This window comes from Perca flavescens, chromosome 23 (assembly GCF_004354835.1).
Source record: "Perca flavescens isolate YP-PL-M2 chromosome 23, PFLA_1.0, whole genome shotgun sequence".
Lineage (NCBI taxonomy): Eukaryota > Metazoa > Chordata > Actinopteri > Perciformes > Percidae > Perca > Perca flavescens.
In genome coordinates, this window is record NC_041353.1 from 18,848,634 (window position 1) to 18,920,722 (window position 72,089).

The window sequence follows — 72,089 nt, forward strand, 5'->3', positions numbered from 1 at the left end:
ATCACACACACACACTCATTACTGTAGGTGACAAGATCTGTGTGACAACTGTGTCTCTTCATTTTAGTAGACAGTATCTTGTCTATTCAAAGTGCCTTAACATATACAATTATTTATGCTAAATCCTCACTGGTGGTTAATGAGCACATTCTTCCCTTTAAGGTTCCAATGTTAAATTGAATCCAAAATATTAGTTCATTATTTAAAGGTGTGTAACGTGTTTAGTTGTTCATTATCAAAATCTGTGTTGCCTGTTCACAAACTTGTCCTTTTTCATGAATATTTACCCCTACCATCAATTCCAAGTATTCCTTTTGGCTTGAAATGTTACATTTGCATTCTCATGAACTGGGGTAGACGCTCCATATTCATGCGCCATCTTGAAATACGTTAGCCGGTAAGGGACATACAGGACATACTGCTCCGCCTTTTGAGTTTTCGCTGTCACATGATAAACTCACAGGTGCTGCTAATGCTGCTAATGGGTATCGTAGCTTCCCGGCCTCGGCAAGTTTGAAGAAGAAAACATGGAGGACCACACGTATTCAAAATCGAAATTTCAGGAACAGAAGTCTTCTTCTTCGCCCAGAAAAAGAAAACGGATATTGAAAAGACCAGCTTTTTGAAGCGTGAAGGCTACCGTAGCTGTAATACGTACTTTGAACTTTGTGGTGCGAGAGAGTTTTATTGCGATATATGATCTCAACGCTAAACGGGAGAAAGTCCTACACATTGGACCTTTAAATAAACAACACCTTATTAGAATGTGTTCCATTGAAGGAAAAAAAACATATAAATACATAAATGTAAATCTTTGAAATCAAGAAGCAAAATAATGCTTTACACATACATGTGGCAAACGCCAAACCACCAAACACCGGACCAATTAAAATGGGGCAACAATAAACAGACTATGCTTTTCTCATATCATCTTTTTACTCATCTTAAAGCTGCGAAAGAAAGGATCCATTCAAAATATCTCTTTAAGATTGGCTCTGTATGATTTCAATCCAAACGTGATGATATTCTATTTCAATTCAATTCAATTTTATTTATAGTATCAAATCATAACAAGAGTTATCTCGAGACACTTTACAGATAGAGTAGGTCTAGACCACACTCTATAATTTACAAAGCCCCAACAATTCCAACAATCACAGTAATTCCCTCAAGAGCAAGCAGTGCGACAGTGGCGAGGAAAAACTCCCTCTTGGGAAGAAACCTCGGACAGACCCAGGCTCTTGGTAGGCGGTGTCTGACGGGCCGGTTGGGGATGTGATGAACAGTGGCGATAATAGTCACATTAATAATGGAACAGTGACTTCAAATGGTAGTCGTAGTAGTTCATGTCATATCAGGGCGCTGCAGGGCGTTACAGGATGTAGCGTGGCCGAGCAGAGCATGTATGGACGTAGCAGGAAGCAGCAGTGTTCAGCAGGAAGCAGCAGGGTTCAGCAGGAAGCAGCAGGGTTCAGCAGGATGTAGCAGGGTTCAGCAGGATGTAGCAAGACACTGCAGGGCACCGCTGAGCTCAGCAGGGAGTGCAGCAGGACCACGGCGACAGCTGCAACCAGGATCTTGGTGCCAACGTTCTCCAAGGAAATACGCTGGGGGAAAAAACATAAGGACTCCGGGGAGTAAACTCCCCAGAAGCTAGGATTAGTAACAAGCACTTCTGGGACGGGATACACACAAATGGTAATAGAAAGGGAGAGGAGAGAGCAGCTCAGTGTGTCAAAGGAAGGAAGGAAGTCCCCCGGCAGTCTAAAACTATAACAGCGTAACTAAGAGAGACAGGACATAAGGAAAGGTAGCCTGTTCGGGCTTTGAACTCTCCCCTGCCGGATCGGGCTTTGCTGGCCTGCCTCCCTCTACTTTTGTTGTATGTTATTAATCTAACAATTATGAAGAGAAGCAGGTGGGCCAGATAGGTGGACACTGCAACTCCTCACTCCCTAACTATAAGCTTTATCAAATAGGAGAGTTTTAAGTTCATTCTTGAATGAGGTGACAGTTTCTGCCCCCCGAACCCAGATCGGGAGCTGGTTCCATAGGAGAGGAGCCTGATAACTGAAGGCTCTTGCTCCCATTCTACTTTTAGAGACTCTAGGTACCACAAGTAACTCTCTAATCAATCGATAAGAGAAATGATGCAAAGAAATAGGACTTAAACCAGCTTAGAGCAATTCCTTTAATGCCAACTAAGTGTTCCAATCTCTGCAACAGGATTGTATGGTCAATAGTGTCAAAAGCAGCACTAAGATCTAGTAAAACAAGAATGGAGACAAGTCCTTTGTCTGCAGCAGTTAGAAGGTCGTTAGTAATTTTCACCAGTGCCGTCTCTGTGCTATGATGCTTTCTAAATCCTGATTGAAAGTCATCAAATAAACTATTGCTATGTAAAAAAATCACATAACTGATTAGCAACCACCTTCTCAAGGATCTAGTTTCCTTTGCTTTATCATCTTCTTTTTTAGGGGAGCAACAGAGTCTAAGGTCGTCCGTAGGCAAGTCGTAGTACCGTCTACAAATGTATCAATTTGAGAGGGACTGAGGTTAACATAAAGGTCCTCTGTTATGTTAAGGCATGACATAGAGTCGAATGCTATTGGAATATCTTCCTTAAATTTAGCTATAGCACTGTCAGATAGGCATCTAGTGTAGAAGCTTTTATCTAATTTAGTATAGTCAGGTAGTAAGAATTCAAAAGTAATGAAAGAATGATCTGATAATACCGAATTCTGCGGAAATATTATTAAATCCTCAATTTCAATACCATATACCAGCACAAGGTCGAGGGTGTGGTTAAAACAGTGCGTCGCCTTGTGCACACTCTGACTGAAACCGATTGGATCCAGTAATGAGTTGAAAGCAGTACTAAGGCTATCATTGTCAACGTCCACATGGATATTAAAATCATCTACAATAAGTACTTTGTCTGATTTAAGGACTAAACATGATAAAAACTCTGAGAATTCAGATAAAAATTCAGAATACGGACCTGGAGCCCTGTAAATAACAACGAATATAATTGGCTGTAATGTTTTCCATTTTGAATGTTGAAGAATAAGAACAAGACTTTCAAACGAGTTATAATTTTGTTTAGGTTTAGGCTTAATTAACAGGCTTGAATCAAAGATGGCTGCAGCTCCCCCTCCTCGGCCTGAGCCTCTAGGAATTTGAGTATTAATATGACTGGGAGGAGTGGCTTCATTTAGACTTACATATTCTTCATGGCCCAGCCAGGTTTCAGTCAAGTGGCAAGTCAAGACAAAATAAATCAATTTTATTATCTGATATCAAAAAATTTCACTATAATATTTACAATATTTCACTCCCACATCACATGTAAATAATGTTATAACAATAACTTCTTCTTTTTTAAACTGTCACTGTAGTTTATAGTCCACCAGGCAAATATTACATATTTTAAATGAACCCTACCTTTTCCGTTCATATCCCATTCAAACACGCTGTTTTTGTAAGACTGTGTGGTTTAAGCTCAAATTGGTTTGAAGTGACCTAAAAATATAATGTACTCTAAGTTTAGATGTATTACTATTAAAGTAGAATTATTCTTCATTTAGGCCAAATCTATTTGAAAACCGAATGTCCGACTCTGGCGTAGCACGCTGGTTAACATGAGCGTGTCATGTAACGAGTGCTAACTTTTTTTATTTGTATAGGGACAAGTATGTAGCATAGACCAATGCCACACACCACATTTACCTTAGCTGATTTGCAATGTACGTCCCTAGATGGACCTTTTTTTAAATACAATAACTCAACACTTACATAAAAGACAGTAGAGAACACAAACTTATCAATATACACATACCTTAAAATGCAAAAACTCACAAGGAAATACAGACAAAACAATACAAAACACAGACTAATACAAAAAAAATCCCCATACAGCAGGAGCACCAGATTATTAATGACTACAGATGAAGCTTAATATAATCTCAGTCAGGATCATTTTTAAATTCAGCATGTAACAAATTCACACATATAGATCCCCCGAACAGAAAAGGCTGTTTGTCCTAATGAGGATTTACGTAAGGGCATCTTACAATTCCCACTGGATGCCCCACGCGATACAGAAGCCAAAGCTCTAAGAGGAACCACTAGGTCACTGAGCACTTCTACATCCACAGTATACATTTAAACATGTGTCCATGAATGTGAGCTATTGTTAAAGTCAGAGCTCGTCATGTGAGTATTATGAAATGCTCTTAAAGAATCCAAGCAGCGACTAGGATTCAGCTGAGAGGGCTAATCCTCCCTTAACAAACACATGAAAATTACATCCTGGTTGTATCACCAGTACCACTTGGGGGGGAGGTGGAGGGAGCTGAGTAAACAGTGATGGTGTCAGGTTAATGTTTGCACTATACACCTTCATGAATATGATTGGACGTTACTAGCGTTCACATTGTGAATTCAGTGCTATGCTATTTGATTTTTAAATGGAGAGCTGGGCGTATTGCTCCTCTATAGCAGCGCCAATGGTGTGAAACAGCACACAGTTCCTGTCTCCTAAAGGGGCGTGGCCTCATTTGGAAGTGTAGTGAACGTTGTGTGGATGGATGAAAAGTTATATTTGTATAATTTATTTGTATTTTATTTTTGCTAACGTGAGATATTCACACAGCTAAAAGACATATTTAGCACCTAAGAGATTAGTTTTGTTAGGGCGTTCATGAACGCCAGCTTATCTGTGTTGCCAGATCTGGCGAGAGTTTGGTCCTGAGACAGAAACAGGTCTCAAACCAAGTTCATTTTCTCCTGATGTGTCCGTCTGAAAATACCCTTTTAGTGTCAGAATGTTCTGGAGATATGTGACCTGTGAAGAATGGGTCCGATATTTACTTTGGTGACTATGGTGCGAAAGAATTGCTCATAATCTGTGTTCACGTTCACTTCTACCATTGGAATCAATACACTCAGGACCTGCCGCTGGTCTCCTAAATAGGCGTGGCCGTGGCGGAGTCCATGTGACAAACATACAGGAAACTACTCTGAGTTGGGGCGTCTCGGTTCTAAACCATCTCTGACTTAAATGCCCATATGGGATACTGAAACTAATCACTCTTTTTGTCCCTTTTGCCCTGCTTCAAATTCTCCCCTGAACAGTAAAAGCAGTCTGCCGCCCTTTGAGCCACAGCAGAGGGCGGACAATAGGCCTCGCTCCATGCAGTGCGCCTCAACACTTGACACAGAGAGAAAGGGAGAGCTCTTGTTCTAAACTGGATTGTGGATCTGTGCTAAAGTGCAACCAAGCTGCTGCTATATTGTTTGGATAGTCGACGTTAGAGAAATAGAGACGAAAGAGCTTTAAATAGCAACACAATAGATGGTCCATCAAAAGAGACATTGTCAAATTGTTTAGTAGTTTTATTATTAACACACATGTTCATGAAACAAAAGCAATGTTTGGATTCTTTTCTTTTTCATCTCATGGATCATGTTCGCCCTAAATCCCATCGGTGTAAACTATACGCTGTCATGAGACAAAAAACACATTTCCCCTTGGCCTCCCCAGAGAGCCGCACCTCTACCTCAACAGTGCAAGCTTGTCTGAAGTTTCTGTTTAGGTTTTGGGAGTGCCATACTTCCATAGTCTGTGCACCGATGTTTGTGTTTTCATCTATGATCTGAAAACGTATTGTTCACAGTTTCCAACTGTGAGGATCATGTGAATTCTCACAGACTGCAGCGCAAGGTTTTGTTGAGATTAAGTGTCAACTGAGTGCTATGTAGCCCTCGTGGCTTTCTTTTGTACAGAAGAGCTTGTACATATTGAAATTAGTCATTGCGTTGACTTTCGGTTTCCCAAGGGAGACAAACGGTGGTCTCCAGTCCAGTCCCTCCGCGGACTTTCACAGACTTTGATTAGAAACGTCAAAACGTTATCCGGGACAAAATACCCTACCTCGAAATGTAATTGAAAAAGCAGTGTTGTTGTATGGGAATGTAATTTTTAGGAGACAGGGCTGGCTTAATGGGTCGAATGACAATAAACAGCCTTTCGAAAAGATATAAAAGAAAATGTTAGGCCAAATCATTTGTGTCCAACCTGCAGGTGCTTTGGTGTGAAGAACTGCTAAATCTTTTATGTTTTGATGAAAGTGTGTTTTATAGATGATTGATTCTTCTCAGGAAAAGAGGAAAGTGAAAAAAATCTCTGAAACAACATTTAGACCACACACTCTTGACTAAAACCAGCCGAAAGGAATTTTGTGTAAAGAGCAAAGAAAGTTTTAGAGCACCATGTGGTACAATTCAATGCATTTCATGGAAGGAAAAAAAAAATCAAAAAACAACACTGAGCAATAGAAAATTGAGAAATGAAAATGTTTGAAGCTCTATAATCAGAGATGAACTCCTGTTATTGGGATATATAATTAAGACCCCATCAGTGGATTACTGGAAGGAACACAGCCTTCAGGACAGAGAGATTCAACGTGACATCATGACTTCGCGTAAACATACACGGCACTTTCTAAAGCCAAGTGGCGTGTTATTGGTACGCATTTTGAGCTATCCGCGTGTATGTCTACGCCGTATACAGCGGATGGGTTGGGTTTAGGAAAAGAAAAACAGGACGGTTGGGTTTAGGAAAACAATAACGGGACGCAGGACAACAACGGCACGGTTGGGTTTAGGGAAAGAAGAACGGACGATTGGGTTTAGTAAAAAAAGAAAGCGACGGTTGGGTTTAGGAAACGTGACACGCGGGACACGATCCCTGGTCTCCTGGGTGAAAGTCCTGTGTTGTTTGATCACGAAACATACTTCCCATTGAAATACATTAGTTTAAAAAACGTGCGAAATTTCGCTGGAAAAAAAACGAACAGAAGTTCTTTTCTCAGGAGAACTTGGCGTAAATCGACACGCAGTCGCAAGATAATGTAAGTCAATGGAGGCCAAACGGCTTGATAAACACGCTAAAAAGCGATTATGCATCTTGATAACACACCAAAATGGCATACATACGCCACTTATTGAGATCAGTCTTGCAGATTACAGATTACATTATCAAATCAAACGATTTCTTTTCAAAACTACACCTTTGACTGGACCAGGATATATTTATTATGTCATTTAGCCACATGCCATGATTCCCTGTACATACTGTGTGTTCATACTGCAGGTAGGCTACATCAAAATGTAATAGCAAATTCTCCTGACAGGAAGTAAGAAGAGAGAGCATCTCCCCAAAGTTATATTCAGCAGCTTTGCTACTGACGCATTTTAGGACTGAAAATTTAATGATCAACTTCTAGGGCAAGCTAACAGCCAGCATCGTCTGAGCTCAGAAAACTGCACAAGGTTTTATGGGTAAAAGGGAGATACATGTAGTAAACAGAATGACATGGTGTTTACATCGATGCTCAAATTACGATTATTACTTCTGTTTCTCTGCATCTATTTCTCTCTATTTGTGTTATTCTTAAATATAAATCTACACTTATTTTGTATGAAACTTAAACACTAATACTTAAAATGTATCGGTGATTTTGTACGTCTGCATTTTACCTTTGGTACGTATGTCCTTTGGGTGTGGTTTTTCATATAAGCCATTACCACATCCTCACATGTATTTATATTTTTTCAATGTGATTTCAATGTATGTGTGTGAAACATTAAACACAAACATAATTCAGCATTTTTTTTTAACTGGCAGAAAACACCACAGAGGTTTAATACGGACAAGTACAAGCCAAAGTTACAGGAAGGAGACTCAATAATCATCATTTTTTGGGGTCTATAAACTACTGAACCTAAACAAACCAACCTGAAACATTAAGCAATGTAAAAAGCAAAAGCTTATATAGGCTTTATCCTGCTGTATGTCAGTTATTGTTCTTGGCTTATACATACAGTAGACTAACGCATAAAATGGAAAATGACTCACAGGGAAATGAAGAAATGACTCAGCAACTAAGTGATTATCATGCAATTCCTCCTGAAAAATTAACTAACATTGTGATCATTAACATGAGTGAGTCTCTCTTAAAACCATCAAATCAATGTTGGATTGCTTTTGCATCCCTCCTACTGAACTCCCATAACCACAGTTTTACTTTGAGCTCGTCCCTTTCTAATTCCTTGCAGTTTTCCATGTTGGCAGTGGTGACTTCATCTAACTCCTGTTGTATTTTTTGTTGTATTCAGTTGTTTTTAAATGTCTTCTTCACATTTGGCAAGTCACTCTCACCATATGCACAGGCTTCCCTGTGTGACCCTTTCACATTAATCCAACGGATTGAGCTCAAATGACCCAGATTGAGTTTTCCACTGGTGATGCCAGCAGCTTTATGCACGCAAAGAATATTTAGGTGAAAGACTACATCTGATGATTGCAGAGTAAAAGTCAATGTACAGAAAATCAATCCGCAACCTCTGACCGACATTGCAACTGATTTCAATGCTCAAAGTTCAACTGCATATTTGACTTTTGGACTCCTTTGAGCAATTTGATCAATTTATACTTCAACTTCCCTAGCGCTCATGCTTAAATTGACACTTCAACTTCATTCAATAACATTTAATTAGAAATGCAACTTTCAGCTCTACCAATTCAACTGTCACTTCAGCATTTTTCATTTTTGTAGTTATTATTATAATTATTATTATAGCCAAGTAGTATTCTGAATAATAAAATTACATAAAAAAAGATCATAGGCTACTTATGACTCTTAATATTCTTAGTTTCTGCTTTTTAAAATCACATTTTATGTTTTAGTTGAAACAATGAGTCGATCGATCGATAAGTTCGATCGAAATTTATATTTTGACAGACACTTCATATCATTTAAAAACTTTTTTTTTATCTTCAACTGACATTTCAACCGCTTTTATCGTTCACTCTTTAAATGACAATTGAACTACTTTCAGTAGTATTTCAACTGAATCCGCTTCTTCTTCTTACTGTTGTTCGTAGAAGTATTCAAAATAAAAATTAGATACAGATATAACAAAAGTAATTGATAGGAGATTGATTTTTTTTCAGCTTCTCAATTGTAAGTATTTGCTGCTTTTCTTTGTCTTATGTGGTTGTAAATTAAATATCTTTGGGTTCTCCAGAGTTTTCTCCATTTTCTGACATTTTATATAGGCCAAAATTGGAGAATGAAAATAATAGGTGCCTGCATCACTTTCTTCGTGCCCCATCAGCACCTATCAGCTTACTGCCAATCATGCTGCATGGGACACAGGCAGCAGAGCGCAGAAAATACTACAGTACCCGCCCGACCGGGAGGAGAGGAGGGATAACGAACAGCGCCGCCCTCTGCAGCCCGTGGCAGCTTCACGTCAGGCAGCGGCTCACTCAGGAAATTTAAACACAGAGCCGTCCATAACACAGGCAGCAGGCACACGCATCTTTCTGCTCCAAGGTCACCGAGCCAGGCAGCCTCCACGGGACACATACACCTGCATTCCCCAAAGGTAAAGCAACATTTAATGCCTGTTTATCGCTGACAGCGCTGAAAGACGAGCCGCTGCTGCGGTGATGAGGTGGATTAACCGGGCGTTCGGCGTTTTCTGGATGCCTGGTATGCAGGGATGATGAGCATGTGCTGCGATGAATGAGAAATATATACGGTATCAAGACAAAGGCGTTTAGGCTGTATGATTCTATGTTTGAATACGTTTTGTGAGGCGTTCAGGGGCCTTTGGAGAGATGTGTAAATCCCTCCCCGTGCTGCCATGCGGTCAATTGCTTGAGGTAGCATAATGATTTGAATAAAATCTTAATGTTTTTTTTTTTTAAAGCTAACGTTACTTTGACAGTGAGCGCCCGGTTTAGCAAATTAGGCCCCGGTCATTTAGACTGGCTTCAACCGGTCCCTATCCTTACATCAGCAGCATCATATGATTCTGCAGTGCTGAGGAATCACTCATCTCCTTGGCTAACCCCTGTTCCTGATGGGAGTCCAACTTTGACAGGTTTTCTCAGTGACCAATGACAGTGAGTCTATTATTATCCCAGGATGTGGTGAGGAGTTGTTCTCTGAGGATGTTTGGCACAAAATGAGGACGTTTCACTCCAGGTCAGCTGGTAAGCTGGAAAAAATAACTTGTCACACATGGTTTCCCCTGGAAAGTGTATCACTGCTCTCTAAACGCCAAGCAGGCCTGTAGTCAGATATTGATATAGCTAGCTAGAAGCAGATTGCTGTGGTAGAGCGTCACAATCATTTTAAAGCGAGTTAATGTCTTTTTTTTACTGAACAGCAGCCACTGTGGCCAAAAGTTAGAATTACAAGATGTAGTTAAGAGTCCGCTTAATGCTCAAAGTGTAGGAAAGAAGTCATAAATTGACTCAGTAATGTCAGCTAAACCGTATTATATAGCTAAACTTTGCTAACAATAGCCTCCATTACCAAATGGTCAAGGCTATATCAACATAAGCCCTGTACATTGAAATGAGTCTGGATGTTTTTATTTTTCTCTCAAAAAGTCAACAATTTCGCTTTAAAAGTAGCCTTAACACTTTTAAAAACAATTTAGATAAATTTGATACACATGTCTATACCAATACATCCATGGTCTCTACACAAATATGAAGTTGCAGTCTGCTAGCTTAGCTTAGCTAAAAGACTGGAAACTGTGAGAAAGAGCTAGCATGTCTCAGTCCAAAGCTAAAACACAATCCACCTCCCAGCACCTAACCTCATTAGTTTTAATGTGTACACAAACTGAACTGGAAAAACGACACTTTATGGTTTTATGGGGGTATATAACATTACCGGACTATTTCTTGGCCAGGTGCAGTCACTTCATCTGTATGATGATTATCAAAACTTCAAATTGCTACAGGTTTCTATCTTGCAAAAAAAGCAATTTTCCCATCTGTTTACAGACAATGTTGGCAATAATAATAATGAATCTAACTGCTGTACAGTAAAACAATCTATGTAATTATAAACTGCAATTAATTAGATTTATCAGTAAAATGTCAAGCTATAATGAGATTGTCTTAAGAATCTGTTAACTAGGTGACCAAACTTGTCCTGTTAGCCTACCTATACAGACCAATGTGATAACTAAAAAAACAGGAGATATATGAGGAGAGTATTTTGAACTGGAGTAGGCTTAGGCGGTTCCAATTTATCATCTTCTCCTTTGGTGGTAGGTAACCAGAGTTTTACATACATTACTTCCACCTAACCATGGATGTATTCATAACTGCAATGCATTGTGGGTGGTGTACACCTCTGGAGCGAGCTTTGCTGTTGACTCGCTCCCTCAGCCTTCCGAGGGTCGATCTTACTCAGTTTGCTGCAGTTTTTCAGACAAATAGAAAAACGGTTAGGATGGAGGAGGGGATTCGAGAGGGGAAGCCAACGAGGATATGTTGAATGACCAAGATAACGCAACCGTGGTTTGCATCAGCCTTCTATCAAAGTTTCCTGTGCTCTTAACAGTTTGAAACACATTGATGGATGGTGGTGTCACTTTATTTTATGTTGCTTGCTGGCTGAAAGGTGGGATGGTTTGCATTTTTTTTCCTTCTTTGTTTCAGCCTTATTTTTTCTTGTTATTTAATGTTGTCCTGCATGTGTCTCTAAGTAAACTGGGGCCCGTTTCAGGAAGGAGGTTTAACAAACTCTGAGTCTAACCCTGAACTCTGAGTTGATTTAACCTGAGACGGTAGACTCTGAGTTTTCGGTTCCAGAACAGCTGATTTGAGTTGGTTCAATCAATTCAGAGTAGGTTCACTCAGAGTAAAGCGCGTGCACCACCACTATAAAAAGGCAGCATGAATGGAGCCATGATTGTACGATTCACCATGGTAACAACCACAAACAAACGAGTCGACGGAAATACTAATACAGCACATACAGTGAGTTTGAACACATATTTCGTTAAAAAAGCAACAGTGGCTGCTGCAAAAGAGAGAGAAAATTGCTGCTAGAGTAAATGTGTAAGTTCCAATATAGTGTATTAATATATTTAATCATAAGTATAATATTACTGGGGAAATGGTATTGAACCTTTAATCTATTTCACTACGGGCAAAAAAGTCCTAGGCCTACTAATCCCATCCAATCCCATTCTTATATATATATATATATATATATATATATATATATATATATATATATATATATATATATATATATATATATATATATATATATATATATATATATATATATAAGACACTGACAGTGTTGTGCTCATACGAATACCTTTCTCAGGGTGTTTTATAGGTTTGGATCAGGTTTCAAGATCAGGGCCTCTTTCCATGTCCTCTGCGGGAAGTTTATTGTGGACACAAACATGCTGCGTGCATAAAAGACCGCCTGATACGGTGCAAGGCATTGTACTCCACATTCAGAACATAAGTTACTATTAAAACACCAATACCAACAGAGTTGTTCATGAGTCGGTTCACTAGCGCCGGGTGACCAACGCGAACTGTGTTACTTAAAACAACTGCCCCCCCCCACCCTCCTGCTGTGTAAAGATGCATTCAATGAATTTCCCTCCAAATCTGACCCCATGTCTAACAAGGATAATAGATAAAACAAAATAAGTAAATACTGAGACCGATAGTTGACAGACTTTCACTTTCATTTTTTTTTTTTTTTTAATAATTACATTGATTCCTTAAAGTAAACACTTATTAATTATTGTTATAAACCGGGTGCGATTGGCCGGGGGCGATGGGTGAGATTTCCCCCTTTCTGGTCTACATATCCCTGCCTGTGCTGAATTATTTTAACCCAGGTGGGGACAAAATGTATTATTTATTATGATAAGTGATCAATGCTAGACCATATAGTATATACCTAAAATAGAAGTATTTTAAACTAAGTAAAGCAATGTACCGTGAAGACATAGTGCCATAGAGCAATAAAATCCGAGCCGCAGTTGCTGGTTGTATTTAGCCGCTACAGAGCTCCGGGACGACGGCTACCAGCGGCAGTTGTTTAGCCACCAATAGGTGACTGCGAGCCGCGTAAAGGCACCGCCAGATGACGGTCCTTTCAGGGGCCATGATAGTGGACTTTAGCCAGATAAAGTTAGTGTCATGCGGCAATGACAGTTAAGTTTAGGCACCAAAATGAATGTTTTATTCACATTTCACACCCTGGTTATAAAGGTGCTGCACATAAAAGCATCTGTAAATTAGGGCTGTCCTTGAATAAAGAAATTCTTAGTCGACTAACTCGTTCAATTTTGTCGACTAATCGATTAGTTGATTTAATCGACAGATCTGTAAAACCGAGTTTCTCCACAAAGACTTATGCAAAAACGCCAATCTGGTTTTTACCACCGATGTGCTCATAAGTTTCTGTGAAATAAGTCATTCAGCATTAAAAAAAGCATTAAAACTGACTGACACAAGAAAACTTAGTCGACTCATTTCCTTGGAAGCCAAGGAAATGAGAACTTGAAGTTTGTCCTGTAGTTAATTCACCCATATCCCTGTGTCTAAATGCAAAAAAAATAAACAATATAATATATATAGATATAATTAGACATCTTGGTTTTTATGGCAAAACTGCGAGTCAAATCCCAATTTAAAAGCAGTGAGAAGTGACTACTAACAGTTTTTTTTGTTTTGTTTTATTGTGGCGCATACTGATTTTATAACATGGTTGCAGCTGGATGTGTGTTACTTTTTGTGGCATTTAGCACTTCAGTTCAATCTTAAGATGCTCGATGTCTATTTGATTTCCTGTATAAGCAAACATCCATGCTAAAACAAAGATGTAACAAAGATCAGTGCACTCTGATCTTAATGACGGGTTTTAGAGGTGTGGAGTGTAGCGGGAGCTTGTGATTGGATGCTTAATGTAGGTGTTGGCCAACCACATGGAAAAAATTAAATGGATGTACATACTTCCCAGCATGCCATTGTGTCCACAGAGGTGTAGTTGTGTGTACGTGATGTATGGGCCCTTTTTTTTTTTTTTTTTACAAAGATCTCAAACTGCCAAGGAGCGCTGCATAAATGTGCTTTTTCTGTCAGTAAATCACAGGTTGGGAGAATTGTTCTGTTTTGACAAAGACTCGCCATCCGGTTTTAGTGGTCAGAGGCGTGTTGACGGAAATTTATCAGACCAGTTGAACCTTTTTTTTTTTTTTTTTTTTTTTTTTTTTTTTTTAAATCAAGGTTTCATCTCCAGGAATTTGCTTCAATGAGCTTCAATGTGTAGAGGTTGACAATTCAGTAGAAAGGGTATTTTAGTCTTTGTATATTTAACTTGAAGGCCCCCTGCCTGGTGGCCTTTTCTTGATCAGAAAGCAGCTTTCAGAGGGAGCCATTGTTTTTGTGGTATTTCTCCTGCTTTGTTAGTGCTCAAGATCAAGTGTGTTTATGGGGTTACTGTTAGTGATTAGATGCTGATAAGAGGAATGAAATGTGTGCTTAAGTCAACATTCAAAGCGTTAATGGGTTAATTAAAAACTATTTCTACAACAAAGTGAGCAGTGTTACTCAGAGGTTACCTTGGAGCTAATCTTGCGTTGCCATAACTTAAAGTCACATGAAGTCACATGTGTGGGTTGGGGGGTGGGCTGTAGGTGTAGTGAGGGTCATGCTGGCAGCCGCTTACTGTAGAGGTCAGGTTTCCTTTTGTAGCGTCTGACAGGGATTACAGCACCTGTTTATCTGGAAGGCATTTAACTGGAACTTGAATACTTCTGCTACCGAGAGGCAGAGCTTGTAATTTCAAAGAGATACCTTTTGTGTGTGTGTGTGTGTATATACACACAATCTTAAAACACATATATGTTGAATAGGAATGTCTTATTGCCCCCTTACTCTGATTTAGTCATGTTCTCACCCCAGCACCTGTCAATCAGCTTACCCTCTTTTGTCCTTCATTACAGTTCAAGTCCTACAGAGCTTCACAAAAGCCCACAAGAACCCTTTTATTAAGTAATCAGTGGCCAACCTTTGACTACCAGGGAAAGTAGTCCACTTAGCAACTAAGAAGTCAAAAGAAAGCAGTAATTCTTCTTCCTCTGAATGGTACCTCTTGCAGTTCTTTTCTTCCTGTTTTAACTGCCATTAAAGGCTGGCTCCAGAAAGTCTGACTGTATTGAATTATTTGTAAAAGTATTTCTATCAAAATCCAGTGAATCTGCAGTATTCCCTCAGCTTTATGAAGTATTTTAGCATCTTCCAGCATATTGCTTTGATTTTGGAGCCCACAACTTTCCTGGTTGAGTCTCGCAGCTCTTTGTTTTTAGATGCAGACATCTGTTTTCAGCAAAAAAAAAAAGTTAAATTAAACCCAAATCTACACTTCTACTGACCAAACAATAGAAAAGGTAGCAATGACCTGGTGTAGTCCCCGTAGTGTAGCATTTAGCAGCTGTGCAGTGTTGGCATGCATGGGTGTTTTTTAGACATTTTAAAGGTTGCTAGTCCCACAGCTCCCCCCCGGCTTCCCTGTTTGGCCAAATTGGGATTTGTGGCCTCAGAAACGGCAGAGATGGTGACATACATTAAACCTCAATCCAAGTTTCAGAAACCTATCCGTAACTTAACAACCTTTCCATGCATAAGTTGTGGTTGCCTCTGGCCTCTCACGCTGATAGCAACATCCATCCATATACTTAACTAAAACTCACCTGCAAGGCTCGACAGTGAGACTGTTTCACTCGCATTTGCGGCTAAAAATAGATGTGTGCGAACTGTAAAATATATTTAGGAGCACCTGTCCTCCTAAATACATTTTACGTTAGGGTATTTTCATACTTGCTGTTTTTTTGCAGATGTGGCCGCCAGTACCTCCCCTAAACTTCGCTACATTTAGTTTTACATGGTTGTTTTTCGGTCTTTACTGGAGCAGAGCAGCCGCTCCCGGCTTGTCATTAAACTGCAATTAATCTCCGGTTCACATGCATGCCAAAGTGGTCTGTTACATCTATACTGTATATTCAGTATACTCATCAGTAGACTATTTACTCAAAAAATGGAAAACATTACACTTCATAACGTTTTGTATTTGTAACGTGTTATAATATGTATATTGTAAAAACATTCACTCTATTAGCTGACTGGAGGGAGTCTGGATGGTCTGGATTTAGTGGGACATTTGTTGTACAATGACTGTAAATGAACCATTTCAACCATGAACAGTTCCAAGTATAAATTATAACATAATTATTAAATAAATACAGTTTGAAGCAGAAATAATCAAAAACCTAGTATAGGCTACTTGATTTATTCAAATAAATAAAATTCCTTTGCTAAATGTTTCCTCGTATTCCTTTTTATAAAAGAAAAACATTATTTGATACATTTTCATTGCACCCCTAAAATTCTTTATGCGCTCCTACATTTTTCTACTTAAGAGCACATGTGCTCAGGCGCCCGGATAGCTCAGTTGGTAGCAGCGGGCCCGGGTTCGACTCCGACCTGCGGCCCTTTGCTACATGTCATTCCCCCCTCTCTCTCCCCTTTCATGTCTTCTGCTGTCCTATCAAAATAAAGGCTGAAAAAAAATAATCTTAAAAAAAACAAAAAAAAAGAGCACATGTGCTCCTTGGGAAAAAAGTTAGGGTTGAGCCCTGACCTGAAATACAACACTGGGGTCTCAGCTTGGCCCTTGTTGTGAATTAAACCTGAGATCCTGCTTTTGTCCATGCTACGAATAATAACTTGTGAGTGAGTACAAAGTGCTTTGACAGACAAAGCAAGGCAAAAGCAGGATATCCAGAGGTCAATATAACAGAGAGCTAAACAGTGGGGCCAACAATAGCCGTCGATCACCTGATCCCCTCTTTTTTTTTTTTTTTTTTTTAAAGGTCCAACTCCAGGCGGTGGAAATCATCCCTTAACTGTGCATAGGCAAGTTTGCAGTCCGCACATACAGCCATAATAGTTTATCAGTCCAAGTAAAACTAAAGAAAAACATCCCGATCGAAAAAATGGAAAACTTAAAACGACAAGATAAAAGTAATCCAATGATCGTCAAAGCGGGTTTTACTTGCCTGTGTGGAGTCCATGTCGGGGCCTGTAGGCGATATGCTCGATCATCAAAACAACGTTACAACAGTAACGTAACAACTCTGTCCCCTCTCAAACAAAGAGTCTTTGGATCGGAATAAAATGTGTTTTAGCCTAATGTTAATACTACTGTGAGTCCGTTCAGCTTTACAGATATCGCACAAAGCTAATAAACAATTCCAGATACAGATGTAATTACGACTTTATGACTTTTCATAAAAAGCTGAAGGAGCGGAAACTTTGCGGCGATTTCAGGGACTGACAAAGTTTTAATATTACCAACTAACAAGTGCTGCTGGTTGCAGATTCGGAACCTAATCTGCCTGAAATTCTCATTCAAGTGATACTGAACTCTTTCCAGTGGGTGTGGACAGAAGTGTGGCTCCCAACAAACCAAAAAGCTGATGATGGGTATTTTCAAGCCCCTCTGTGTCACGGCAGTACCATTTGACTTGGTCCTCACCTGTGTTTTTAATATGGCGTTCAGAAACACGCTGGCTGTGATCGCAGCCTGTCAGTCACTCTTCTGTCAGCTGCTCTTTTGCTCGGTGGTGTCAGATGAAGGACACCGATCTGGGCTTCTAAAGTAAAGAGGAAGTGTTGACATTGTAGTGACTGAACGGGTGACTTTGCTTTGTCTGACTTGTTATGTACTTATATGGTTGATGATAAACCAAATTTGTCAAGCTTGTCTGCCTTGTACCCTCTCCTTAGCCGCTCTTTTCTGGTCAATCTGTTTGGAGCTTCATATTCGAACCCGTCAATTTAAGCTGCTTACGAGTTCTGAGGTTTGTGCCTGCATTGTTGTCACGTTCGTTCAATCAAAACCAGTATCTACACTGAGTGCTGCTGCGCACAGCCTGTAATCTGATTAGCGTGGATTAGGCCCACTGTATGGAGAGGCATAATCTCTAACTTTGATTAAAGGGGCAATACAACGGATATACACAGAGGATTATATTTCCATTCAATAGTTCGGTTTTAGCACAGTTTAGAGATGTTTTGTTAGTCCTCAGTCATCCACCCTGTTAAAGCCAGGTATAATTACCAATGCCAACGTTTTAAATGCTGCCGTATGTATACTGTGTAGGCAACCAGCATTACCAAATTAAAGACCCATGCAAATGTTTTGTTTGCAAATGAATGCATGTTCCAGTTATTGATGGTGTGTAGGAATTCATTCCAAAAAATGTATAACTCTATTCATTAGTCAAATTTTATTCATCATTCTATTAATTCTTTTTCAATTGTGTCTCATTTTGGAACACATTTTGTCATATGTCTGTTCCCTTTTTGTTCATTCATCCATAGATCTGTGAATGACTTGATTTTAATTAATTAAGATTAATTTATTTTTATGCAAATAAACATTCCAAAAAAGTGTTTGTTTGTTTTTTTGGTCTTATAATATGGTGATTCGAGGATAGATTTCAGTTGTAGCACAACGTGCAAAAGATTAGCAGTAAAATAAAGCTGCACTAATAAATATTTGTCTATTAACAGTGGATTAAATTACTATGTGTAATGTGAAGAAGTAGCTGGTAGTGACAAATACACAGAAAATGATCACCCAAATCTACAGTTCCCTTCAGTTGTTAAGCGTCTTGCAGATCGTTTTTTGGTTTTCGGCCCACAACTTGAATGCTTTGGTTCACTTTTACAGCACGTATTGCAGCAGGAAAAAAGCAACAAAAAAAGATGATAACACTGTCCACTAACGGCACAGCACTAAGCAGCAGACAAAGTAAAAAGAGTATAATGTATGGCATATTGCTGGCCATTGTAATACTGTGATGGTATTGTAAGTTGAGCAACGGCATTGAGCTAGTTTATTTATACTCTTTGGAAACTAGTCATCTTCGTCCATTGGGTGCGGACTAATGGACCTTTTTCACAGCAGACATTTTGACTTATCATAGTAGGAAAAGCCCAGCTGAAATTGATAACCTTAACGATGGCTCAATTCCATCAAGTGTCCCAGTAAGCTGTTTCAGTGAGTCAGCATGCACAATACCAGGGCCTCTCCTAAGTGGAATGCAGCCATCAGTAATGGTTTTGAATACACCTGTGCTTTTCCTGCTATGACATGTCAACATGTCTGCCGTGGAAAAGGTCTATCGATAGAATAGAAAATAATTCAGAGTTATGGTTCTTTTAAATTATATTGTATGTAAGATTTAAAGTTTATATAATATTTCCTAATTAGCATTTTGACAACCTTTTTATGGAGGCTAGAAGTTATTGTTTTAAACCCATGAACAAGTTTATAATTATTTTGGTGGCACTCTCCAGCCTCCATACCTCCAGCGGCTAGTCCTTGTTTTCTGTATTTCTACCACCTGTATAAAACTCTTGTAACATATTTGTTTTAAAAAAAAAAAAAAAAAAAAAAGTTTGTTGGCAATGTGTGCATATGCACAACAGTGAGTCATCCCACTAATGGCTTCCTGTTGGCACTTGAGTAGATCTCAGTATGTGTGAGGATCAACAACATTGCAACCTGATCTGAGCGGCACAAAGTAAATTTATTGGTGTTGTTAGCTGATGGGTCATTTACAGACACTCTAAAAACTAAACCTCTAAAGTGTCTATTTCCCATGTAAGGCTTTGATGTTCTGAAATGAAGCTTGCTGCTGTAAAATGTAGACTTCCAACATTTCCCAGAAACGGAAGCACCAAAGCTTAGGTTTGCATTGTAATAATACTTGTATACATAATAAGGGGTTTTGTTTGAATCATTAGTGGGACAGTGTTTTACACCCTTCGTTTCATCTTGTTTTCATCATGTTCTTTTCTGTTTTCTGTCCCCATTTTCATGCAAAAACGCCAAACATTTGCTACTGGTTAGGGAGTTCAAATTATAAAAAGATGCATTTAAAATGTTAGCTGCATTAGGATGGATACGGAATTCTGATCCATATTGTTGCAAATGGAAAATAAACCACTTAAATGGGGTACTCCAGTGATTTAGTATAGCACTTCCATAAAGTTGGAGGACTTCAAAGTTAAAGCAGCAGAGGCAGATTTCCTGACTTTTAGACCCTAGTATGGGTCAAGATTCAAAAAGGAGAGGTCCTAATGACATCAGGCTGCAACCTTGATTACATGATATGTTTTTTTTTTCCTTCCTTCCTCCAGAGACTCATAACACAATATTGTAGGATAACCATGACAAGTACACTGAACTTGATGTGTAACATCAGTAGAGCGCCCCTTGTCTCTGTTCTGCTACAGGTAGCTATTACAATCCCTGGTGGCAATTATCAGCCGCGAACGTGTCCAGCTCTGTTAATCTCAAATAATTGCTCACTTGTGTTGCTGCAATGCAAACATGAGGGAACCTGTTGATTCTTCCACTGGCTGTTCATTTATGTGAAACCAAACTGGCTGCCATCGTCGCAGTATGCACCATAAGCTAATTACACAGCTGTAAGTTTTTCCTGGCTGATTAGAAAGGTGAAGCTAATGAGGTTAGAAAGAGCTAAAACATAATGTGGGGGTGTGTGTGTGTGTGACACACTGTGTGTGTCAGTGTCTCCACGTCATTTAGCTTGTAGAAAAGTAAAAAAAAAAGTCAAGTGTGTCTTTGGACAATTGCTGCTCTTGGTTTTCCAAATGTAATTAGGGCGTGTTTGCTTTGTACACATTAACAACTGGTTTTAAACGGTTCTATCATTATCAGATGAATACTGGACGGGGCCGGTCTGGTCTCTCAGGTAGAGTGAGTGCATGCCCTCTGAAAAGGATAATTGATACTGTGAGTGCGTGCGAGTGTGTGTTTTCACGTCTTCTCCAGGATACGAACTTGTGGTATGTCCTTGTCTGTCCCGTGTCATATTACTGCTGGCAGTTGTTCAAGTACAGAGGAAAAAGCTTTTCACCTCCTTTATAATCCCACAGCGGTCTGTAGACTCTCAATATGGGCTGCAGGTAGTTATCTGATTTGTATGTGTATTGTCAATAATGATCTGTGACATTTTCCTTTAAACCATGGGACCGTATTTTTTTGCATGTGTAGAGACCCACCAAAGACATAAGACAAAACCGAACGAAAATGGACACAGAATGGTGGTAAGTTTTAATTTCTTCTCTCCCTTCCTTTCTGTCGTTGCAGTGAATAGTCAGTGTTGAGGTGGGCCAGTGATGCCGCCCCCAGCCACAAGTCCCTCCGCCGTGCCCCCACCAGACGGCGGTTGGGGGTGGGCTGTGGTGTTGGCATCTTTCATCTCCATAGGCTTCTCGTACGCTTTTCCCAAAGCCATCACGGTCTTCTTCAAAGACATCCAGATCATCTTCGATGCCTCCTACAGTCAGATCGCGTGGATCTCCTCCATCATGCTGGCGGTCATGTATGCTGCAGGTGAGTCATTGGGTGGTTTTACCTTTTGTCTAATTATAAAGTCCCACTGACATTTTAATTGGCCTTATTTTTCTGTGTAATGAAATGCACTATAATCATACAGCAGGTATTTGTAGAAACAGTGTCTAATTGCTTCACATTTCTTATAACCACAATAGTTGAGGGACTTCGCCTCTCTGGACCACCATGGGACCTTATTTTTGGAAACAAAATATGTACGGTAGTGAATGGGGGTGGAGGGGGGGGAATTAATTATTTTAACCCCGTTTGAATTGAGCCATGAATTTCACATATGTTCGTCAATTAAAAAATATTATTTTGCCGGTGATGCTAGGAAACATCCATGGTACGCTACTGACCAGATAACATCATGTAGTATAGACTCTTAACAGTTTACACAAGATGTTTTTTTTCCCTTTTTAACAACAAGCTCACTTAGCGTTTAGCGTTCAAGAACTAGCAATTGAAATTGGCTGTCCCTTACGAACATTCAGCAGCACCCATTGAGCCAGCTAGGCTTGTGGAACCTATTTAGCATTTTTGGCCTTTATTTGAGAGAGAAGGGGAATGACATGCAGCAAAGGGCTGCTGCGGGAAAGACTGAGCCTTTGTACATGGGTGCACGCTCAACCAGGTGAGCTGCCAGGGCGCCCCCCCCCTCATGTTACTTTTTATTCATGTTGTTTCAAGACCTGCTGAGTTACTGGCAGCCCCTGCTTACTCAGTGTTTGTCTCACATTGTACTGTACAAAGGAGGGGGTTAAGCTAGTTGTTAGCAACGGGTAGTCATGTAGCCTCAGCAGTTATTAGGATCGTGGTGTTGCGTACTACGTATGAAGTCACGGAGTGATGTACGGAGCTGTACAGAGCACTCAAATAACAGATGGGCAACATTGGTCCCAAACTGGTTAACTACCTGTGTCTATTGGAATTTAATTAATATTATAATCAAATGTTAGTTCCCTTCCACAAAGATAATGCAGCAATCAAATGACCTGAAGAACACTAATGTAATGTGTTATTGAAAAAAAAACAATGTATTTTAATTTCTTCTTTTTGGTAATCTCAGTTTTGTTCAAATAACAAAGTACACCAGTCAAAACACCAAGGATATGAAATGATTTATTTGCAAAGATGACAATGCCAAGAGACTTTATTTCAGTTCTATTATTTTGGTGTTGTTTATCGCAGTAGGAATCCAGGTCCTCTATTTTAACTATGATCCTTCAAAATCACAATCTGTTAACCTGCTTTTAATCTCTTTTAAGATTTCGTTTTGTCACACATTTTGTCGTTTAGGATTATTTTTGTTGCAAGGAGGTGGTGCATGGTTTCCTGACATACATAAGATGGACGCACATTGGATTCATCTCGTAGTCATTTACTCAACAGTGTTTGGTCTTGTGGAGCTCTTGGTGGACTCATACACTTTGTGTTTTGTTGTTTTTCTGCCTCAAGATAATATAGAGAGAGATATAGATGGAAGTAGGTTGTGGCATCAGATCGTGACCTGGATTTGAAACCACAGCATCACAGGATGCAGGCACAGCTTTACATGCTCAGCTTTCGGACATCTAGAAATACTACCATGTTTTGCCGAACAAAAGCAACAAATGAGAATTAACTTGAGTATCTGTTACAGTTTGTTATGACCGGCCACAACAAAATAGGGAGCTGCACAGCAAAGTTAATATTAACTAATAGCCATTTACTAAATGAAAGTGCAAAAATAAAGAGAATGAGGTGTGAAAGTTGTATGGATGCAATGAAAAATGTTTGTATAATTGTATAAAAATGTATAATCTACATATTAATTTAGGGAAATGATTCAAAAGTAGCCCGTGGAACCAGTATAAGAGAAGGTTGTAGGAAAAAAAGGGGGAAATTGGCATTGATTATAAAAGCATGCAGCATAGAAAATATCAGTACTTTGTATAAATTCAAAAGGGATTTTAAATGTTTTTTGCAAAATACAATGCTACAGCTGGTCTTGCATTGTTCCTTGAATAAGGAACCTTTTGAAGGCTCGGAATGTGTTTTCCGCAGGTCATTTTCTCCACCATATTGCTCTGATCACCTGCCGTATTTCCCACTTTGGATTCAGACCCGCAGCCTTCTGCTTGGCAGTGCCACGGCTGCCATCTGCCCTCGCTGTAATCCTCCTGTCACTCGATGGACTGCTGTTGTCACCATCTGTGCCGGTCAACAGCAGGCCTGGAAAGTTCATTTCCACCAAGAGCACTAAACAAATTTAAGTAAATGCTTTCTGAATATCAAGATTTTAATATGAAGATTCATATTTTATAAAATAATACTTTTAACTATGTTTTGTATTGTGGACATTGTCAAAAATAACAAATTACTGCAGAAAGGGCTGGTATATAAGGTTAAGCAGTTTCTGACATGCTGACAAGTCACTCTCAAATCTCATTAAATCAAACTAATAAATCTCCCCGGCCAATATTAGCTTGTTTAAGATATGTTATCAGCATACCGATAAGTAATAAGAAATGTCATTAAATAAATGCCAAAGGCAGTAGGTATGTTTGAGGTCCTTTAACGACATTGGGCCTCATGCAAGAGCCACTTGCATGAACAGATTTGTTCTTATGTGACACAAGTGATTTAAAGCTTTATTGTGTAACTTGTTTATATTAAAGCAGACATATTATGCTTTTTCGTATTTTATGTCACATCTACAATATTATAATGTCGGATTTTCATGTTAAACGTAGCCAAAACTTTAATGATGAGGTAAACATATTTTAGAGAAACTAAAACGTTCAGATTTCCAACTGTTCTGAACTCTCCTGTTTTAACAGTTATTTCTACTCTCGGCTAAATGTTACGCAACTCATCTGCTCCAGGTAGGCAGGAGTGGAGTGTTTTTATTTATTTATTTTACTACGCTACTGCAGTGGCGTTAACGTTGTTGCATGTAGCTACATGCTAATGGCAGTAACATGTCATTTTGGCTGCCAGTGTTGTTAAATTCTCCCCAATTCGGGGTCACATTACTCCTAAACATTCCCGGTTATGTAGTATTTGGTTAAAAAGCCTTTATATGTGATTTATTGACTGTAGAAATTGCTGCTATATTCGATTAGTGTCCAATGCTAACTATTGTAGCTACATGCTAACGGCAGGAAAAGTTGTAATCTTGGCTGCCAACTTGTTAAATTCTCACCAATTTCGGGTCGCATTCCTGCTGAAACATGTCTGATTGGGTAGTGTTTGGTTCAGAAGCCTTTATCTTTGATGTTTGACAGTAGAAAGTGCGGTTTTGTCGGTGGGGGGGCTTAGAGAGACAGGCACTCCCACAGAGCATCTCATACAGAGGGTGAATACAGGTGCAGCAGCCATGGGCAGTATGAGAAAAAAATATATATATCATGAACCTCCGTTACATTCAAGCCATTGCCAAATGATACAAAGCTAATTAAGACTATCCACTCCACCCAACTCTCTCTGTATTTCTCAGTATGACTATGTTCAGAAACTAGTGTCGTCTGGCGACTTTCGCATGCAGAAAATCGAATGAAGATAATTACCTCTTCTGAAAAGTCACAACAACACTTGAAGTTTGTGTCAGCCAGGTCACAGCTTTGTACCGATCGGCAACTGCTGCTTTAGTTTCACAATGACTGTATGTCGTTATCATGGTCACGCCGTCAATATGTGCCGTTACTAAGCGAGCGACTCGTGTTACTGATTCATTCATATTGATTGCACTCATCAGCTATTCATTAAACATCTGCTCTCTTGTCCTGCTGTTGGTACTGTTGAAGTGTGTGTGTGTGTGTGTGTGTGTGTGTGTGTGTGTGTGTGTGTGTGTGTGTGTGTGTGTGTGTGTGTGTGTGTGTGTGTGTGTGTGTGTGTGTGTGTGTGTGTGTGTGTGTGTGTGTGTGTGTGTGTGTGTGTGTGTGTGTGTGTGTTAATGAGCAGCAGCCCAGGAATATTAATCCAGTCACTCCAAATTGCAGAAAGGACATTTTACTTTTCACTACTGTCCAGTGCAAACCTTGGGTCTACAACCTGCCAACCTTTTACGAACTCAAAGCTTTACAGTTTCATAAGCCAAAGATGTGAAATCCACAAAGGAGTGTGTACTCCTTTTGATTTTAATATTGACATGAAAATAATCAAAAATTGAGATGCAAGGTTTTCACTCAACATACAGCAAGTTTAATACAAAATGTTTGCAAACTTTTAAAACATTTAAATAAGACACAATACTGTTTTTGCCAGTCAACAATAACTTGATTAGTTGCTTTCTGCCGGTCGATTAAGCAATCAACTTCCAGAATGAGCGATCAATTTGTCCAATATTTTAGTAATGAGCAAATACCTGCACAACTACTCACATTCCCATCAACCTCAGATGTACTTTGTGCTAGTTAACAATTGTTAGCATGCCAACAAGCTAAACTAAGATGATAAACCAGCTAAACAACAGCTTGTCGTCATTGCCATTGCAATTACATTAGCATACTGACCTTAGCATTTAGTTCAAAGCACGTCTGTGCTTAAAGTAGTCACAGAGCGGCTAGCATGGCCTGTTTTATTACATCTTTAGTTTGCCTACTTTGTGATATTTACAGTAGAGTCTTCTTTGTTGATTGTTTAGTGTAGAGTAAATTATTAGTTAATGAAAAAATATGGAGAGATTATCAGTAATGAACATAATCTTTAGTCTCAGCTCTACACACCTGTACAGTTGGTTCAGTTTCTGGTCCAGCTGCTTATGTCAATGCATTTTTGTTGAGTAATGAAATGTTACCTGCAAACCTGAGCATGTCACCGATAAGAAATGTTGGCAGGATAACAACCTCACCCTCTGAGGATTTGCCAAATCATTTGCCTGAGCGACAATGCAAATCAGTTGGCAAATATTCCAAAAAGCTGACATCATTTTTTTTTATTTTTTTTTTTATGCATAAAGAGATGATCCATTGTAAGTGTATTACTTTATTTACTACAATGTACTATTGCTATTGTGAAGAGGGGAAAGCAACTGCCCTTTGTTCTGAACTAAGTATAAGCTTGTAAATTCAATGGAAGCGGGTGTGGTTCAAAGCTGTACGTGGCCGCACTAATTTAAGGTTACTATCTGTCCTGTGTGAGGAAAAAAAACAGGGTTGGGTATGTTTCATCTCTCCAGTGCAATCTTTCATAGCATTACATCAGACAGTTGTGAAGCATTCATCCATCCTTCATTCCCTCAGTCAGCACAGCGAGCGTCGCTCTGCGATGACGTGTTTAAGCTGTGTGTCCGTGTTGGATCAGTGTCGCTAATCCAGGAAAAAAGAGAGAGAGAGACTTGACCTTGTGCGAGGCAGCGTGGAAACAGTGCACACCCATGTTACATTCACTGTAAGCCATAAACACAGGTAGATGCCAGTGTGACAAATAAAGAGCAAGCAAGTGCTTATTGCGTGGTTTGTCATGAGGTAAAATTCAATGGAAACTTTTGTTTCAGGGAAGCATTGAAGTAATTGCTTTTATATTTTCATATAAGGGAAGAATATATTTTACATGTATATATTGTTTATAGAGAATACAAGTTGTCATTAATGTTTTTATTTCTACCTTGATCAAGACCAAGTGGGTGATTAAGCCATTATGCTTGAATAAATAGTCTTTTAACATAAATTTCCTCTATGCTCTGCCTAAGGTCCCTGAAGAATGTTTTCTTAAAGGTGAAAAGTCTTTTCCACATCAAGAGGACCTTGAAGTTCCCTGTATTTACTGCATATGTAACTGATTGAGCACTTAGCCTCTGCAGTCTTTTACTGTAGATTAGATGATCATAGAGCATGCTGTGAATAGTTTTTATAGGGACTATTTCTCTTGTAGAAAGTCATTCAAATGTCAGTTAATATAATAGAATATAGTTGTTAAAATATTTAAAGCTATGCTATAATCAATATTTTAATTTTATAATTAGTCTGTCTGTTTTAATTTTATATATAATATTAACAAATGATGAAATGACTAAATGTAATGTGAAAGCTGTCCCTTGTATTGAAAAATCCACAGACAATTATCACATAACGGCAGTTCCCCTCATTTCTACAGGGTGTTTTAGCGTCTTTTAGTATAGCGTAAAAAATTGTTTTTATTTTATATATATATATGTATGTATGTATGTATGTATGTATGTATGTATATGTGTGTGTATATGTATGTATGTGTGTGTATATATATATATATATATATATATGTGTGTGTTTTCATACGGTTTTGATTCACACTCGCTGCTCTCTTTAGCATAATGTTTGGCTGTTCAGCTCCACTGGAAAGTGCCTTGCTCAAGCGGCCCTCAGTAGTGGTAACATTTCCCCATCTACAGTAGATTTATCTTACCAGTCTGGGATATCAAACTGGCAACCTCCCTGTCACTGGCCCACTTCTCTAACCTTTAGGCCACCATGTTAACATCATGCAGCATGATGCTGCTTTCTGTTATACAGCTCTAAACTTGACCTCTAAAGCCGCCTACACATGATCCGCGGTAAAACCGTTCTGCGCTGGCCGTTCTATTGTTTTCCTACGAGGAGAGCGGTACCACCCAGCTCAACGTTCAAATTATTTCAACTATGACCTCGTTGCCGCTGACCTTTTCAAGGCACAACCAATTCCAGAACGTTCCTGCACTGCGCTTTGCCTCTCTGCTCTGCGCCCTACCTCGTGCTTCTACCGCGGATCATGTGTAGGTGGCTTAAAACCTCATGTCAACCTGAAAATGTGGATAAACTTTTATTACAGAAATAAACTGGGTTTAGGCTGGTTTACTCTCCACTATGTCCCTGTAAATATCTGTGTAATGGGTCAGCAGCCAGACACGGTCACTTCAGAAGACCATGTCTGTGTCCCATTTGCAGCAGAACAGCCTTTAGAAGCTGTGTGCTTCCATTTCTGGCAACCTTATCCTATTTGAAGTGTGATGGATAGCAAGCATCGTCGCATCATCATGAGCTGTACCAGCCTCTTCGCTGCAGCTCACATTAAAGGGTGGTAGAAAAAAACGGTTGGACACGTTTCTATATGTGTCATTCCCTTTTGGGATCTAGGTGGTTATATTTAGTTTGGGGTTTTGTCCACCGTGTAATGAAGTCCACGCAGCGTCTGGCCAGGAGACGATAAGCCTTTTTCAAGGGAGGTAATGTGCAGGCTCAGGGGCTTCCTCATCTCAGCCGATTCGGGTCCCGCCAAGCCCCGGAGAATACTGATCACTGCTGTGGATGCAAATGAGGGGAACTTTCTTCAAGGTCGAAAAAAGACTCATGCAGAGCAAATTAAGTCCGATGACTCCTCGCCCGTTGTGGCTTTTTAAATTGCACTGGGCCTGGCAGGAATATGATACATCTTCTGGCTGGTAATGAGAGTATTATTTCAAAAGAAAATACATCTTTCATTACTGTTCTCTCTCCCTATTCAATTTACACCTCCTGTGCTTAAAATTCAGTAAAGGGATAGAAGACAGTGTCAATAATAAGATGCAGATTCTAAAAAGTGATCTGAGCAGCCACATTATTCATAGGATGTAATGTACCAAGAGTATACCTGAAGTGGAAAAAATGTAAACCATAGAACACAATGTAACAACAGCACAAATATGTCAAATTTAGAGTCTACCTCTTCTCTCACAAATTCAGTGAACAGCGTCCTAATTCAAAAATGTACAAACATATTGAGCATCTCAGGAATTAAAAACAACCTTTCTCACCCCAGTAAGGTGTTGGCGCTTTTTAAGTTATAGCTAAGATTTACCTCATTAGTAGACTGAACAACATTACAGTGGTAACTGAGAATACAGATGCGGAGTCATTAGAGTAGAGGAAACTTACCTCATCTGTGTCATTCGAATGGGAATGCTCTTTCTGTCCATCATGCATCCTGTGGCTGGTTTTTAATGTGGGCAGATTTGATTTGTATAATGCCTACCTGTCATGATAACATGTTAAAGCTGCACTAATGAATCATTTTATTTTAACAATGTATTAAATGACTGTGTCAAAGATATCTCTTGCAGTGATATACCCACAGAGAATTATCCCCTCCCTTCCTTTAGCTTAACGTACTACTGACTGTTACATTTAGCTAATAAAGAGCCAGATATTTACCTCAGGAGGAGGAGGTGGAGACCAAAACAGAGCTGAAAGGAGAGTGAATATTGGAATTCGTCAGGTGGACACAAACACAACTTAGAATGAGTGGCAATGATTGGTAACTGTTTGTAAACACGTTCGCCATCATCATTAACTTCACAAGCTGAAAATGTCATTGTGCTCCCAAGTGACCAAAAAACTGCAGAAATGTGATGATCAAATGGGTTGTAAACAACCCCTCACCAGATTATCAAAACCAAATTTTCTGCAATTAAAAAATAAATGAACACATTACCATTCATAGCATAGAGATCAACAATTGTGTGTGTACACAACTATGTAAGTACAGTCTGTGCAAACTGAACCAGGAAGTGGCAATACAAGACCTAATGTTTACTATAGGCAGTTTGTGTAATAATATTACGGTTGATCTTTGTTTTTACTTCTAATTAAGTCATTTAGATAAGATGGTTTAACTGGGGATTGGTCAGAATCTAATTAACCTCATTTAAGACTTTTTCTGTCAGGTCTCTGTGACAAAGTGATCTCTGGAGCAGCTTTGCAGTTGCCTGAATATAAACATTACATGCTCAACTTGTGAGTGAAATGTATTTTGATGCAGATTGCTTCTTTACACATGTGCAGCTCAAGACAAAATAAAATGACTTTATGCACCTGAATTTTTTATTTATTTTTTTTTTCCAACATTGTATGTTTAAAAATGAAGAAGAATAGATAATGGCACTCATATATGAAAGTATTTTCTCATGCTTCACACTGTTAGCTACTTCTCTTAAATTAATTTGGCACGAGACGATGGGAGTGCCGTGTTTTAAAAATGGAAACGGCTTAGTTGCTGCTATTAATAGAAGCTGGGCTCCCGCTAGCGTGGAGCACTAACCAGATTAAATCATTATGCACTCACTTTCAGTGATCCTGAGTACTGTCAACAACTGACACGTGTGGGTTGATTTCATGTTTTCCCTTTGTTCCAGGTCCCATCAGCAGTATACTGGTTAACACCTATGGTTGCAGGCCCATCGTCATGATGGGGGGCTGCCTCTGTTCCACTGGCATGATCATGGCTTCCTTCTGTAACAGCGTAGTGCAGCTTTACATCTGCATAGGAGTTATCGGTGGTAAGTCCATCTAAGTCCACTTAAGTCAATTTTCAGTTAATTTGATGAGCCTCTACTTCTAAGTAGCAGGTTAAAAACAAAACTGTTTTAGCAGGAAGAACGTTTGCTTTGTTTATTCAATCTATTTTGGTTCTGGCCTTCATTTTATTATGCTGTCTTATAATATATATGTTATTTACAACTTACACATAGTAGTGGACTACAAATAGCAGGCTAACTCCACCAAATTAATTTAGTTTCCTTGTGAAAGATGAAATGTTCCATTATTGGGCTTCATCAAATCTTTTAGGCCTATTTTAGATATACAGTATACTGTGGAGTCAGCACAACTATCAATCAATAGCCCATTTCAATCCAAATGAAATTGCATGAGTCCATCTAATCAATAATACCCACATGTAGAGAGCAAACTAATAACTGTGTCTTGTTCTGCATCAAGGCTCTTAAATATAGCAGTTCTCAGTGATTTCACCTTACAGGAAGTCAATTAATTCAATAATAACAATATAAAAATATTGCTTAAATAGCTTTTATGGCTTTTCATTTGAAAGGAGGAATCTGTGCAAAAAGCCTCTAGGTGACACCTACTACATTATTGGGAAATCTATTGAAACAATACTCTCAGATTTACTCATATTTATTGTTGTGACAACTCTTAGCATTACAAGTTCTAATTATTATCCAGCCAACTTTGTATACGTGAGATTGGCTTTCTAGTTTAACAAGACAGAGTCTACAACTTGATAGAGACTCTGTGAGACTGTACTTGGGCATAGTGGTGCTTTGAGCTAAATGTTAACACTAGCATAGCAGCATGCTCACAATGACGAGGCTAACATGCAGTCACGTTGGTCACGTTAACTGGACATTTTACGTCAAAAATTTTACTCTCTGGGACCCAAACTATTATTTGAAGACGTTAGCATTAACGTTGTAGTCTATTGGACAATCCCTAGAACTATGGCGCTGGCATGGCTATAACCAGAAAAACAACTTGACACTCTAAAGTTTAAAGCATCACCAATGTTGCTAGCTTTTTCTTAAAACAAGTAGCTCAGATGTACTCAGTTACTTCTAACAAAGTGTTATTTTTTAAATAGTTTTTTGTTTAGGCGAGTACAAATTAAATAGATAATTTTTAAATTGTTCTTTAGCATCAGTACATTAACAGTTGCCGTATGATTGTTACAAGTATAATGTACCTCTGTCATCTTTCCTCATAGGACTTGGACTAGCCTTCAACCTGCAGCCAGCACTGACTATGATAGGCAAATACTTCTTTAATAAGCGTCCCATTGCTAACGGGCTGGCGATGGCAGGCAGTCCAGTGTTCCTTAGCACCCTGGCTCCTCTCAACCAGTACCTCTTCAACCAATTCGGCTGGAGAGGCAGCTTCCTCATCCTGGGCGGCCTGCTACTGAACTGCTGTGTGGCTGGTTCCCTCATGAGGCCTCTGGGACCGCCACCCAGCAAGCTCAAGAAGGACGAAGAGTTAGCCGCCATTGCCACCACAACAAAAGAGAAGCGCACTTGCTGGAAAACATTCAACAAGTACCTGGACCTATCACTATTTAAGCACCGTGGCTTCCTCATTTACCTGTCGGGCAATGTCCTCATGTTCGTGGGCTTCTTCGCACCTATTGTCTTCCTTACAGCCTACGCTAAAGACATGGGCGTGGATGAGTACTCTGCTGCCTTCCTGCTCTCAATTCTGGCTTTTGTTGACATGTTTGCCAGGCCCTCCATGGGGCTGCTGGCCAACTCGCGCTGGGTCCGGCCCAAGATCCAGTACTTCTTCAGCTTTGCTGTGCTGTACAATGGGGTGTGCCACATCCTCTGCCCACTGGTGGAAAGCTACACCGGTCTGGTGGTATATGCAGTTTTCTTCGGCTTTGCCTTTGGCATGGTCAGCTCAGTGCTGTTTGAAACACTGATGGACCTGGTTGGGCCTCAGAGGTTTTCCAGTGCTGTGGGACTCACCACTATTGTGGAGTGCATCCCAGTCCTCATTGGTCCACCTCTAGCAGGTATGGTACAGTTTTTACTGCCTGTACTTTAAAGTGTTCTTAGCTCTTCTGGATTTTAGAGTCAGTTCAAAACATTATTAAGGCCCGGTCATACCAGAAAGGTGCAGTGGTTTTAGAAGCTTGGTAGTGACTATTCGTAACTTGGTAAACTACTTAAACTGGTGAGCTTACTGCTAACGTGGTAGCCAGCCAGGAATATGCTAGTGCTCATCCGTCACAAAAGCTCTCTGATCTTGCTTGGTTGCTAATGGGACAATATGTTCACACAGCTTATTAGAGTTTATACTCTGACAGAGGGGATTAAATATAAGTGGATATGATACAGTGTTTCCTCTAGAATTTTTTTTTTCGGCAGAGGGGGGTGAATTGGACGTCAGTGTACGGGCTTATCTGTTAATGTTAGCTGCCGACCATTACCTTGAAACCATCCAGCAAATAGACAGTACCGTAGGGTGATTTAACGTCACCGCTCATTTTACACACAGTTTAACGACAACTAAACGCTGAGTGAACATTACTAGCTACGTTTTTCATGTTGGTTTTGAGCGGTATGCAGCCCCACTAACCTGGAAAACGTTAATACAGCGTGTCGGAGGAATACAGCGTTCTCCTGCAACGGGAGTCAGAGGCAGAGGGACCGTCACAGCAGCGTTATCTAACATTAGCTTCTTGTCTCATCTGGGGTCTGATAAACCGTAAATTCATCAAAGTCAGTGTGCCCAACACTATTTTCCAATAAACTATAGCTGTCAAATTTCGGGTTTCATGTCGCGGCTTTCGTCGCTGTTTATCACTTATTGAGTGAAGTAATACTCGCCCTGTTTATTTAGTTGCCATGACTTCGCGAGTGATGACGTCCTGTCCCTGTTCCAGTTGCTCTGCTCACCCTAGGGGGAGAGAGAGCGAATGACAGTTCGCTTGAGTTCAGTAGAGCAGATGGCTCTATGACACTTTTCATAAACAGCCGAAGGAATGGTGGTGCGTGGTGTACATAGCGGAAACCCTGTTGTGCATCTGCACTATTTTTGATACCGTGGCGCTGGAAATTTTACCGTGGCCCACCGCCACTATGCTATCAACATAGAGGAAACACTGTGATAGCTTCACTGTTTTGGGCTCTACAGCTCTCTGCTCCCTCGAAGGCCAGCATTGTCAAGATCGTATTAAAGTTGACACTAAAGACTTACATGGATTTACTTTGCTGCAAGTGAATTGTGATTCTAGCAGTTCCATTGAAACAACATTTTTAAATGTGCATATGACCAGGCCTTTACTAAATTGGGTAGAATTAATAATAGTTCACATTTAGACATGTTTTCAGTAAATTACAGGAAATTCTACTTGGCAATAAGATTTTATAACTGTGCAGACACTTAAACATTTAAAAACCTTGTGCTGTCTTGCAGGGAAATTGGTCGATGTCACAAAAAACTACAAGTCCATGTATTTTTGCTGTGGAGGTGTCGTGATTTTGGCCAGTATTTGGCTCTTCATTGGAAACTTCATTAACTACAGACTCTTGGAGCGTGAGCGCAAGCGTGCAGAGCTGTACAAACGGACTGAAACGGAAGATCCGGACCAAGCTCTGGATCAGAAGGAGGCTGATGGGGAAGCCCAGGCGTCGGAGGACCTAGTCGACAAAAGCGAGAAAGGTGACGAACCTATGCAGCGGGAAACCAACATCTAGATCCTTCTGCTCTTCTAACAGCTCACCCTGACTTCCGCGACTACCTAGCAACACCTTCCACTACGATCAAACTGAGCTCCAAGCCAAGAGGTGCCTCTCGGTGTTCCACCAGGCTCTATTCGGGGTCCTCTGCACTCAAACTAACTGCCAAAGCAACTACTGTGTTGTAGGAGGCTGTGAGGAGTAATATCTGTTTGCCAAAGAGCATAACAGAAATATTAACCACAGAGAAAAGTGTAAGATAATCGTATGCATGTGAGGGGGTCTAAAATTCAGAAAATTAAATGGAAAACAATGCAGTACTAACCATGTTTTCTTTTTTTTCCACGTTCACCTCATATCGGATTTACTGTAAATATAAGACTACAAAAGTACATTCACTGCACCTAGTTACAATCATGATGTAAGATTATAGTTTCTGTAGGAACTCCAAAATTGTGTCAACTGAGAGCTAACATTAGCTGCAAATCCACACATGCTGGCAGATAATTAAAAATGTAGTTAAATTCAGAGTCAGACAATCAACTCTGCTTAAGAAGTTTGTTACTGCTGCTACAGTTTGTTAATGGTTGATTTAAGTTATTTCCATTCGTCCCAACATTGTATCAAGTATCTTCCTACTGTCTTCCGATATGACGTGAATGCAGCATTAGCGTGTCACCGCTGTTCAACAGCACCAGCAAACTGAATTCATGTTCAAAATGAAATCCGTCTTCTTCACAACACACTGAAGTCTTGGTAAACGAGGAAATGCTAAATTAACAAGGAAGCAGTAAACCGATTTCTCGGTGGTTAGAGTATCTGTGAGTGAAATGTGTCTGTTCTTGGTGAAGTTTTGAACAATGATCCCTAACTGTGCGTTAACACCGCAAGCAACATGGTTAATGCTTCTTTTTTTTACAAATTGTTGACAGAGGCTCTGAATGTAGATACAATCAAATAATTAGTTTGCATACAAAACTAACTAGGTGAAACAATTTTGGATATTATCATTGGCTATAATGATAAATGCACCCAATCCCAGTGCATCGGAAATGGTTGATCCAGCTGGTGATATGCGTCAAGCAAGAAGTCAAAATTCTAATTGCACTGTTTTAAAATGGCAATCTGGTGCCATAAAATTCTCACTTCCATTAATAAAGAACAGATGTGTTCACAGCTGGTGACGCTGTTGCCCATGTATTATGCTGCCCACCTGAGCACTGTAACATTGTGTAGTAAAACCTGCACAAATGTCCCACTTTTAATACTTTCGATCTAGTCGTAAAATGCTTCCTGTAAGTCTTCTAGTGTTCCATATTGCACTCATACACGGTGTCCTGCACTGAAAGAGAAATGGCAATACAAACATTTATTAAACGGCTGCCATTAAATGAGTTTAATTATGGTTGAATGTAATTTCCTCTGTGGGCCTTAACAAGGTATTAATGACCAAAAACCATCGGCATAATATTGGTTTTTCCACACATAGAGCCCATGAGCAATATCATTTATCATATTTTAACTTTTAATGCAGATACATGTATACAGGGAAAGGTATTTCTTGTGGTCAGCTCAACAGTCCATTCTATGATACATTGCCTTACATGTATTGTAAAGAATGCAGAGGAGTTGTACGGTGAATACTTGGTAGTATTATACTGATCTGATAAACTTTTGTGTTAAATGTGACCCACTTTTTGTGGCTGTGTTTAACTTTTAAACTCACAAGAAATCAGTGTAGTCTGGTCCATTTGTCTGTATAAATGTCATGACTTTATGTAATGTTATTCTGTGACTAATTCACTAACATCCACACCAGTATGTTAAAACATTAGAAGGAACTCTACTGACGCTACTAATTAAGGAATGCTACAGAAGTATAGTATTTTCACTTGTATTGTGTGCAAACAAAATGTACTGGATGAACATATCACATTACAATTTAAGTGTTGCTGTGAATGTCAAAGTTGTTCAGTATTCTATCCATTCCATGTGTTTTTGTAAATGTCATCCCACTGTTGCTGGTGATCAGTTTTCATCCAAATCTGCAGCTATGGTCTCAAACGCTGAGCAAATAGTGTCCTATCTCAGATGTCCTAACAAAGCCATTTTAATAACACATTTTTCAAAGCAATCATGAACAAAAAGAAAACCATGCTGGTGTATTAAGAATCATGAAAATGGATGTCCAGCTGTGTAGCAGTGGCTCTCAACAATGTACCGTCTCCACCTGCGAGTCATTACAACCAAACGTTACGTTACGTTGAAATCCTCTTCGCTTCTTGGTGAAATGGGAGGAATCGGCTGCTGTTGTGTTTGGCTGGATGAATTCTGAGGGTATCAGGGGAACATTGTTGAGAGAATATCTGCTATTCCATTTATCGTAAATAAGATGTTTTTTCAAGGATATGCACACTTTTGTCCTGGACTTGGGTCTCACTTCTATTTCCGTTTTGAGATGAGCTAGTCTTGGTTTTCACTGCAGCTCCAGCAACATGTGGACCAACCCAAGTTTGTCATTGCGTGTTGAGTTCAACTCTCCTAAGAGTTTGTATGTTAGTTTAGCTACTCTGATTCATTCTCCCATAATGCACTTAGTTCACTAGCATTTCATGTAAATATTAGTGTTGTCATATTGCCATGTGTGTACTTTCATTCACTGAACTCAGACGTCACTATGGGTACTGATGCTCATTGTACATGATGATTCTCAATGAGGGACATTAGACTGTTGTACTATCACTTTCTACCAAATAGCACTGCCCCCTGCTGGTTTTAAAACCACTTCCCATTCAACAGGACAACTCTTACTTTCATGAATTTATTTTTGTATTGTCCATAATGGGATTCCGTTTCATAGGTAATGGGAGTGCATCATTACTTTTGTGTGTAGGGGGAGGGGGGTATTGTCAGTATGAATATACTTTCTTGGTACTAACATGTTAACATATACAAATAGAACAAAACACAACCTTGTAATGGTTTGATGGAACTAAGGGGAATGCCATTGAATTTCAACATTGTGTTTGCTTATATCCATCCATGTAGAATTTATGAATTATACTTTGTTTTTTTCACTATAATTATTGAGAACAGACTCAAAAGAGGGTGTTATTCTTCTTGTAGATGGAGCAGAAATAATAGCAGTAGTCCAGGAAGCATGCAGCAAGAACTCTAACATCTGTATGGGAAAAAAAAGTCAAAAATATGATCTGCGACACAAAATTGTGTTTTCAGATGCTTCTATGAAGCCCGTTTTCTTGTGAAGTACTGGATAGTAGTATCCTTTGGTACTATATTAAGTCTGTGAGAAGGGCTCATAAGTAATGTCTCATTTTAAGATGACCTCAGCAAAAAATGTTGGGAACTGCTGGTTTCAAGGTCCCTAACGATGCTGGCCACGATCTATAGTGACTATATAGTAAATACACATGCGTGATATTTCATGGTATTCTCCTTAACGTTCTTGACATTATTTGTTCAAATTTAAGCAATACGTTTGTGTGTTTTGGTTCATATTGTTTAGTCTTAGAACAAAAGGAAATAAGTTATAATGATTTCAACCAAATGGAGATAATTGATTTGAATTTGACATGCACCGATAGCCTTATCAATTCTGTCTTTTTTTTTGTATGGTATATTTAGAAACAGGTTCATTTGGAGGTTTGCTTAAAACCTAATTTAGCAAATGGGGTCAATTTAAATGAATATGAAATACTTTTAGCCCTTTAGGATTATTTCTGTACGCGCAAATAAGCGTTTAATAAAGGAAATGTTTAAGTGTTCACTTTAGGAAATGCTCTGGCTGAAAAAACTTTTTTTTTTTTTTTTTTTTTTTTTCCCTCCTGATGTGTGATAGCAATATGCAGAATGAAAAGACTTTAGCATTTCTAAGAGACTGGAAGAGATGACACTTAGTGTCCTGTTGGATTATATGCCGTCACAGTGTTTATCTGATAGAAATGACAGCAGGTTGGAGTTTCAAACATTCATATGGCTCCAGTCATTGAGGTAGAAACGTTATCATCACATGAAGGAGTTTGTAGACGAGAAGCAAAACTCGCTGGAGTTAGTGTAGCGAAATTCATTTTAATTACGCGTTTTGACTCCGCATTATGTGTTCTGGACCTGAATTTACTCTGATGAAAATGAATGTTTTTACTTTGGAGTCAGGATTTTTACATTCAAATCTCCATTTGGAAAACCGATTTGTTTAAAGAAGCTAATCCCTGCCCCCTGAGCCAATGGGATCTTTTCCGCCTCAATTAAGTGTTTCATAATTTAACAAAATTCCAATCTGCAGAGCTCAATCTTGCATCTTCTTGAATGCTGTATATATATATATTTCTTTCTTTCTTTCCGGATTTATGTGGTTACAATTTGTTGGTGTTGATGTATACAAGGTGGTTTGCTACTGGGAGGCTGAAGGACTATTGATAACATATCTGTGCCTTATTGTGCTATTCTGGCCATTAGAAACGGCTTTTTGTGAACACGGGAAAAAATGGAATTGTGTTGCCTAAACTATGACATTCAGGGTCAATTCTGTCCTTTCTTCCTGCTGATTGCATGTTTACTGTCTTTCATTTTATCTAAATAATCACATTATGTAGCTACTCACCCAAAATTCACTCTGTGTATATGAGTCTTTACACCATATTAACACAACTTGTGACTTGTGTCACATATAGTCCTGTTTAAACGAACCAAACTCAGTCCAACGCGTTCACATTATCAGTTTATTTGAAAGAGGACTCAGCTGTCTTTCTGGTCCCACGTCAGCTCTGATGGGACCTCAGAGCTAAAACACATTGGCAAAAGGCTAGTTTATATCCACAATGTTCCACTTCCGGGATTGCACCGGTGCCTCCGAAAAATTCCGCCAGATGTCACTCTTTTTGGCTGGATGTTTGTCACCTTCCTCTTTCTTTGTGTTGCCGTTCTAAACTCCAGTTGATTTATGAGGACTATGGTTAACTGCTCCTCAGATCTCTGCAGGGTAAATCTAGACAGCTAGCTAGACTATCTGTCCAATCAGCTTTCTGTTGCACGACTACCAAAACAAGTTCCTTCCTGAGGCTATTTTGCAGAGGCACGGTGGTTCCATCCGTCGCCTAGCGACGCCAAAGAGGATTGAGATTGGTTTAAAGAAATGCCAATAAACCAGAGCACGTTTTTCTCTCATCCCGGAATGCTGTATGGACTAGCCAGACCCTCCTCAGCAGCACGCAAAACGAACCTAAAGCCTGCTGTGTTCACTATGCACAGGTGAAGAAAACCGCAACACAGACTTGAAACCGAACCATACACCGGCCTCCTCGGTAGCCTGAGTACGGTTTGTCCCAGAGTGGTCTGAGTCTCTTTAGACTGTTCACATATGCACAAACAAATGCTGACTAATAGGTCGGAGTTCTATTGGAGGGCTGAAACAGACCAAGTGTGAAAACGCCCTGAGTAATTATCCATTATTTTCTTTGCGACGTTTACTTGTGTTTATAGGATACATAATATGTCCGTGTATGAACCCATTTGAGGACAGTTGTGTTCACGTGTTTGGACCTCAGTTCTGTAATTTGTCTCAGCAGTGAACTCAGTCCGTTACATCCTTCCAGTAGCAGAAACACTGCTGTGTGCTTTCTCATCAGGGCAACCATACATGGCCATTACAGTGTTCCTGAGATTGTGTCAGTATTTCCACTACCTCTGCAGCCGTCATGTTAGAGTGAGGAAAAAGTACCAAACGGGTATAAGAATACTGATTTATGTTATGATAATATATATTATATTATATAAAAGAATGTTACCACTTATCACTGTAGCTAAATCAATAAACTATATATCCAAATAAGTCTCTGCCAAATGACTGTTTATATTGTATGGTTTCATTGACGTTTTATCAAATAAGCTGTCAGAGGGGGAAAGCTGTTATTATTCAAACAGCCAAATATTAGTGAGATTACAAAGTACGTGGAAAATGAAATACCCAAAGGAAAGCAAATTAACTATGATTTTACTACTATTTTCTTTGGTCACGGAGTAACAGCTATATTGACCACATAACTCAAATAAAATTGTTCATGTTCGAAAAAAGTCTCCCTAAGGAGAAATTAGTTTTGGACACAGAGGGAAATTGCTGCAAGAGTTACAACAGAGACACACAACAAACACAGGGTTAAACAGTTAGAAGACAAATGTACATTGAACATCTAGGCTACTCAAAGAGCTGTGCAAATTACAATTTACCTTTTTCTATAGGCTATTGTGCAAGGAAAAAAAAGCCATCCATCCTACATTCTTCTGTTCTACCATATATGCCTTATAATCGTTCCATAAGCATCCATGCATTCAGTCCTAAAAATAAAAAAACATTAATTCATCCATTTATAAATATCCTTACAATCCACTGTAAATATACATTCATTCCTTCATTCATATCCATACATACGAATGAAGGAATGAATGCATATTTACAATGGATTGTAAGGATATGGAAAAATGTAGAAGAAGATGATAACTTTTCTGGTCCTACCCTCTCTTAATTTTGATACATTATTCTTAGATAATAGAAAAGTAATTTGCATCCATCAGGGTGCATGTTTATCTTGTTCAGCTTGAAAAACAATCAACCCTTTTGGAAAATCAGTCAACAATCAGTCAAAAAAAATCCCTGTTCCAGCTCATAGCCATTTCATATTTTTTTCTTTAGTTTGGATAAATTGTTTCATTTTTTTTCCAGCTCATTATCACAGACCACCACTGGTTATTCAGACTAAAATACTTTATTACTAATTAAAGGACAACATGATCAGTAATTAATTACTTTAAAGTAGGTAAGCCTTATAAAACTAACATTCTGTCATATTTGCTGAAACAGACCCTATGTTCCAGTAGAACTACATGAAGCAGGTAATAAAAAAATAAATTAAAAAAATCTAGCACCACCTACAGCCTGTAGTGCGATTTGCAAAAATCTACCACTCCCTGTTCAGAATGCACCAATCAGGGCCAGGGGGGGGTGTCTAACTGCGTGTCAATCACTGCACACACATTCATTCTCCCTTGTGGGGGGAGGGGCTTAGGAGACTGTTTTGGGCTTTAGCAGAAAGGGGGGAGGGACTGAGAAGTTGTTGATGTTTACATTTTTTGTCTAAGTCCTGGATCTTCGCAATCCTACTTACAGTACCTTTAACACAATTACCTTCTAACCGCAGGTTTCAATATGTTTATAACATATATCTTTCTTGATTCTTCATCCCAGCTCCACTGTATGTGCTAATAGCTAATAAATACCATACCCCATTAAGACAAAGACAAAACAGGATTTTTGACTTTTTTTTCAAACATACAAGGAAAAACCTATATATTACATTGACCTAAGTATCCAGACTTTTTGCTATGAGACTTGAAATTGAGCTCAGGTGCCTCCCATTCTGTCTTGATCATCTTGCTTGATCGGGGTCCACATGTGGCAAATCCAATTGATTGGAAAGGATTTAGAAAGCTACACACCTGTCAGGGAGACTGATCAGAATTGAAGGAAGGAGCCAAAGACAGGGAGGTCCTTGAAGAAAAACTGGGTTGACGGTTATCCTTTCTACACGACAATGACCCGACGAGTGCAGCCAAGATGAAGTTGGACTGGCTTCAGGACAAGTCTCTGACTGTTCTTGATTGGCTATCCAAAGCCTAGACTTAAAATCGACATAAAACCTGTGGAGAGACATGAAGATGGCAGTTCAGACGCTTCTATCCAATCTGATGGCGTTTGAGAGGATCTGCCAGAAAGAACTGAATAAACTTCCCAAAAATCCAGGTGTGCAAAGCTTGTAGAGACTTACAAAAGGAGGCTCAAAGCTGTAATTGCTGCCAATTAAGGTTCTGAATACCAGTACTGAATAATTTTTTTGATTTTTAATAAATTTGCGAAAGTATCTAAATGTTTTCACTTTGTCATTATGTGTTATTGAGCTTGATGGGCAAAAATGACACTTATCCAATCTACAACACAAAGTGTGCAAAAAGGGATCTGAATGCTTTTTGAAGCCACTGTATAAGTCTTTGTGGCTTACAGCTACCTTTTTAGTTGAGTTTCAACCCTAATCAATGTAAAGTTTAATTTTATGTGGCTGTCTCATTGAGATAAAGAACTCTCTGACATCTAAAATTATGTTTGAGAAGTGTATTTCCATGTTCTTCTAACTGCTAAAGCCCCTTTGGGCCAGGAAAAGATTACCAATTATTTTTCATAATTAATCATTAAGGTTATCTGGAAATGAACCCTAATATTTAGCATTTAAGGTTTTTAAGATGTGAGGTCCTGCTTGCTTTTACATCATAACACATTTTGATATTGGCTTTTTGCTGGTGTAAATAAACAGAATAAGCTATTTCAAAACTTTAATTTGCTCTCTGGTAACCTGTGACGGGCAATTTTATGGATACATTAGTTGTTCCTTCCACCCACAGTTAGGCTGCCCTCCTGTAGGTTTGAATGATTCTAATAGTATATCATATGCAGGCCAGTACACAAGTCTCTCATGAACTGATGCTCCCCTGAGACTCTGGTGTAAGAACAGCCTTTTAACAGTCCCTCGCCAACCTTTTGTGTCCTCAGGTTCGTGCCTGGCGGCAGTGGAGAAAGCCGTGGCGGAGACGGACGTGGCTGCCGTCCTGCCGCTGGGCCGTCAGCACAGCCTGCTGAACATCATCAATGTGCTGATCCAGAAACTGGGCCACCTCATCCACATCTACCTGCCCAAGGTGCTGCAGATCCTGCTGTGTGTCACCGCCTCTGTGTCCACCCTCCTGGACAACAGGTAATCAGGATTAGGGGTGGGGGAGGGGGGGGCGATATCAATACAGCATAGTCTTGATTTTCGTGGTAATACTGTATCGATACAAAGAACATCGATCTTTTATTATATACTGTATGTATTGGTCACTTTGTCTGCTTGACAATCCCATTTTTGCAGCAATAAAATTAAAGGGAGATCTTTTTTAGATAAAATGGATGTTTCCTGTGGGGACATTATTCGAAGTTGGTAAAAACGTAGTGAATTGCAATATATCGTGAAATATCCCAATATGTTTTAAATTGCAATAATATCGTATCATGACACAAGTGTTGTGATAATCTTGTATCATGGGGCCTCTGTGATTCTCACCCCTAATCAGGATAGCAATTTAACAAGATTATTTGGTTGTTTCTTAAACAGATTTCTAATACAGCAATACGCTATATGGACTAATGTGAGTATGATCAGTCAGGATACAGTCGGGTTAATTTCATCACCGCAAACGTTCTGGTTGTAGTAGCTGACCTGTACACGATATTTCAACAACATTTTTCCGAGATGCTGCTGACAGAGAGACAAACCAATAAACCATTAGGTGAAAAACAGAACCTCCAAGGTGGAGGTAATAATCCTTTGGCATGTCAGCACAATGAATAATAATATCTGTGTGCGTATTTAAATTACCAGTCAGCACACAAGATCACCGGGATGGGACCAGCAGCTCTCATTACACTCCAGGTGAAACTCCTCCTGCTCTCCTCCTGCTTCAAACCCACTAATAACCAAGCACGAGCCTTAGCGTTAATTCTGCCTGGTAACCAATCCCAACCCGCACTTTTAAAGATGCAAACCCCACCCCCACCGCCCCGATTCCCCCCCTCTCCCCTCTGTCTCATTAGTATGCGATGCTTTGGCGAGGCTGCGCGTGCCGATGATGGCTGGAGACCCTCAGGCAGAGTTTGAGGCTAGATTTTAATGGGGCGGTAGGGGTCAACAGGAGAGGAGAGAACAATAAGTCTCTCCAGTTTCCTGTGATAGGCGTTTCAGCAGGGCCGGGCAACCGGGGTGGGGGGGGACCTGTCGGGGTTTCGATGCAGAAGAAGTTGACCTCCAAAACCGTGTCAAACTCTATTCGCTTTAATGCTGCAGCATTTCGCATCGGCTGCCTTTGAGTCCTGTCTGTTGGCAATTAGCTGTCGCATTGGAATATAGCCAAACGCACTTCATTACCAATGTTGTGATAATGGGTTAAACAGTGAAGGGACACAGGCGGCCCACTGGAGATGTTACCATTCCTTTTGATGTGGCGTTGAGCTGCTGATTGCCTTGCTTCCAATGACCCGTATTCCGCTGGTTTCTTTTTCTTGCTCTTTTTATTTCAAACGGGCTGCAAAAAACATGAACCAGGACTATATGTAATGGAGGTCTAGCTGCTTAAGTTTTTTTTCCCTGCTGCACAGACTGTGAAAGTGTATCTGGATAGGAGCAGCAGCCACATGTTTATGTACAAATATACATGTAGTGTGTGTCACTGTGCAGAGGCTCCCTCATTTAATACACTTTTAGGTACTGTCAATACAATTTGTGGACATGTTTTGCGAGAACAACACACAGGGCTGTGTACCAAATTCAATACTTTGTAGACTGAATTGCCTCTAAAGTATTGAGTATCGAAAAATGCCACGTCATTCAATACCCAATTTCAATGCCTAAGGACTAAATCTCATCAGAGTCAGTGAGCCAATAAGCACGCAGCATGCTTCTATTCTAAGATCTAATTATGCTGCTGATTGGCTGTCTATTCTTACACATCGTAGAGGCAGGAAGGAAAAACTCTTACGTTACGCACAGAAACAGGTCTCACATAGTAGGAGCAGCAAAATAACTAAAAAGGTGTGTGCCATAATGTGTAATGTTGTAATTTCTTTTTGTTTTATCGAATTGGTATCGAAAAAAGTATTGTTTAGGAACCCGTATCGAAGTCACAGTATTGATATCGAAAAAAATTTAACAATACACAGCCCCAACTACACATGGAAATGAGCATTTTTGCAAATTCTATTGAAGCTTTGCCTGTTAGATCAAATAAATGGAGCGGAGCATTACTTCAGGCAAAGCACTGAGTTGAAGCTTTTTCTAGCTGATTGGCATTGGCTGTTTCATTCATGCTTTACAGCTCTGAGCCTATCAGCTGACTTGTTATGTCTAATCATAATCATACAGCCGTTGACATAACTCTGTTGCCGTTAGCTGCTGAAGGTCCCTCCACCACCTCAACAGTCTTCTTCCATTGTTGGTATTGTTGATTTAGTATTCGATCTGATGTTAGAGTATTTGTTTTTTTTTAAGGGGGGATTGGATCTCCTACAGAATCTTCTTTGCTGCTTGAATTCTTTGAACGCTCCCAAAGAGCAAAGCTCCAGCAAATTTAACCATTTTCTATTAATGGTCAATCTCTGTGTCTCTGACTGAAAAGGAAATGCATTGCTAAACAGCCTGTCAGAATGTTTTTGGTCATTTGCAGGTCATAAGACACTGGGCTAGTACATGTCTCAACCCCCCCTTGTCCCACATCTTTGCAACTTTGGGATTGGGCGAGTTGTGTCCGACAGATTCTGTAAATTGTCAAAATCCAATCTGACAAACATGCTCAGTTCACACAGGAAATTATCCAAGAGTGTGGAGGTGAGAAAGTGAGCAGTAACACTTCTTTCAAGCTTTCCTCTTTTTTTTTTTTGTTCCGCACAGAGCTACTTCCTTTGCTGTTTGTGTGTACAAATGAGTGCAACACTCTGACTGCCTTCAGGGAGACATTGTGTTATCCAAATTTGTATGATTTTTCATGTCTTTTACCTCAGTATGAGACTTTTCGCCCTATTCTGATGTGGTCGGACAACACTTCATACAACGAAATAGTTCTTTTCAAACATTCCCTGGCCTTTAACTAATTTCCAGCAGGGGGTGATTCTACTGGTTGCAAAAAAAGTCCCTAGTTCTACCTCGATTTATTACCTCAATTAACATTTTAATAACAAGTTTATGATCTCAATCACTAGTATTAAAGTCCCATGGCATGAAAATGTTACTTTATGAGGTTTTTTAACATTAATATGCGTTCCCCCAGCCTGCCTATGGGCCCCCAGTGGCTAGAAATGGCGATAGGTGTAAACCGAGCCCTGGGTATCCTGCTCTGCCTTTTGAGAAAATGAAAGCTCAGATGAGCCGATCTGGAATCTTCTCCTTATGAGGTCATAAGTAGCGAGGTTACCTCCCCTTTCTCTGCTTTGCCCGCCCAGAGAATTTGTCCCACCCATGAGAGAGAGACATCCTCGCTTTTTTTCTCTCCTCCTCAATAGCTACAGACACAGAAATGGCACATACTAAAGAAAGCTCATTGTGGGACTGGCTCTAGTGGCTGTAATTCTGCACCAAGGCTGAATTTCCTGAAAGAGACTTCAAATACAGTATTAGGGGACCACTAAGGCCTATATAAAAGCATCCAAAGAGCACCATGTCATGGGACCTTTAAGTCTTCAATATAGCATGATGTTCATTTTGTAAATTATGGTTTTAAGATAGACGATAAAGTAGGGGATGCTTTAGGACTTGGCTACACGCTGACCTGTTAATCAGAACAGAGGCTTAGCAATGCTAACCATGACACTATACGTTAAAATAACCGTGAACTTGTTTTTTAACTTTGACCCTCTCACTGTGTGTTTTCACTTCATCAAAGTGAATTTGAACATTTTGGTTGCCTAAAAATGTTTTGTTTAGCGTTCGGTTGCACATTGCCAAGCAAGCTAGCCCTAGCGTTAGCTGGTAACTTAAGGGAAAGTCTGCAGATTTTCTGTGTACTGACGTACATGCAGATGAATGGCACCAGTAACCAGAGATAAAACTTTGCCACAGCGCCATTGCAGCCATAGACAACACTGGCTTGGCCTTATCATCCTCCCCAGCTCCACCCTCTCGTCCAAAAATCGCCATGTCCGATGGCGACGGCCAAATTACCAAACTCAAGGCTTCAAAATGGCAGTCCAAAAACTAATGTCACAGATGCTACGTCCATTATCTTTACAGGCTATGGTACTGAAGCTATGACAGAGGAAAATGACATGAAGAAACCTGCTTTCCAAGCATCAGTTTAAACCCCTGTTACCACGCTGCACATTTGACTGTGTGAATGAAACCAATAAACGACGGCCCCAAGGCGTTCTGAACCAAACCGGACCTCAAACCGTCATGCCCAAAAGCTACAAGCTCCTCTGGTGTCTCAACAAGACACACATTAACCTTTCCTGCGTTATTTTTCTGTGGAGATCTCCCACTTTGAAGTGCTTCCATTTAACCTTCATTTAACTTTTGTGTCATGCGCTCCCAGGCGCCCCACTTTGACAGCGAAAGCCTTTAGAAGTCAGAAAAGGCCCGAGGCTATAGATGGCATATCAGCATATCTGTCTGCTCCAGCGCCAGGTTGTGCAGTGAAGAACTGGCTGTTCGTTCTCTGGCGAGCGTTCTGCCACTTACTGACTGGATCTAGCTGTAGCTCAGTGTCAGGAAGACACTTTAAAAAGACATAATCCTGCTCTTGAAGGGGAGTTTGTTGGGAGTTTTACTGGAAGTTATTCAGATACCAACACCAGCCCAGCAAAATGCTAAAGTTCTGAAACACGAGCAAAAGCAGACATTCCCTTTTTAAAATGTGTCGATTTTAGCGAAGTATTTAAACCTGCATTAATTTTTTTTTTAATGATTTATACACTGTACAGATAAACATGAATAACAAACATCACATAACTTAACAGAAGAAAGAAATGCCAAACATGCCCACATGTCTTTAGTAATATTAGAGATTTTCCAGGTGAAACAATCCAAGTAATATATAGGTCTATATTGTGCTACCAACCGGAGAAGGGGTAAACCCCCGTTATCCCAACTTAGATATTCAATGTATTTTCCCCATTTGTGAATATATTTGTTCCACCTATCAGTACTTCTATAGAGACATATGTTCATATAAGCTACCTTACGGAGTTCAGTGAACCAGTCCTGAAAGGATGGACTCCCGGGTGTCTTCCGTCCCCTTATTAAAACTTGTCTACCCCCCCGTTAAGACAAAATCCGGTTGCACTACAGTGGGCAACTATTAGAGGATTGCCAAGTACATACAGTCTTGGTTTAAAGTCAAAATGTTCCTTTTAACCTAAATTGTGTAATTTATTTTGAGTTGATTCTTAGCAATAGCCCCTTTTTTGTTCTTTCACAAATATGTGCTCATTTATGTGTAATTACTTCAACCAACTAATCAAAGTATTCTCGTAAGCGTAGAATCTGCCATTCATGCAGTCGCTGGAATGACGGCCGGCATGTTGCGCCTCCATCTTTTAAAATGCATCAGCCAAAGAGGGACATACCTCTGCCTTTCGCCCTTTTACACTCCGTGGCATCCCGCACCATGACGAATGCCAGGGGGAGATTACTCGACAGGTTAGTGAAAAGAGAATTAAAACGACAACGAGACAGGCAAAGCAAAAAACCAAAGTTAATATTGAAGTGGCTAGAACAGCTGCGCGTAAACAATGGAGATATTTCGTGTTCGGCCACCGTAGCAGTTAAAACGCGATCGGAATGGGAGGGGCTAGAAAGTAATTTTCAGTTGGTTGTCATATACAATTTCACCGCTAGATGGGAGACATTCTTACACAATGTAGCTTTAAAGATTTCTCTATGATGTCCATGGACCCACTTCCAAAAGTCTTGGGTTGCCGGGCACTCCCACAGGGCAGTGCCCGGCAACCCAACAGCAGTAAAGCTAAATAAAGGCCATCAAATCAAAACCATGAGTTAAAGATGCTAAAACACTCCGTAAATCTGAGGGGAACTTCAGGATTAGCTGATTGTGAATAAACGGTCAGTCTGTGATTGAACAGTCCAAAAAAATATATATTTTGACTATTTGTGGGGATAAAGACCCAAAGATCTCTGACACTTTATGGAGCAAACCGTCACAGTGATTACTTGGTCAGCAGCAAAACCCCAAATCTTCATTGGTATTTAAAGACAATATTTTCCCAATCATCTTCTTTTTATTCGCAAAGACGTCATACATATATATTTTTTTTTTTATTTCACATCAGCGGTTTCTATTTTTTTGTATAGTTTTGTCTGTCTTTTTTGTCAAGTTGAGAAAAGTTTACTGATGCCACTTTAATTGACAATTTTAGAAATGCCCTTACAACTTTCTATTCACACTGGCCCTTCAAAAATCTTGACAAGATAATTCCTGTTCGATGGCTTTGAAAGCATTTGGCATTCCTTTTGCTTCACCGTGTTATTAAAAAATTCTTTCGGTGTGGTTTTTCTTTCTCACACTCTTTTGGGGTTGCTGTACTTCGTGTGTGTGTGTGTGTGTGTGTGTGTGTGTGTGTGTGTGTGTGTGTGTGTGTGTGTGTGTGTGTGTGTGTGTGTGAACATAAGCTTAAACATGCAACCATCTGAGTCTATCCTATTTACAGTCTCACATACTGTATGTACATGTAGTGTGTATTATTGAAGCTACAGCACATTATGACTATTAATTAATTCAGTGTAACAGTGTGAGTCACTGCAGCTGACAAACCCTGTCTTCGCATAATGTGACTCAAATTCGTGAAGGAGGGAGAAAAGCCATCAACCACAGCAAGAACAATAAACAACCTACTACAAAAGGCCCAATCATGAGTCTGGCTATCACCAGACCAAGCTCAATCTTTTAGGATTGAACATTAGCCTGGGGAGTAAGCTCTGTATTTTCTACTGCACAAGAGGTGTGATCAACGGGCATAGTTCAAATGACTCTGTATGCAATTGGATAGTCCTTCAACCAATCAGACCAACGGTGACACGACCGCAACAACGGGGTTTGAGCTGAGGTCCGTTCTTTTGGTCACCAGCGGGGCTAGCTGGTAAATTAGGCTTTTACCAAAGCCAGTCGGTAGTAAGGCAAACGCATCATTCTTTTGTAGGAATTGTTCCAGGGCAAGTTTCTGTTCCGTTTTCAGAGAAAACTTGCCTTTGAAATCTTTTAAAACTGCAGCGACAGCGGCATCAACGGGTTGCTGCCCTTGGTGGCCGCCATGTTGAATGTAAACAAAAAGTTGCTTGCCGTCGCTTCTCTATAGTCATCATGTTAAACCCGCCAATAGCGTGCTAGGTGGATAAGCCAGTTTGTGATTGGTCCCCGGAGACTTGTAATGGAAGCAGGTTAGAAAAATGTACAGGTTTCCAGCCTGAGCTGCAGGGCGAAATCAAATCGCCGGCAGATCGGGCTGGGTTTACCCAGTCTACCCAATCGTGGGTTATGAAGTTAGACCTGGGAGGAAGGCTGCAGTTTCCCCAAGTCGTCCAGGCAACCCTGAGGCCGGATGTGGTCCTGTGGTGTGAAGAAGATCATCCTGATAGAACTTACAGTCCCGTGGGAGGAAGGATGTGATCAACCCTTTTGAAAGGAAAAGGTGCCAAGTACCAGGACCTTTTTACAACTGCAGGGGGAAAGGTTGGCTATTCCCATTCGAGGTTAGCTGTAGCACATTCCCTGCCCAGTCAGTATGGAGACTGCTCACAGCCATTGGAATGACACGAAGTGAGACCAAGTCAGCAGCTCGCAGGATCGGGGAGGCAGCAGAAAGAGCCTCCTGCTGGTTATGGAACAGGAGAGAGGAGCCAAGCTGGAAGCCAGGAGGAGGAGATGGGCAGTGATTTGGCCACCACTGCTGAACCCCCAACGGGAGGGTGTTATGGTTCAGGGTTGGACACCGTCTGACAACATTGACCCCTCCCAGCCAAGGCTACATTCACCAATGGTGAATGAAGGGGAAAGCATCTTTTTATAGATGTAATTACTCCCTGGAAAAAAATCTGCTGGGATTTTGACACGGATTTCCAGATTTTCCATCTAATTGCAGTTTTTATAGCTCTGTAATAGACTACTATCTAAACAAGTCTTCAAACGGAGGGCTTTGATTTGGGTTACACAAGCGTGACTGCTGTGTGTAGCATCACCCGGCACTGGAGGGAATAATGAATCCGGAAGGGTAATCGGTTTTTGGAGCATCTGGAGGTTGTGACGGGGTTTCTCAGGCTTTAGCCGAGATAAAGTCAGACACTGAAGAGGTGCTTTGATCTGGCCTGCCTTCCCACTTATATTCTAATGACACTGCACTTAGAGAGGGCACCAGGAGCATCAAGCCTTCCCTCCGACTTTCCCTCTAGATGCTTTTTAATAATGAGCCCATATGGAAACAATGAAGTATCTCAGCGGCAGGTAAAAGGGAAAAAGTTTTACCGATCAAGTCATCCTATGCAGAAGCAGCCGCAGCTCAATATCCGTGCAGGATTCTGTATATTCATTGCATCACTTGAGCAGTTTTGCATGACTGTGTGCCACATTTGCAGGCACAAAGCTTCAGCCTGCACGTAGAGGGCACTGTTAGCTCGGTTTTCTCTGCAGTCCCACCATGTAATACCACTGGGAAGTTATTTATAGTGGCTGGCTTCAAAGGAGGAGAGAGCAAGTTTCATTGAGGTGATTTTTGCTTTTGTGTGAGATGGAAAGGACTGCTTGGTGTCTTTTGTCTTCTTTTCAGACCGCCTTGGCATTTCCTAATCTCTATCATTTAGGGACAGAAAATTATACAACGCTAAATTTGATAACTGGGTCTCAATGTCTCTGTTGTAGCGACGGCACTGGTTTTAAAAGCCAAAATCCGCCCCGAAGGAGGATTCTGGTGTGATTTTGGACAGTTTGGTTTTGATGAAGGGACTCCAAAATGTGAATTTCTCTGTCTTTGACAGTGAGTGGGAGGCCAAAGTTGTGGACTCTTGTTAGTGCTGAGGGTGAATTTTCTGGTGTATGGGCAGATTCTGTGCTGCACAACTGTCAGCTTGACGATGAAATATGCCTTGGGCGTAAAAGCTCAAAAACAAGCAAAGTCTTTGGGATCAATCATAGTCCGCCTCGGTGTTGCCAGCTGTCATAATCATTGATTATTTTATTTATCGAGTTAATCCGGTTTATCAATTGAGGAAAGAGGCTGTCCATATTTCCTGATGAAATTCACCATCAAATAATATAGACACCAGCAAAAAACTACAACAAAGCAAAGCCATCGCCAAAATGTGTCTCCCAAAACAATGCCTTTCCTTGGCAGTGTGTCCTTGTTTTGTCCTCGGTGTGTGTTGTTGTTGTTGTTGTTGTGCTTCGCAAGGAAATTACATTTTAATTACTGACAAGCAGACTGCACATGTTTCTCTTAAAGTCAGTGCTTTCTTGTGTTGTGAGAAATCAAGATTACAAATGAGTTTGATCTCAGGTAATCATGCAAAAACAAAACAAAGTTTCTTTGTGTTTGTTGTTGATGAAAGATGAAATGCTTATCATATTTTCTTCTAAAGCGGTTTTGCACCCAAATGTATTCCTTTGAGCCAGTGGTGGAAAGTAACTAAGTGTAATTACTCAAGCACTGTATACTTATACAATTTTGAGTTACTTATACTATCCTTGAGTAATAATTATGTTTTTTTAGTACACCATATTTATTTAACAGCTGTAGTTACCTGGAAATGATGGATTGTGTTGGAATAAACTATACAGTAAATGATGCAGTTTCAATTAGATCCACCACGACTAGCTGCAACATTAAAGTACAGCTTCTGCATTAATGCATCAATAATAATGATCCATTATTACAGTAGAATATAACGACGGCGACGATGACAGCTGTGAGACTGAAGCAGAACATTAAAGTCGCGGGCCAGAAAGCCAAAACAATGAGCTGAAAGACACTGAATGCTCCACAGAGCTTAGGGCGACTGCAAAGCCGGGTGATTACTGTGATAACGATCGCCTGAGTTTGTCGCCTGCACATTACACAGATTACACATTTAATTTCTTGTAGACGGAAGCTTCAAGTAGATCAGAATACTTCTTCTGCCACTGATTTTAGCTCGTTAACTTATCTTAATAAAATAGGACGTAAGTAGCAGCTTCCTCTTGACAGCAACAAGGACAGAGTTAATTGGAGCTGTCCAAAATTCGCTCATTTGTTTATTTTAAAGCTTAACTTTTTGATGTTAATGAACGTCCGTTACATTCAAGCCATTACCAAATGAGTTGCTACAAAGTTAATTAAGACTATCAGCTCCACAGAACTCTCTCTGTATTTCTCAGTATGGCTGTGATCAGAAGATTGTGGCATCCGGTGACTTTTGCGCGCAGAAACTAGAGTGAAGATAATGACTTCTTCTGAAGAGTCCATGTTTTTTTAATCCTCTGTGTCCTCCTTGGCTACTAGCAACTGCGTGGAGGAGGAGTTTGGGGTGCTGCGCAATTACGGAGGGCTTGTATCATGTGGACGCACCGACAGTTTTGTTGTCATTACTTAGAATTCCTCATGGGGAACTACGTACTATGACTTTAATTGTTATTAATAAAAATGTCATGGCATTAGGCAAAATGTCTAAAAGAAAAAACGTTCTGAAAATAATGATGAAATAATCATATTGAAGGAGACTGTAAAGTAGGACAGGCAGAAGCTGGCAGGACACACACCAGGAACTGTAGAGAACAAACAGCATAACAAATACTAAGACTAGAAACAACAGGGACGTCACACTATTACGCATAAAGCTACAGGATCTGCTGACAGCAGATCATCAAGAAACAGAACAAAGTCTGCACATTTGGAGGTGGAAAATTAATTTTCAAATACAGACACTGGAGGTATTTTATTTAGCCTGGTGAGGAGAATTTCTCAATGATAACAGCATCCAGGCAGAAGGGAAAAGGCTTATTGTGTTGGAAAGCAAATTAAATTGAGTAATAAGGATCTTTGGAGTTTTCCAGTTTGTGTTAAAGTATTTCCAGCTCTTTTTTTTTTTTTTTTTTTTTTTTTTATTAGACCATCATGCAAAAGTCATACAACTGAGGGATAAATCACTAGCCTGACAAGCCAGACCCACATCAAGATGTTGGGTCTGGGAACTCACCATTGGCAGGGCTCAATCCGAGGGGCGGGATAAACGGTTGTCTTTCAAATTCCCTCTGCACGCAAAAGGATAGCGCTACAACCAGGCAGAGCAACAAAGAAGGAAGAGAAGCTAGTTGATGGATTAAACTTTTGCCGAATCCGGTTGGCAAAACTCCGAACACATCTTCCTTTTTAAGAATGACTTTAGTGCCGTTCTTTGTTCTTTTCTCAAAGAAAAGCTTAACTCCAAGTCTTCCAGAAGACTGCTGTTCCCAGCAGCAGCCGTAAGCCCGCCCACCGACTCTATACACAATGTGATTGGCCTGACCAGAGTTTGGTTTTTTCAGCTCGCAAGTCAACAGAGAGTGCCTAGTAAGCAAAATAATTTTGCTGCGGCTAGGGTGCGTCTAGATTTTAATGCAAATAAATCACAGCTGAGACGGAGGGTGTTAAAAAAACATATGTCCCCGCCTCTCACACAGAGGACAGGGGGGGGGGGGGGAGGAATCAACAGTCAAACAAACGAGAGATGACACAGATTTTTTGTCTTCACGCCGATGTCATTAATCACATCCTTCAACCTGGCGGTGCGGAGAATATGTGCTCGGCTGCCAAAGTTGGGCAAAAGTAGGGCAAACCAGTTTTTGGTATTTAATTACAATCAAAGTGCTGACATCCAAACTAATGTGCTGCAAGTCCCAGCAGTTTCTCTGACGCCGCTCACGCTCCTCTCTATCTCCCCAGCAGCCCTGCTAAAGCACCTTGCAATGTCTGTTTCTGCTATCATTTATTACTCAACTGTTTTACTTAACCATAAAAATGACACTAACTACGTTTACATGCACACTATTATTCCACTATTATTCAGAATATGACAACAATCCGAATTCGATACAGGTCATGTAAACAGCATATTCCGTTTTGGATATTCCGAATAAGGCCTTTTTTCCAAATTTAGCATTTTCGGACAGTACAGCGCATTCAGAATGTGTCCCAGTCAGATTTTTACTGCAGTTTGCGACTGTTTACAGCCAGTTTACGGCCTCTTACCTGTTTACGGCTTACGGTCATCTCTGTGCGTTGCTATGGTTGCTGTACACAAACCAACCAGCCAACAGTTTGCAAGGCTGTGGTAGAGCTGCAAGAACAAAAAAGAAGGAGAAACACAGCTACTTTTAAACAAACTTGAATTTCAAGAGGTTTTTGGATGTGCTAAAACATCACAACACCGACCTTTTTCAAGAAGCTTGTTGAAGGAATAAAAGAGGCACGCTGTGTTTGCACGGTGGAACAAGAAAACATTGAAAAAAAATCCTATTTTGTACAGTTGCATTTTAAATGGAAAAAATGAGTGGAATATTAACTTTCATTAGCCATGTAAAATGTTGTTGGAATAAGGTCAAAAACGGGAATGTTATGTGCATGTAAACATAGTCACTGTGATCCCGACATCCAGCAGAAGCTGGGCTCCGATTGTGTCCTATATGCATGTCATTGTTCAAAATATGAATTGGGAGTACATGTACAAATATTGAAGACTAAAGCATGCGCAGGTCTGAGCTGAATTCTGATGTTCTAATTCTAGCCGTTGGCCCTGCAGGAGTATCACTACGGGAAGTTTGAATGTGCAAGAAAGAGTTCACTTCAGGCTCAGGTGCCAGCACGTCTCCAGCTCTTTCCATATCACTTCTTTCCACCTCTCAGCTTGCTAAACCCCATCCAGCACCACTTAACGTCACATCACATCATCATGTAGTGATTCCTGACCGCACACTCTTTGCATGAATTTGGGATGCTTTTTTTATGTCTTTTTTCGGTTGCTTCCCTCTTTAAAATGCAAACACAGGTTTGAGCAGGACACCAGGATGCTTAATCAACGAGGCAGTTTTTTTAATTTTTTTATTTTTGTAACTTCTGACGAGCAGGCCGCCTCCTGACATATCGCACTGCAGGCGGATATGCTTAGGCATGTCCTGTCTACGGGGCAAGGTTACACAGAATTCATATAGCAGCAGGTTGCATCTTTCATGCCATGACGTGAGGTAAAAAGGTCACCTGTCTCGGACTGTGGATGAACAAAGTGTGAAGTGAAACTGCACCAGATACTAAAAGACCTCCCTGAGGTTGTAATTCATCCCATGCTGGATATTGTGATTTGTTGTTGTGCAAGGTATCTGTACACTTTCTGGACACTTTCATATCAAGTGCAGGAAGTATTGCATGTCTTAAAGTTCCTTTTTTTTATTCCGAGTTTAACACTCTTAAAAAATCAGCTGACCTGCTTCATCAGGACAGTGTGCTGTGGTTTGATCAGATTTGATTGACGGTTGCCTGGCAACATACTGTACGTAAATGACATTGTTTTCCTGCCCATTTTAAACCAGTGAGAAGAGCGCCTTTAGAAACCTAAAAACCTCTTGTGAAAGGACCTTCTCACTACCTGCTGCATGATATGAACCTTTCAATGAGATGTGATTTTGAGCTTCAATATGAAACATTTTCTGTAGTCTGTATTTCATTTCCCTGTTTTTGCCCCAGATGGTCCTTTTCAATCTTTTCATGTCAGGAATGTGGTTATCAAAGTAGGGCAACCCTTTCGCCAAAACAAAAATACTAATGGACAACCTGGGATTATGTTCAGAGGCAGAGGCTTTGAATGTTCAGTGCTAATGCTTTCAAAATGATATATTCAACTAGAGTATGGTTGTGGTTAGAAAAGCTTGTGGATATGGCAAATGCATGTTGAAAGTTAGACAACTAAAACACTTGGTTAAAGGGGCTGTACAGGAAATATTGAAGAAGGGGAAAAAAACAGCAAGCTGGGATTGCCTCCACACGGCTCTCGCAGACGATTCCCCAATACGTGAAATACCTGTTTTATTTTTTTACGACCACATGCACTAACATGCATGCGTGGCCGGACCGGCTATCCAAACAGAGGAGCCCGGATTACAACCCACACAAACAGAGACAGACACACACACACACACACGCCATTACTCTGCTATATTTTTACACAGCAAATATTGGATTGCTGCTATATGAATGTTCTGAATGCCGAGTATGTCCCATTTAAGGTTAGGGAAAGATCATGTTAACTAAAAATCACGTTAATTGTAGGCCTTTTTACATAAAGGGCACTTTGCTTCCTGATATGGCATTGGACTTCACTGATACAGGGTGTCCAGCCAGCACTCCAGAGTGGAGAAGGAACGGCAAACCAAAAATGTAGGGAATGCGGTTTAGTTTCTCTGGGGAAAAATGACATCAAGGACAAATGGCACAGGACTCATATAGTGAGGTACTAGGCTCGTTCGAGATGAACTGCGCCTCGCCCATAGACTATACAGTCTATGGCCTCGCCTGTAAAGCGTACGAGAGCAGCCGGGGGCGGTGACAAAAGTCCGCTCTCAAGTCGGACAGTTTTCCAGCTGATTCCAGCAGCCTTCAAGCTGAACAGGAAGTGACAGAAACACTGTGGTCCAATTTAATAAAATGTTATCAGACCCATATATCAGCTTGTACACAGTCTCCAGTTGTTTTTATTATGACAGAGTAGCTGTCGAAATGCTCTACATGCGATCTATTGCTGATTTTAATTAACAACCCACTGTAGATGATCCATAATCTGAATAGATTTAGTCTCTCTGACTTCTAAACATAACTACCAGCAACACAACAGGTGTTCTGTACAGAATAAGCTTTTAAATCAGACAAATAGCAGTTAAAATCCCTCCGATTCAAAATCAATAAAAAGTTTATATAAAACCTCATGTGGAGTCGATTCTGAACCAATCGGCTGAGAGGCCGGCGTTTCCCAGCATGCCCTGGGTCCGCCCGGCTCTTGCAGTCGGTGGAGAGCAACTGCGGCGCCTGCCTCTAAAAACTGCGGCCGCCTTGATGAGATTATCGTTGCCCACGCGTGCATGACATCAGAGCAAGTCTGGATCAAGTAGGACACAAATCTAACCGGCATGCATTGGGCGGCGATCGCCGGTGATAGATTCTGCGCAGATCTGGCTCATCTCGAATGAGCCTATTATCAATACACTTCCTGTCTCAAAGCGGTTGGATTTGCAATTTTAGCATATCTCCTTGCTAATCATCTACCCCTAATTGGCGGACGTAGAAGCCATTCTCCGTAATGAACACCTCCTCTGCTCATTAAAGAAAGAACACTAGAGCATAAAAATGAATCACTTCCAGTGTGTTCCACAAATTACCTCGCCGATAGAGCATTTTCTCTGCAGCTGCACTGAATCTCCCAGCTGCTGTAGCGGCGTGGTTCCTAATGGCAGAGCGAGCACAGTGCTGCTTCACCAGGTCAGATAGCAGCCATGACTTCCACCCCCCCACCCCCCCCCCCCCTCAAGTTTGCTCCCTGGGAAGAGGACCAACTTCTCTCCTTGAACGTCTTTGGCTTTTATGGATCTGATGTGCTCCTCCTCACCCAGTAGCTCGCCTGATGGTAACATGGCCTCCGTGAAAACCGGCTCACACTCTGCTCTGCTCAAAGACGCCAACTTCAGGTGGGAAAACTGAAAGCTTAGTGTTTGCCTGCGGTCTGTTGCACCAGCATGACATGTGTTAGATCACAATTTAGGGGGTTTTGACAGTGCTCGCAGAACATATTGTCACGGCGTAACCACAACCCTGGGAAAAAACGGGATACTATTGTTTCTTCCAAGGTTTGCTGCTTGTGCATAGTGGTGGAGGAAGTATTCAGATCCAAGTAAAAGTACTAATACTACACTGTAAAAATACTCAATTACAAGTCCTGCTTTGAAAGTGTTAAGTATGTAAGTATCATTAGAAAAATGTACTTAAAGTATTAAAAGTAAGTCTCATCAATGCCGAATTTTGTTTACTAGAAACGATCCAAACTGTCAATCAACTAAGTGTTTAATCGGCTAATCGTTTCAGCTGGACTTGCTGGCCTATATATTGTTTGTTTAATCTATAAAACATCATTGTATAAACTACATGTGTGTTGTGTGCAAAAAGTCCTAACTAGTATCTAAAGATTAAATGGCTATGTAATGGAGCATAGCCTACTGAAACGTAGAGTAGAAGTATAAAGTGGCATGAAAAGAAAAGACTCAAGTAAAGTACAAGTGCCTAAAATTTGTACTTCAAGTACAGTACTTGAGTAAATGTACTTAGTTACATTCCACCACTGCAAATGAATCTACAGAGCTTAACACTCGGCTGCCAGAGGTACAGGTGAAATGAGTGGGCCTACCTGCTGTCTGTTGGCACTGTGGTGGTGTAGTTGGTAGGCGTGAGTAGTTTACTATGACATCATCAAAAGTCAAGAAATAACGCTATCAAGTAAAAAGACCACATTTAAATGTATGGACATATTAAAATGCACATAATACAGGCAATGAAGTGATATTTGGTAGTGCCACTGTTACTTGGAAGGGTAAAATAGTGCATGGCACTACATGTGTTAATGTTTTCTGCAAGTTTTAAAGGTTTATCTGTGTTTTTTTTCCCCCAACGTCTCCTTCCAGGCAGCGTTGCCTGGAAGGCTCTAGGATTAGGCACTGGTTAGGGTTGGGTGCCTTGGAGGCAGTGGTCGCAGCGCTGCCTGGAAGGAGCCGTTGGGGGCAAAAAAAACCATTGAGTGTTTTAAAGAGTATTTGCCTAAATGAGTCTCCCTCACTATTCACTTGAAACTTATTGCTGGGAATGATGCAACTCAAATTTTTTCTGTCATCAACCCTCTGGGGTACATAAATATACTTTTTATGTCATCAATACAGTGTAGAGATTTCCTTTTTGTTGTTAAGTAGAGATCTTTTCAAACCTGTTTTCCATGAGATTGTAGGCCTTCCAGTATAGCTCCAGTCCAGATGTTTGCGTATGCACCTATAGCTGGTTTGCCAAGACAAAGAAGAAAACACAATTGATGCTTTGCTTTGGGGAGAGGGTGTGCGAGGAGATCCACCAGATCTTTAAAGGAATACAAAGACAGCCAAATGGCATTGGACTCCTGGCGAAAAAATCGCACAAACACTTGTGGAACGGGAAATGCCCACGCGTAGAACACCAAACCAATGCGAATTCTCCATTGTAGTATTGGTAGAAGGTATGTCCAAGCCTTTTAATCAGTCAAATACTCAGACACAAGGAAACAGAGTTTGACCAACTAGTGAATCTTTGCCCAAGAAGGACTACAGTACACCTCGAGACAAAATATATTTCTGGTACTGCAGCCCAGATGGGAACATGTTCACTGTCATATTATTTGAACTATCACAATAAGCTGCTGGTTCAGACTGAATTGGTGAGTCACTGTGATGGTTGATCCGGTTGTCTCTTGATAAACATCCAAACAGTTTGGTTTGTGGCTGCAGTTCTTTAGAGATTACTCCAAACTGTCTACAAACCGGTGTGACTCAATAAAGCTTAACGTTAAGGCAGGAACTTATGTGCTGCTATTGTAACGGGTGTATTTAAACACTGTGCAGACCTCGTAGCTGCAGTGACAGTGAGGTAAATGCAGTGTGACCAGAGACCATAGCAGGGAGCCTTGTAAGTGCTGTAGCCCGCGGTCGTGAGACCAACTCAAAGGAGAGGAAACGCAGAAGGTGAGAACAGCAAAAGAAGACATTTAATATATGCTGTTTGAAAGCTGCCTTCTCTCCTCCCCCTTCAAATGAGTCTCCTTTTGTTGTGGCAGAGAACTCGACGTGTCCACGGGCCAGAAAAAACATTGCACTACAAACAGGTTCCCTGAAGCAAGCCAAAGCAGAGGTCTCAGAAAATCTTTCTCCTTTTTGAAAGGCTTTAGCTATGTGTGCAACACGGTAAACGTACTTTCCATCTCACTAAAAGGTGTGTTCACTTTGCACACCAAGAGTTCCCTCTCCTCAGCTCTATCTTCTCATCGGCAAACACTCTGTATGGCAACTATCCTCTTATTATATCTCATGAATAATTTAGGGGCAACTGCTTTGGTTCCAATACACAATTGTTGTCGTGCAGCTGTGCAATAAATCATCTTTCAGAGCTAATTCATGCTAATGTAATGCCGGTGTTGTTCAGGCAAGATTTCTGTATGGACAAACTTAACATGCGTCCACACTTTTGTAACTCTGATCTGATGGATTACTTTATCCAACAAACAAAGCAGATTTAATATATTCCTTTTTTACATGTGAGGGAAGGCTATACAGAAGGATTACTTTAAAGAAATGGTGACGGGTAATTATGTGTTATCTTACTTACATACATACATACATACATACATACTCCAATAATCCTTTTCAGATGCCTTTTTTAAAAACCTACAGAGCCCAGAAGCCATAAACAATATGAGGCCACAATTTAATAAGTTGTGCACACCTTAATTTAAAGCTATAGTGCGCAACTATTTTATAGTAATGAACGTCCGTTACATTCAAGCCATTGCCAAATGAGTTGATACAAAGTTAATTAATAAGTCTATTAACTCCACTCCTCATTATGGCTATGTTTAGAAATTAGTGACGTCCGGCGACATTCACGCGCACCAGATCGATAATTTGTGCAAACAAGATAAGTGTATAAACAGTGCAACCAGCATCAGACTGTTGTAAAATAACCACAGAACTATTTGTGTTTATGTGCACATCAAAAGTGTCCTTTTGATGAATTAAAGTAAGTGGGACACGACTTTTTGTCACTTTTTGACTTTCTGGGGTCTGTAGTGTGCCAAACGCACTTTTGGTAATTCCGTGGCCAGGCTGCTTTGGTGCATCTGTGGCACACTCGGGCACAGAGTGGTGTCGGAAAGAAGGCGCTATTATAAGTGGGTGCATTAGAGGCTGTGACATTCATGAAATTTCTGTATATATATAAAATGTCATGTCAATGACATTAAGGGTACGATTGCACGAGAGCTTAACGGCTGTATTTCCAGACTTTGACATTTGATGATATATGCACAGTTTTAAAGACAGATATTTAGTTATTTACACAGTTTTCTGCAGCTGTCCAATGGTAGGGTATTTGATGCTATCCTGTATTCCATGCAGTTGGGCCATCCCCTCCTCCTGCGCTTCTGTAGCGGACAATGTGATGGCGAGACGGCGCCAATTAAATATTAAGAACACATTTTTATTTAAGATTTGAGTTGGAGGTGTTTATGGAACAAGTATCGCTCAGTACAAGCGCAAATAACACTTCTGGATTTCATCTTTATGGTAATGTGGATGATATGGAGTGAAATGTGCGTGAGGCATCAATAGAAAATATTACGAGTAATCTTATTCCCATTTACTCTCTGCAGTCTGACTTCAGTTCACCACATCACCATCTGTGTCCCCAATTCCCTTTTGTCTCAAAAATGTGCGTACGCATGGGTCAGAGTTTGCGTGGAGGACCGCACATTCTCCGGTCAAGTTTGTTTTTTATAAATCACAACCTTTGCGTGGGAAGTGGCGTACGCACATTTTCAGCCCCGTTTTGTGCGTACGCCACGTTTATAAATGAGACCCCTGGCCATTTAATCTGTCAGTTGATAACAATGGGCCTCATTCACCAATATCTTCCTAAGGTTTCTCTTAAATAAGAAAAGTCTACGCCGGATTCATGACGTGTTCTTAAACAGCAGATTTGTTCGCACCTGTGTTCTTAGGATTGATGAATCCCACGTCTTCGTAATTGAAAGCGCGTGCCAGTTGTTCCTAATTAGCATAAGAAAACGCCCCGCAAATTCCCACATAAGGACATGACACTTCCTGTGCACCTCCTGGGAGACAGGTTTTCGGAGAATGTCGGAGCCGCGGTGGAGGAAGTACTGAATCTCAGTACTTAAATAAAAGTACAAATAAGCAGAGACATATTTACTTTAGAAAAAGAAGAAGGTGTCCACTACCACAAACAAGGCCTGGCTTTTAAAAGAAGTTCCTATCCTAACCAGCATAAAATGGAAATGTGTTAGAATCGGAATGCGGTTGGTTTTATTCACGGATGTATTTTATTTTCTTTAACTATGCAAGTAAGCAAATAAAGTGTGTGAAGCAGCGGACATGGGGAGATGTGAAGAGGTCCTGCCAAATAAATAAGATATGAACGCGTCTTACGCAGCCTGGCGGAGGAGTAAACGACGCTGTGGAGAGAAATACATACAGCAACTTTGATTTAAAAACGGAAATAATAAAAACAAACGTTTTCATTTTCACTTTTACCGGGGGCTGTATTACCGAGGGCCAGCGTCGCTGCTCCCGGGATCCGCAGCACCAGAGTGTGACGGTCAGGAAGACGTTTTGGCAGGGGGGAAACTGATCAGAAAATGTAGTAGAGTAGAAAGTATAGATAATTGCTGCAAAATGTAACAAAGTAAAAGTCAAAAGTAGGTTATGCACTATTGAGTCTAGTTAAGTAAAGTACAGATACGTGAAAAATGTACTTAAGTACAGTTAGGACGAATTTGTACTTTGTTACATTCTACCACTGCATTTTGGCCCTATAAATGGCAATCAATCACCAAATAAAGCCCTAATCAGTTTAATTGCTGATGTAAATTGCAGTGTTAGTGTTTTTTTTACATACTATGATATATTTTTTCAACAAATACTATCATTGTAAACGACTGTAGAATTAAATAAAATGCAGTAAGCAATCATTTGGAGCAAATTGTCATCACTCAAATGTGCGTGAGAGTGCTTTTCAGTGTTCGTAGATTTTGTTCTTGGCTAAGAACAAATCCAAGTTAAGAAAACATTAGTGAATGCCAGAATCTTCGTAAAAAGTTCGTAAGAAGGGTTTAAGAACACATTTCTTAAGAACGGTTGGTGAATGAGGCCCAATGTCCTCTGATAACCCTGCGTGTACAAATGAAAATACAGGTGGTAACAAGCTAACAATTTAGCCAAATTAGCCACTACTTTATTTGTTTGTAAAACCAAAACTGAGCACATGTACCTCACAAATGGTACTGTCTGACTGTCGTTTCCCCTAATTAAAACCGTAGCTTCAACAGAGAGAAACATGCCGTCCCATCCCCTCTAACTGAGAGGCTGTGGTTTGATGAAGCAAATGCAAGTGTCGTCAAGGACTATTCAGCTCCCATAACACAAACGGATGAATCTAATCTTATTAAAACCCAAAAATAGCTTCACAATTAGTTGAGAATTGACGGCACTTCTTTGTCATTTACAATAGCTGTATTCTGACACAATGTTGCCACGCCAGAATCATTTTACTGTAACTGAACACGTCACGCAGCGAGGGTTTGCACAAACACAATCCCACACAAATGCAGACGTGCCCGTGCACACACACACTCTTACGCAGAGACATTATTTAATATCCTAACCCCTGGCGGAACTTCATTTCGCGTTTTCGCTTTGTCTGCTCCAGTCAACATTTTTCATGCGGTGTTAGCCGCCTCGCTGCGGTTTCCCTGCGGTGATCGCTAAACCAGACATCAATCAATGCAGTGCAACGGGCGCTGAAACACGGAAAGAACCTCTCTTAATTAACGGATTCAATTTAAACCATGAAAATTGATTTCACTGAAGGGCCTGCAAAGCAATCAGATAAACAAGGTGACATATTCATGTAATCACTGTAATTAGTTTTGTTCTGAGCATTTGTAATAAAATTTGACCTCATCGTTGAAAATATTTCATCCCTGCACTCGTGGGGTTTCTGTGCTATCTGTGGGAGGAAAATTGCCAGTTCTGTTTCTTTCTACTTCATTTATAAAGCAACGTTACCTGTATGTTGCTTGTAAAGTTTGTATTTGGGACAAGTGTGAAACTCTTATACCTTTTTATATAAGGAGGAATGTGGAGCTGGCTGGCAGGCAGCAGTAATGGCCTTGGTGTGCTTTAGCTGACAGATTTCTTCACAACTGGAACAGGGCACGGAGGGCAGCACTATCTCCAGGGTGGCTAAGTGCCTGATGTACAGAGACAGTTGGCAATAACACATTGAATGCATACATTAGCCAGGTGCATACTGTCAACCTGACCAGCAACTAGGAATAGGACAAAAATATGTTCAATTTAATTTCTCTGAATTTATCCAAGGGAAGGGTTCGCTGAGAAAATGTTTCACAGTAAGATGAAGTGTCATTTCATACGTCTCCCTTTTTGATGTGAGGTTTAATCTTGCTTTGCCAGACCCTCCTCCAAAGCGCGCTGAAGGAGGGCCTGGCTACGTGCTCTGGTTTAATGGCATCTCTTTAAACCAATCACAATTGTCACGAGCAGTGCTGAACTCCACACAGAGCCGCTGCAAAATAGTCGTGCGTGAGGAAACTCAGATTGGACAGATGGTTTAGCTAGCTGTCTGGATTTACAATGCAGATATCTGAGGAGCAGTCAAAAATTGTCCTCCTAAATCCACTGAATTTAAAATTCCAACACAAAGAAAGCGGTAGGGAACGGAAAATGCATGCATCCAGCGGAATTTCCTGCAGCACCCCCGAATCCCCCGCAATCCCGAAAGTGGAACGTGAAGGATATAGACTAATGTGAGGTTGACCATAATTATTGGTCAAATGTGTCATCAATGTTATTTTTTACAATGTCAATTGTAATGAATCAGACTCTAAAAAGAGTATACAGCTTCACTAGTGGATCTGAAAGGCAATGCTTCATTGGAGCTACATGCTTACGTTAGCATGCAATTGTGCTCACAGTGACTATGTTGATGTTTAGCAGCAATTATTACAAATTACTAAAGGTCCCCACTAGTCCCGTGCGCATAGGGCTTTATTTTAAGAAAACTTATCAAGTGAAAATCACTAACTGCACTGGCAGCCAAATTTGATTGTTTTCATGCAAAAGTATACTCGTATAAAGTTTTCACTTAAACTTGAGAAGGCCATTTTTGTAGCGTAGTGCAATTCCAACTGTTCTTTATGACAGTAGTCCCTTGTGACAGAAGACTAAAGGAAGTAGAAACGGCACATGGAAAGTAAGATTAGGTTATACCTCAGTAAATTCTCAACTGATGTTTGATTGAAATCTGGCAATGATGTTGTCAATAAATCCCTGCATGATGGACGCTGGCAAGGTCACAGGCTTGCATTGGTAACTAAATCTGGTGCTGCCTTCAGTGTACAAAGACAAACGCTCAGCTCGTCCATTAACGCTGCTGCGTCTTGTAATCCGATCGAGTCACAACTTAACATGTCAAGACAAATTGTCGTCTCACTCATCGTGGGGCCTGCTGCGATATCTGTGATGTACAGGTAGCTCTGTCAAAGGAATCTGAGAAGCTAATGAGAAGAAACGAGGGCCGCTTTGATTTCCTGAGGCTGAATGACCCTCATTTGTGTTCATACATTTTCTTTTTTCATTCCTTGTTTGAGTAGCCTGTGTGTTTGGGTTTGGTTGTGTCTTTTGAAGTGAGAAGTTTTAGTTGGCCTCTCGCACAATCTGGTGGCTGTTTCTCTTTTATGAAAAAATAAGTTCTTGTTGGAATGTTTTCGAATGAAAGCGTACAGCTCTGATCAAGTCCACGTGACAACACTGAAACAATGGGAATGTCAGTAGAGGACCTTGTTATTAGTTAATGTAAAGCCAGCTGCAACTTCAAGGGTTCTTTGACAATACATTGTGTAGCAGTGCATGTCCAAATCTTTTTGGCATGATTAAATCCTACAAGACATTGATAACGCCAGCTTTCCTTCCTTATTACTCCTCTACAAGACAATTCAAACCAGAGTTGAAAACTGACTGGCAATTTCCACCGGTTGCGGAACGGCGGCGGAGTCATTAGGTTTCCATTAAAGTCAATGTGTGTATTTCCACAGACTGCGTAACGGCTGCGTTCCGACTTCGTCCCAGCTCCGGCGGTCCGCAGCCCTCCGGAGCAGATACGCAGAGCTTCTATTTTTGCCGGACACCGGAGAGCTCCGCAGCAATTCAGCACAATTCAGATAAAACGGAAACAAAATAAAACATCCGGTTAATTTTATAATACACCGTGCTCACGGCAGATCATTACGTATCGGCCATTTGTCGGCTTCTTGAGCCGTGTGTTGCCAATACGCACATCATTTTGAATTATGTTTTTATATTTTTTGTATTTGCTCTCACGATCGCTTACCACTGCCGGGGTCGCAACTGAAATAATAGGCTAAAGCAACGACAGTTTATGGAAAGGACAAGTGTAATTATGGTCAGATCTTGTGCCTAACTGATGGGGAAGTGATATTGATAAGAGTTGTGATTTACGCATTTACAGCGTCGGCTTTTTTTGCCAGCTTTCCTTCCTGTTTTAGGAAGCAGCAACTGTATTGCATTTTGCCTGTAAAACAGAGTCTGTGTTCTTGATATTTATGTGGAATTATAGATTGCTCTTATTTAAAATATGCGGCTCTGGTAGATGTGATTGGTCGCGCTGTGCAAACACCACCTCTTTTATGTGAACGCGCGCATCACTGGATTGGGAAACCCCGGGTTGATTGAACTAGTTGATAACCACCGTCATGACACAGCTTAAGGCTCTTATATACTAGACACAGCCTGGCTGGCGCGTGCAAATGTCGTCATGGGATCGCCGTGACTATTTATACCTACGCTGGTGCTCGTGACACTAGTTGCAGTCTTCTCCTGAACAGCGGTGGCGCTAATGAGCAAAGGCTACAAACGTTGCTCTTTCTACGGACTAGAAGAAGAATAAAAAGGTAAACAACGGCAGAACTGGCAGCAGCATTGCCGTCGATGCTTTGATTTAATTCAATGACCTACTTTATCGGATCAAGCCTTTCATTCACCATAAAAGAAGTCCTGGCATCCGGTTGTCGGCGAACTCGTTCAGGCCTCCTGTTTCTGCTTTGTCGTGCTCCGCTAAAAAAAATAAAAAGAGCCGCGACCCCTGCTATCCAACAGGATATTACATAATTTTGCCACCTTGCCACCTTGGATGCATCTAGTATATAAGAGCCTTTATGCGGGACCGTGGTTGTTAGTTTAGGTGAAGCCGGGTATCTGAAATCAATCGTGTTGATCTTGATTTGTAGTACAGACCTCTGGTCTGTAAAAATACTCTGAATAAGGACTTAGTTGCATTTTAATAAAATATTCCAAAGCAGACATTTTGACTATTACGTGTAACTACATGTGAAATGTAATCGATATAATTGTACTAATTTTACGGCCATTTCTGTTGTATTTAATTGAAATGCTTTTCTTTGAACGTGTGTTCATTTCTGAGCCTCTGGAGGCTCGTTTGGCTGATTAATAAATGAGAATCAGGTGTGCAGGCCTAATTAAGGTATAAAGTCACAGCTTGAACTCAGCTGGAGCGGAGTCTTTTCATGTGCTACCCAGGCTGTGTGGTGCACTTCATTACAATAAATCTGATACAAAAACGAAGCTACATAAATGAAGAAGTAGATGTCAAAGATGTCAGACGTGCCATGCTAGGTTAGCGCCTTGCAGGGTAGTTAGCTGCCATTGGTGTGTGTGTGAATGTGTGATTTTGATTGATCCTTATTAAAACTAAACTTAAACTACAATAGGAACAGCCAACAATACAATAAATAACTTTAATAGACTACATTTCTGATGATGGGAATTGCAGCTTAAACACTTAAAACTTTAGTGCAGTCATGTTCAAGCACAATACCAGTCAAATGTTTGGACACGTTTTCTCATTCACTTGAATGGGAAAGCGTGTCCAAACTTTTGACTGGTATTGTATGTTCAATAAAGACAAATAATTTGTGTCTTTAGATGTGTATATGTGTGTTTGTGGTTTTCTTCTAACTAAATGGATATGTAATGTAATATAGCAAATACTTTATGGTTGGATTATAAATGTCTATTTTCATGAGCAGATTAAAAAAATCTGAAGTGAATATAAGGAATCGGACAAGTTTGCAAAGTTGTAAAATATAAATGCTAATACATTAGCAATATCACAGGCCTGTTTTCAACAGGCCCCTTTCTAGAAAGTAAATAAAATGCATGAAAATGATTTCACAGTTTGAGAGCTGTCCCTTAAATAACGCTAAAGGGATATTCTGCAGCTTGAGGAGAGCATAGTGGAGCATTTTCTTGTACCTGATTTTCTGCATTCCCAAAGCTCCGTGCCACATCCTTCATCCACTGTTGGCCTTGAAGGAAGCTCTCCACTGTGACCATTTCAACTGCATCAAACACTGTGGGCAGTTTGTTTCTGACTTGTGTCCTTGACAGCTAGCCTGACAAACAAATACCTTGTAAAGAAGAAACAAGTCATATATTCATGTTAGGTATTTACTTCTCTAAAGGCCAAATGTTGGCCTCCCAACTCCCTCACATCCAGCTGTAAATGTACAGTATCACTGCTATCTGCCAGCTATAATTACTTTATTAAGATTGTATATACAAGGGCACCTGCTTAGCTCACCTGGTAGAGCGCACCCCCATGTCATTCCCCCTCTCTCCCCCCTTTCATGTTTGAGCTGTCCTATCCAATAAAGGCCTGAAATGCCAAAAATATTTTACATACAAAACCTCTGAAGAACCTTTTAAAATATTGCACATTGTAATTAAACTTTTTTCACTACCAAAAGTTTTTTTTTTTTTTTTTAGCTTAAACGGTTAGTCGATTTTACAAACTATCCATCCATCCATCCATCTTCGTCCGCTTATCCGGTGTCGGGTCGCGGGGGGAGCAGCTCCAGCAGGGGACCCCAAACTTCCCTTTCCCGAGCAACATTAACCAGCTCCGACTGGGGATCCCGAGGCGTTCCCAGGCCAGGTTGGAGATATAATCCCTCCACCTAGTCCTGGGTCTTCCCCGAGGCCTCCTCCCAGCTGGACGTGCCTGGAACACCTCCCTAGGGAGGCGCCCAGGGGGCATCCTTACCAGATGCCCGAACCACCTCAACTGGCTCCTTTCGACGCAAAGGAGCAGCGGCTCTACTCCGAGCTCCTCACGGATGACTGAGCTTCTCACCCTATCTCTAAGGGAGACGCCAGCCACCCTCCTGAGGAAACCCATTTCGCCGCTTGTACCCTGGATCTCGTTCTTTCGGTCATGACCCAGCCTTCATGACCATAGGTGAGGGTAGGAACGAAAACTGACCGGTAGATCGAGAGCTTTGCCTTCTGGCTCAGCTCTCTTTTCGTCACAACGGTGCGATAGATTGAATGCAATACCGCACCCGCTGCCCGATTCTCCGACCAATCTCCCGCTCCATTGTCCCCTCACTCGCGAACAAAACCCCAAGGTACTTGAACTCCTTCACTTGGGGTAAGGACTCATTCCCTACCTGGAGAAGGCATTCCATCGGTTTCCTGCTGAGAACCATGGCCTCCGATTTAGAGGTGCTGATCCTCATCCCAACCGCTTGACACTCGGTTGCGAACCGATCCAGTGAGTGCTGAAGGTCGCAGGCCGATGATGCCATCAGGACCACATCATCTGCAAAGAGCAGCGATGAGATCCCCAGCCCACCAAACTGCAACCCTCCCCACCCCGACACGCCTCGATATCCTGTCCATAAATATTACAAACAGGATTGGTGACAAAGCGCAGCCCTGGCGGAGGCCAACCCTCACCTGAAACGAGTCCGACTTACTACCGAGAACCCGGACACAGCTCTCACTTTGGTCATACAGAGATTGGATGGCCCTGAGTAGAGACCCCTCACCCCATACTCCCGCAGCACCTCCCACAGTATCTCCCGGGGACCCGGTCATACGCCTTCTCCAAATCCACAAAACACATGTAGACCGGTTGGGCATACTCCCAGGCTCCCTCCAGGATCCTTATGAGAGTGAAGAGCTGGTCCGTTGTTCCACGACCAGGACGGAATCCGCATTGTTCCTCCTCAACCCGAGGTTCGACTATCGGCCGAACCCTCCTTTCCAGCACCTTGGAGTAGACTTTACCAGGGAGGCTGAGAAGTGTGATACCCCTATAATTGGCACACACCCTCTGGTCCCCTTTTTAAAAAAGAGGAACCACCACCCCAGTCTGCCACTCCTTTGGCACCGTCCCAGACTTCCACGCAATGTTGAAGAGGCGTGTCAACCAGGACAACCCCTCCACACCCAGAGCCTTGAGCATTTCTGGACGGATCTCATCAATCCCCGGGCTTTGCCACTGTGTAGTTGTTTGACTACATCAGTGACTTCCGCCTGGGAAATCGACGACAATCCCCGTTATCCTCCAGCTCTGCCTCTAACATAGAGGGCGTATTAGTCGGATTCAGGAGTTCCTCAAAGTGCTCCCTCCACCGCCCTATTACCTCCTCAGTGGAGGTCAACAGTGTCCCATCCTTACTGTACACAGCTTGGATGGTTCCCCCTTCCCCCTCCTGAGGTGGCGAACAGTTTTCCAGAAACACTTTGGTGCCGACCGAAAGTCCTTCTCCATGTCTTCTCCAAACTTCTCCCACACCCGCTGCTTTGCCTCTTTTCACGGCAGAGGCTGCAGCCTTCGGGCCCTTCGGTACCCTGCAACTGCCTCCGGAGTCCTCCGAGATAACATATCCCGGAAGGACTCCTTCTTCAGTCGGACGGCTTCCCTGACCACTGGTGTCCACCACGGTGTTCGTGGGTTACCGCCCCTTGAGGCACCTAAGATCCTAAGACCACAGCTCCTCGCCGCAGCTTCAGCAATGGAAACTTTGAACATTGTCCACTCGGGTTCAATGCCCCCAGCCTCCACAGGGATGCACACGCTCCTCCGCCGGAGGTGTGAGTTGAAAGTCTGTCGGACAGGGGCCTCCTCCAGACGTTCCCAATTTACCCGCACTACACGTTTGGGCTTACCAGGTCTGTCCAGAGTCTTCCCCACCCCTGACCCAACTCACCACCAGATGGTGATCGGTTGACAGCTCTGCCCCTCTCTTCACCCGAGTGTCCAAAACATACGGCCTCAGATCAGATGAAACAATTATGAAATCGATCATTGACCTTCGGCCTAGGGTGCTCTGGTACCAGGTACACTTATGAGCATCCCTATGTTCGAACATGGTGTTCGTTATAGACAATCCATGACTAGCACAGAAGTCCAACAACAAACAACCACTCTGGTTTAGATC

At 40.8% G+C, this 72,089-nt stretch overlaps 1 protein-coding gene across 3 annotated transcripts; it reads left to right on the plus strand.

Annotated features, from left to right (window-relative positions):
• The first annotated feature begins 9,182 nt into the window (after positions 1 to 9,182).
• Positions 9,183 to 36,028, plus strand: zgc:165507 (monocarboxylate transporter 2). 3 transcript variants are annotated; one of them, XM_028570814.1, is made up of 5 exons: positions 9,183 to 9,456; positions 21,102 to 21,347; positions 30,454 to 30,597; positions 31,821 to 32,624; positions 34,031 to 36,028. In XM_028570814.1, exons 2-5 carry the CDS (start codon positions 21,131 to 21,133, stop codon positions 34,309 to 34,311), a joined length of 1,446 nt encoding a protein of 481 aa, XP_028426615.1. In that variant the 5' UTR covers positions 9,183 to 9,456; positions 21,102 to 21,130; the 3' UTR covers positions 34,312 to 36,028. The 3 variants fall into 3 exon arrangements, with proteins under 3 accessions (XP_028426615.1, XP_028426616.1, XP_028426617.1); XM_028570815.1 differs by lacking the exon at positions 9,183 to 9,456 and adding an exon at positions 9,799 to 10,069; XM_028570816.1 differs by lacking the exon at positions 9,183 to 9,456 and adding an exon at positions 9,799 to 10,061.
• Positions 36,029 to 72,089: the final 36,061 nt, after the last annotated feature.

Bases quoted from the DNA above. Each gene is read 5' to 3' on its own strand.
- zgc:165507 (XM_028570814.1), top strand. From the start codon at position 21,131: ATGCCGCCCCCAGCCACAAGTCCCTCCGCCGTGCCCCCACCAGACGGC. The intron at 21,348-30,453 runs GTGAGTCATTGG...CCTTTGTTCCAG, and splicing joins GGCGGTCATGTATGCTGCAG to GTCCCATCAGCAGTATACTG. The intron at 30,598-31,820 runs GTAAGTCCATCT...CTTTCCTCATAG, and splicing joins CTGCATAGGAGTTATCGGTG to GACTTGGACTAGCCTTCAAC.